General features: G+C 60.3%; 1 protein-coding gene across 2 annotated transcripts; it reads right to left on the bottom strand.

Moving 5' to 3' along the window:
• Positions 1-478: 478 nt before the first annotated feature.
• Lpcat1 (lysophosphatidylcholine acyltransferase 1) lies at positions 479-50,227 on the bottom strand. Of its 2 annotated transcripts, none has more exons than XM_046430356.2 (14): positions 50,059-50,227; positions 34,226-34,368; positions 28,812-29,026; positions 22,798-22,910; positions 21,727-21,787; positions 18,385-18,443; positions 12,477-12,511; positions 11,298-11,352; positions 9,637-9,719; positions 7,835-7,960; positions 7,294-7,447; positions 5,628-5,726; positions 3,614-3,755; positions 479-2,173 (listed from the first exon to the last, which is right to left on the bottom strand). In XM_046430356.2, exons 1-14 carry the CDS (start codon positions 50,191-50,193, stop codon positions 1,989-1,991), a joined length of 1,605 nt encoding a protein of 534 aa, XP_046286312.1. In that variant the 5' UTR covers positions 50,194-50,227; the 3' UTR covers positions 479-1,988. The 2 variants fall into 2 exon arrangements, with proteins under 2 accessions (XP_046286312.1, XP_046286313.1); XM_046430357.2 differs by lacking the exon at positions 50,059-50,227 and adding an exon at positions 40,217-40,365.
• Between the last annotated feature and the right edge of the window lie 10,721 nt (positions 50,228-60,948).

The raw sequence follows: 60,948 nt of genomic DNA, 5'->3' as shown, positions 1-60,948 counted from the left end.
GACGGTGACCTTGTGACTCAGTTTCCCCATGGAAGGTCCACAGATGGGTTTGTGCCTGCACAGAATCCACGTCACCCAGAAGTGGACCGGCCTTCTGGGAGAAGTCACTTGCAGGTGTGACTCAAGCCGGGGGAGAGGGCACTGGAGCCAGCTTGGGCGGCCAGCGGGGGCTGTGCTGGGCACACTCTGCCCCCTCCCCACAAGCCAAGCTCAGCTGCACGAACCTGGGGGTGGTCTGGCTTCCAGCCAGGACAGCAAATGACAAGCGCTGGGTGGGGCTCAGTGTCGCGCCCTCCTGGTTCTGTCCCCGGCACAATCCAGCCGGAGCACCCCTTTGCTCCAAGAAAGCCTTTTCTACAGCATTCAGTCACGGCGCTTTCCAGACCTGCTAGCGATGGAGAGGAACTGCATCTTGGCTGGTTCTAGGAAATGTCTGCTGTCACCCTTCCAAAAAACAGGACACACCACACCACACGCCTTCAAGTATCTACGTACGGCTTTATTCCACAGAAAACCACGTGCTTCACGTGGTGGCTCCGCGGGGCGAGGCCGCAGACTGCAGGTCGCCACGCGAGGGAAGAGAATCGGGAGGAACAAACATCCATTCCGAGTCTGTCTCAGAGATTTTCTCCTGAAAACCCTTCATCTTCAGACGGCAGGGCAGGGCGTGGCCCTCCCTTGGAATATCTTAGTTTATTACCTCCTTCATGAGCCATTTCTAGGCTTTTCTCTTCTAAAAATGAACCTTTACCTGTCACTGTGAGTGGCCGGCTGGGCACCAAGGCCGCCTCCGAATGCCCTCCAAGGAGCCAGGAGCCTGGGTGGGCCTTGCTGATGGCACTGCCCACTCAGTGCTGCCCGAGCCACCCCGGGACTCTGGCCTGGTGGTCACTCCCTGTGCAGTGCCCCAGATGGGAAACCCAATTCCTCTCAGGAAAAAAAGCACAAATTCCAAACAGACCCAGAGCCAGCTCAGAGAGACGCCGTGGCCGCCGTGTGCTCCGAGGAAGGGCATCTGCCTGGGCCTGACCAGGATGGAGGAGACTTTGTGGAGCCTACAGCCCTGCCACGGCGGGTCAGCCACACTCGGGGTCTCTGCGGTGCCCCAAGTCACCACAGAAACCAAGCAAAGGGGGAGAGGCCAGGGTCAGGGGACCTCCCTGCCAGGCCTGGAGTGTCAGCTGCTCGAGGAGGAGAGGGGGGACTCGAGATGAACTGACCGCTCCGGCTCCCCTTCTGCCTGGTTCATTTACCAGTGAGCGCGGCCGTGACCAGAGGTCATGCTCTGATGAAATGGATCTCACTATATTCAAACAGAAACACCAAACTGGTAACGTTTATAAAAAAAGGGGATTTTAAAAGGATTAAGGAAAGCAGAAGAGGTGTCCTGGGGCCGGACGCCGGTGGCCAAGCCTCCCCACAGGCCGGAGGGGCTTTCCTGGGAGAGGTTGCTAGAAATGTCATCGAGGTGCGAGTTGGCCTCCGTCTATCAAAAAAGGGCTGGTAAACAAATATGCTCTGACCCAACAAGAAAAATGAAGTAGAAAAACAATTTTCTCTTTTTTAAAAAAATGCTGGATGTGTTCCAAAGTACCTAAATGAAGTTTATAAAAGACCAGGAGCTCCCACACAGTGGACCGTGTGTCGGTGACAGCACTGCCAGCTGCAACCCGCAAGGCGGGCAGAGGTCTGGGACCACACGTGGGCCACTCCACCAGTGTGAGCAGCGCGGCCGCCCCGAGTGTGCCATGCGCAGAGAAGGGGACACGCAGAGGGCCTGGTGCTCTAGGTGAGGCCACCTGCCGCCCCCAGCTCGCCCCACGTAGCTCCCTCCAAGGCTGCTCACAAGGGGACAGAGCATCAACCCCGAGTCCCGGGGCCTGGGCGTGCAGCGCGAACGCTCAGGGTACGAGAGGAGAGTGCACCCAGGTGTCCCGGGCCACGGGAGGCGAGGGTGGCAGGGAGCCACGGCCTCCGGGTCCTCTGTCCTAGTCCAGTTTCTTGCAACAAGGCTCCCTCCCGAAGCCCGAGCTGTCAGGGCTGAAGTCGGCACAGAAGCCGTTGGGGGTTGGCCCGGGCGGGGTCTGTGTGCAGTGCGTGTGTCGCGTCTGGTCGGGGTACAGATACTCCTCTGCGAAGTCGGGGTGCGAGTCCACAAACCTGGTGAAGTCGGCTGCAAGAAGCAGAGGCACCTCGGTTACCCGACTTCGGGCAGCAGACCCCTGGCCCCCGGCTCTCCCCTGTGCTCAGGTGGCATCCCCTGTCCCCTGGGGAGGGCAGCAGGGAAGCAGATGCTGGGGGAGGGGACCTGCGCCTCAGTCTCTGCTGCATGCTGAGGGGACAGTGGCTGGTCCTCTCAGCTACCCTGTCCTGGGGACCCTCTAGGGAAAACTGGTGACTTTGAGCCTAACAGAAATGCCCCGTCCTCAGCGCCTGCGAAGTGGACTGTGGGCTGAGGCTGTGTCTGGGCAGCACCTGGAGGTGGTGCCGCCAACTGCACACGCTTTGGCACTGGGACCTGGCGAGAGCGAGGGCCCTCCTCGCAGACCCTGGCATTGTTCCCACCGACACAGGCAGGCACACAGACACACACTGGGACCTACTTTCACGCTCACACACTTGGGGTCTGACTTTGGACATAATTTTTAAAGCATCCCCAAAGAAGACATGAACACTGGCCGTTTCGAGATCTCCACGGCCTCCCGCAGCGAATGTCTGTCCTGCTTCTTCAGTAAAACACACGCTGACTTGGAGGTGACCAGGGTGCTCTGTGTGACCCTGCCCTGTGGACCTGTCCCTGGGGATCCCTGCCGTCACTTAGTTCTGGGCCGCCTGAGGCCGTGGCTCCTCTTGTCCCCACTGCGCTCCGTCCTGGACCCTCAGAGGTGGGTGTGGTGTCCTGGAGCATGGGATTTCTCATTTGCTTTAAGGCAATTCTTTGAGGACAGACTGCTGCACCCATTTTAGAGGTTGAGAGAGTGAAGATTCAGAAGACCATGGTGAGGAGCTTGGCACCGCAGGGTCACAGGCAGGAGCCCCAAACCCACGAGTGTCCCAAAAGGATGCGATGTGTGTCACTCCCTCCACAAGGGAGGAGGCACCTCGGGGTTGGTTTGCTGATTCCACACTGCGATGTGAATATCAGCCTGGCCATTTCTCAGTGTCCGGCCTGCCAGTGGAGCCGTGCTGGACCCGGGACACCTGCTCGGATGCCCCAAAGGTGTCCTCTAGGGGAGAACTGCTGTGCCCAGCACACCTGCAACAGTTCTGCGCCCAACCCCAGGCTCCATCTTTCCTGACAGACTACTCCTGGCCCAGGTGGACTGAGATCCAGGGCTGTGGCTGCTGGGGATGTAGCTACAATGTCCCCAGGAGGGGAGACCCTGCAACCTCTGTGGACTCTGAACTTTCGAAGCAGGCAGAGCTTGGCTCTGTGTCTTGTGCCTCTGAGGTGCCGCGGGGCCACATGAGAGGACAGGACAGGCTGGTGAGTGGAAGGGACAGGGGCTCTGGTCCTGTCCCCAGGTCTCCCGGGCTCACCCTCCCAGCACTCTTGGGCCAGAGCCTTTGCCACGTGACTGCTGCTGGGGCAGGTGACCCCTCCTCCACTCACCAAATGTGACTGTCCCCTTCCCCTTCTCGTTGATGGCCTGGAACAGGTCGGTGACAGTAAGCTCTGCCACACCCAGGGCAGTCTTCAGGATGCAGGACAGGTCACCCTCAGTTACACCGCTGTCCTCAGGTGACCCGTACATCTACAGGGAACAGCGGGGCGTCACTGAGGCTCCCTCTCCTGGCTAGGCCTGGTGCACCTGTCCTTAGATGTCCCAGCCCTCAGCAGCCATGACCCCACCTTCTCAGAAATGCTGGGCCCCAGGCAGGGCTGTGCCCAGGCCCCTGACTTCTACCTTCTAGGACCTGGTGCCCCTCGGCCTGAGACAAGGAGGCTGCCGATGCCTGGCTACAACTGACCAGCAGACAGACAAGCAAGGGGCACACGGGAGAGAGCAGAGCCGGGCCCAGAACTCCCCACAGCACCACTGGCCCTGAGAATCCAGGCTTGGGGTCGAGCGCCATGCTGAGTCCACAGAAGGCCAGAGCAGAGGAGCGCAGGCCGGGCTCTGGCAGAGCAGCGTGCCTCTGGCCCCACCTACTGGCCACAGCGTGAACTGCGGCCCAGTGGAGGCCCATGGGCCTGGACGGGCTGTCTGGAGTGCCCAGGCTGAAACTTGGACTGAGTGCTGGTGACGCGTGTTTCTACATTCAGATGGTTATCTACAGGCTGGGCAGCAGGGCAGGGCGGCAGCCGGGCCGGCGGACTGCTGGGCTTCCCTCTCCTCCTCCGGAGGTTCCGGGGGCTTCCGCAGGCGTCAGGGCTCCCTCGGGCATGGAGCAGACTGGGGGCCCAGGGTGTAGGCATCGCCCGAAAGCCCCACTTCTGGGACGCTCGCGTGTGTGTGCCCTGCGTCCTCAGAGCTGTTGGCAGCCCTGAGCCATGACATGGGGAACCTGTCAAGGTGCCACGGCTGTGTCACCCGGTCCTGTCACAGAGCATCCCATGTAGGCCCGTGTCACCAGGCTGCCTGCATGTGACCAGGGCTGGGGGACGTCGGGGCCAGCAGGAGGGACAGGGCGTGTCATTAGGAGGTGGTGGCCTGTGCTGGTGCAGAGAGCAGGGACACGAGAGCCCGACGTGGCGCCAGCAGCAGTCAGGGTGAGGAGGCGTGGCAGCAGGTGATCTGGGCAGGTGTGGCAGTGGCCTCTGCACTCTGCCAGGCAGCACGTGAGGGGTGACTTCCCAGCACCAGGCGGCCAAGGCAGGGTGGCGTGTGCTGCCACCCAGAGGCGAGGGCCCTGAGAGACTTGTGGAGACATAGTCCTCTCCAGGGCAGTTACCTGCCCACCCACGGTGGGGCCTCCACAGTGCCAGCCCGAGGATGAGCTCAGGCCCTGCAGAGTGCCATCTCCCACCTGCTGTCACCCATTACGAGCCCGAGATGGGCCAGGCTGTCAGAACAGGATGTGGCCTGGATGCAGGCCAGAGGCCTCAGAAGTGGCCTGCCCAGGCCCGCTGGGGCCAGATGTTGACATCACCCTGTCAGTTCCCCAGTGTGACCCACATAAGCCACCCTGGCACGTGAAGGCATTTCCCAGCCTGGCTGTGGAGGGTGTGCAGTCAGAGGGACAAGGGGGGTTCTCCAAGCAGCAAGACAAGTGGCTCCTGACTCAGGCTTCAGGTTCTGACGTCTGACTGATGCGAGCTGCTCCTACGGGCGTCTCTGACAGGACCCTGTCTCTAGACGGGCAAAGCTGGCCCAGCTGTACCCCAGGTAACAGGGCTGGCGAGGTAAGCCCCGAGGGGCCCAGGCCTGCAGGTGGGTGGGAGGAGGTCCAGGCCCAGCAGGAGCTGGCCTGGCTGGGGGACTCAGTGAGTGGGCTGAGCTGATGGGGGCTGTGTGGGCCCTGCCCAGGGCACTGGGCATGCCCTCCCGCTCTACAGATGTCTGCAAGGCCAGCGGTGAAGCAGACTTCAGAGCTGCCACTGGCGAGGAGTGGTAAGACCGTGTCTCAGGTCTGATGTGGCGCCTGACTGTCCCCATGAATTGTTGACGTGGGACCCCACTTGCCTTAAATGCCAGCTGGAGGGTGTCCAGAGTCTGGGATGGCCGGCACACCACTGACAGGGCAACCACGTACTCCCGCAGGTCCACCAGGCCGTCTCCGCTCTGCAAAAGAGACACGCCCTCAGGGGCTTGCTCTCCCCAGTGGGCAGCCAGTCAGCAGGCAGGTGGACCAGGCGTCCTGCAGGCCGGTGTGCTGGCAGAGGGTTTCCGGAAGGACCTGCCGGGCAGCTGGCTCTGCGTGGGAGCTGCTGTGCGTGCCTGTACACATGGTCGACTCTCAGGGCTGCAGGCCACAGGCGCAGCTTCTCCAGGAAGGAGAGCAGGCGAGAAAGGCCTGCTGCCTGCCAAGACGGGTCAGAAGACCAAGCAGCCACACCTGCTGTGCTCTGCGCACCCGCCTGCTGTGGAGAGACCTCAGCATTCGGAACACAGGGTCCAGGTCCAACCAAGCGGAGTTGACCACCCAGACCCTCAGCCACCTGCTCCAAGTCTCGGTGGGACACATCCCTGCTTGGAAGGCAGGGACAGGCGGGGACCACAGGTGAGTGGGACACGGCGAAGGACACATGCAGCAGGACGCCCGTCAGCTCAGGAAGCGGAGTGCTGGGTGCACAGGACTGTCACTCTTGCTGCCCCTGGTCCACTGCAGACGTTAGGCCCAGGGTCAGGCAGGCGAAGGTCCTGAGCACCCTCTGAGGGGATGTGGTGGCCATCTTGCAGTGGCCTTGGTCCAGCTCTCAAGGCCTGGGGTACAGGGTGCTGGTCTCTGGAAGCAGCTCGGGCACCAGGCAGGTGTAGCCCACACTAGACCCAAGGGCTACATGTGTCCAGCTCTGGGACAGCTGGGCCTCTGGGTCTGAGGCCCTGCAGGTGAAATGGGGCATGCTCTTACCTCAAATGACCACCATGCATTTGAAAGAGCAGAAAATAAAAATCAACACCCCACACATCGCTATGGGTCACTTGGGGACACGAGAGCTGACCACGAGTCCCTGTCACAAGCTGGGGACCCACCCGGAGAGGCCTGAGCAGGAACAGCCAAGGCATAGCAGTACAGGCAGTAGGACCGGCCCGTGCTTCATCAGCACTGCCTCTGGCTGGGGAGGGTGTGAACCCAGGCTCACGGTGACATCCAGGTGTCCCAGGCACTCACAGGCTCCCCGATCCTGCCACAGCCACACTGAGGCTGCCCGTCATGTACACGAACTCGCCAGACAAGCTCACAGGACAGGCAGTGGGGTGACACGGGACACAGCACAATTGGCGACCCTGTGATGATGGGCAGGCGTAGCCGGCTTCTGCCCGCCTGCCACCCTGACCTCGCAAGGCACCTTTCAGAGCCACGGTGACGTGACCGTGGACCCTCATTTGGCCAGTGTGTGACCTAGGAGGGCACGGGACGTGGGAGGGGCTGGGCTGGCTGTGTGGTGTGGGCCTCTCAGACACCCACTGAGACCCCACAGCACCAGCACGTCTTGGGGAGGGAAGGCTCGGATGATCTGCTTCTGCACACACCGAGGAGCACAGCGGGACCGGCTGGTGCTGGCCCCGGGCAAGGGGCTCCTCCTCTGCTCTCAAACTTGGGTCAGGTGTGTTCCAGCCACAGCAAAGGCCTCTTGTATTCTGAAAAGCCCGGTGTCGCACCAAGACCCCTCTCTAGTGGCCGCACCTCGTCAAAGAGCGAGAAGAGTTCCTCCAGTGTGTCCGAGACGGGGACCCCCAGGAACGCGGCGAACGCCGGCAGGCCCAGCCTCTCCCGGCTCTGCACCTGGGCACTTTCCAAGTATTTATCCAGATCCTTCTCAAGCTTTTCAGGCTTCAGCCTAAAAAAATAAGAGGGGTTTCTTTCAAGAAGCCCACCAGGGGCCTTGCCACCCCTCCGGAGGCTCCTCAGGACCCTCAGGCTACCCACACGGCAGGACCAGCGTCGGCTGCCAGGCTGAGGCAGAGCCTGGGCCAGCAGGTGCGGGGCTGCCTGGCTTCTGGCCAACAGGGGACGTGCTGGCCGCTCTGCCCGTTCCCTGGACACCCATGACATCGGGGGACAGCTGATGCCCACCACAGAGGGCTTCTAAGGCCCTTCTATGTGGACTGAGGCTGATATTTAAGTCACCTTGGAGCAGGCACAAACGTCACTTCCTGGGCCATCTGCCCTGTGCCTCGGCTACACTGGGTCCTGACCCTTGCTTGGGGGGTCCCAGGACACTCACCCGAGGCCCCGCACCAGCCTGGCAAACTCCAACAGGCAGGTGTCAGCGGGCAGGCGGAGCTGTCCCTTGGCCAGGGCCAGCTGGCAGTCCTCGAACGTGTAGTCGGTCACGGAGACGCCCAAGGCCCTGCAAGGAAGGGGCCGTCAGCCTCCCCACTTTGGCCAGTCCCTCTCAGCAGCTGGGCAAGGGGGCCGGGGCGTCTGAGGGCACCAGGGTGGACGGTCTCAAGGGAGCACCTATATGCTGCGCCTGGCCATGTGTGTCCACAGCGCAGAAGCACAGCCCCAGCCTGTGGGAGAGTGCAGAGGTTGGCCGGGTTGCTGGGGGCAGCTCCAATCAGACACCCATGCAGTGGTGCCCACTGACCACATGCCCACCCCCCTGGTGCCCCCAGGACGGAAGCTGCTCTGTAGAGCACGCACTCCCCGGTGGGGCCCCTCAGGCAGGTTCACCTCGTGACGGGCCCCACAGAGGTCCACCACTTCTGATTTGTACTCAGACAAACATTTTTAAGTTAAAGGCTGAGTGAGAATGTAACGTTGATCACGGTGGGGGCTGAAATGAGGGTGAGCACTGCAATAGGCAGGCTTCCCGCACGGGTACTGACCAGAGGCCACAGAGCACATGCCCTAGGTCTGGAAAGACCCGCCTGTCCTTGGGGCCTTGAGCCTTGGGGAGCCCAGGGGTCAGAGAACACTGACACGAAGAACCCAAAGGAGGGCCCGAAGCACAAGGTGCCCAGGCAGCCGTGCTGGCACAAATCCTTCAGCGCCAGCTTTCAGGGTTCGGTATCCGGCTGCAAACCCTGTTGACTCCAGAGGCAGCGTCCAGGGCCAAAAAGCCATGGCATGGCGGGCTCCTGTCACCTGTGTCCCTTGCGGGGGCCCAGGAACTGGGAAGGGCTGGGAGGGCCTGGCCTGGACGCAGATGTGGTCTCAGCTACTCCCTGGGTCCCAGGTGTGCACAGCTCTTGCCCCTGTCCGGCTCAGCTGGGCACAGGGCCAGTGCAGGCTTGTTTTCCCGAGCTGTGTGGCCAGCAGGGGACTAAAGGGAAAGGCACCTCCCCTGTGGGGAGCAGAGGACGGCCTTCCAGCCAGCCCTGCCAGGTCTGGGGGTGGGAACCTGCAGCAAGGACGGTGAGACCACAGGAGGCTCTGGGCAGGAGATGTGGCACCTGGTCCCTGGCCTCCTCCCAGAGCCAGCAGGACCCTCACCAAGCCCACAAGAGGCACTGCCCCCGACCAGAAGATGTGCCTGGAGCTCCACCCAGACCTGTGGGTCAGGAAGCGAGCAGGGCCGGTGCCTGAGGAAGGGAGAGGGGGTGCACGGGCACCATCACTGGCCTGCGATGAGCGGACGAGGGGCAGGGCAGGCCAGGCCCTGCTTCAAAGAGGAACAGAACCGTGTGAGAGCAGGTGGGGACAGGCCCGCCCTGCCCACCTCGAGCCCCTGGGGGACTGTGGTCTTACGAGGCCAGTGGGAAGTACCGTGCTTGGCCTGTGGGGGACACAACACTGGCAGCCTATGTGGGGGTGAACTCAGAGGCCTGGGTGCAAGGCTCCGACCCCGAGCTGCCAGGGCTGGTGCTCCTGTGGGCTGGGTTGGGCTGCAGCAGAAACGTGGGGTCAGGTGCCAATGGGAGCCTTGAACTTGCAAACGAAGCAAGAGTTAACCACCTTCTACATGGTGAACGGGCAGAAACACCAGCAGACACAAGTGCGGCACGAGGCAGGAGGCCCAGCACCTGCTCTCCCGGTGTGACAGGGTGACAGTTGCCTGCCGGGGACGGGGCGCTCACTCACTCGGCCATGACGCTCCGCACGTTGCTGGCGTACAGCGCAGGGTTCCTTTTCTCCTCCTCCGAAGGGCTGTACACGGGGAGGAACTGGGCACAGAGAAGGCAGGTCAGCTGCAGAGGCAGCGCAAGAGGCCAACAGCACAGAGCCACCATTGTTAGGACTGCCGGCCGGCAGGTTAGCAGTGCCCCACCCACACCCACCCGTGCCCACCGCATACCCACACCCGTGCACACTGCACATGCACACACTGCACACACCCACATGTGCACACTGCACACACCTACTACGTACACACTTGATACACACACACCCCGGCAGGACACCCAGCTCCTCTGCATGCTCACCTCTGACCTCACGAGAGGTGGGTCTTGAGGCACTGCATTTCCACCTCCCAAGGTCACAGTTTTGTCTGACAAACTACACTTGTCTACACATTTGGAAGAAACTCTTGGCAGCTTTCTGTCACTTACTATTTTGAAATTAAGATAAATCGTGCTGTGGACACATGGTGCCTGAGACACGGGATTTAAATGACTGAGGTCATGTCGACAACTCCCATCCTGCACACAGAGGCAAAGACCCTCCCTGGCGCCTTGAACCTGTTTCACGCGACAGCACCCGGAGCCCGTCGGCGCTCCCTGTGGAACTCCACGCTGCCACTCCTGCTTTATTTAAAAGTCCCGTCAACTGCCATGGTCTTAGCCCCTTACACAAGCCACGCATGTACAGACAGGCATCTGCGGGGCCACTAGGTCTCTTCTCCCGAAATGAGCCACCAGCTCTGACAGAGCTGCTCAGAACCAGGAGCACCGGGCCTTTGGACCTGGCCCGGCTGCCTCCTGGAGCAGTGGCGGCCCACATACGCACCCCAGCTGCAGGGCTGCCAGGCTGGCTCAGGGCTTTGCAGTCACAGGGGCTGACCTCCCTGAGAAGTGGGCAGCCTGGCTGGGTCAGCTGTCCAGCTAGCACTGCCCTGTGATGTCTGTGGAAGGTGCGGGGGACGCATCCTTGAGTCTGTGCACCGCGTTGCCTTAGGTCCCTTTCAAGCTATTCTTCACTCATGAAAAATCCTACAGTGCACGAACACGGCCAAGTGGGTTAGCCAACACACGGGCGTCAGGACCTGGCAGACATGCCCTAACCAAATGCCATCAGGACGACGGCCAGACGTATTTAGCAGGATGAACTCAGCAGTATTAGTGCCAGTAAAATTGAAAGCAAAGTTATTGCATAGGTGCTAGCTTTCTACACACTTAAGCTGTAATAACCATAATAAAAGATTGATAGGATTAGCTTCCTCATTGATTAAAAAAGTCCTGTCTGAATGGTCCCAAATCATTTAAGACATGAAGTTATTGGTGCAAAGTAACCAGGAAGCCCCTCTAAGGAAACCCGAGAAAGGGATGAGATCCAGTGACACTGTTTCAGCCCAGAATGTAACACTATGGTGCTGGCTCTCCACAGCGGGTCAATGCTGGTAGACTCCTAGCCATTTTGTAACATTATATTAAGGGCCCTCAGTTTAACAGTTTTAACATTGTGTCTACACAGCTCTAAGCTGAACCCTGTTCTGACACTCTGTGCCTCTGGACAGACCCGGGGAAGCATTTACACCACTGGACAGACCTGAACATGACCTTGGGTAACACTGTAACCACACATACCTCAATTTCCACTTGGTTGTGAAACTGGCACAGGGTGAGCCACAGGATTTTCAACCTTTAAAACATTGAACAGATCGGTGACACTGGTTAACAAGGCTCTCGGCTCCTCCCGTGAACGACTGCAGGGCTGGAGTCTGCAGTTGTGCCTCCCGGTTCACCCCTCCAGAGGGCGCTGCTGGGCAGGGAGCAGCCTTCAGGAGGGCGCAGAGCCTCGGAGCCCAGTCCAAAGCTCCAGCATGCAGTGGTCTTCAGTGTCCCAATGCTTGTCCTGCCTTGGGTTTGTTCACATGCTGTCCTCTCCAGCTGCCCTCCTGCTCAGGAAACCTCATCTATGGACACCTGACCCAGCCTCAGGCCACGTCCTCCAGAGCCCAGTGCTGCCACTGCCCCTGCCCCTGCAGCCTGGCTCCGAGGCCTCTGTGTACAGCTGGCATCGTGGCTCTGGAAGGGGGAGCCCCAGAGTGCCAGGCCCACCCTGCAGCCTGCTTCCTAGCTCTCTGCATGGGCCTGTTTCTGCTCCATTATGCCATCCCCAAGCCCGAGACACAGGCCCCCACAGGAGCCCTTCCTGACCCTTCATCCCGAGAAGGGCTGACACCTGACCTGTCACCTGCCTAGGCCCAGTCCTGCTTCCCCCTGAAGTCCCTGGGCTGCCCTGTTCTCTCATGGGCCTCGTCACCCACCTCTCCTCCCTCCAAACACCAGCTCACACACCAGTGTCCTGGAGGCCCAGAGGAGCTGGGCATCCTGGGCTCCCACTGTGGCTCTTCTTACTGTGCGGGGCTATTAACCATTGTGTGACTGTCCCAGGGGTCAGGGATGCCAATCCGAAAGCCTCCGCCATCCAGCACTACCCAGCCCCATGTCTGAGCAGAAGTCCCCACCCTGAACACCTGGCCACCAGGTGGACGGTGGTAGCTACCGAGCTGATGACTAGGGATGGAACAGAAGAGCTTGGTGACCTCCTGAGGGTGCTGAAGCCGAAGAACTATAAGTCCCCGAATCCAGAGTGCTAGGATGGGGCCTCACAGGGGCATTGGCTTTCACAGTGGGCTGGACCTGACCACTACCAAACGGCAACTTTCACATTTGCAAAAGTGACGCAGGCACAGGGAACCCCAGAGGGCCCACGTTTCCACAGAACGACAGGACAAACAAGAGGACGTGGGGACAACTTACGCTCCGGGTCCTCGCCAGGTCCATGTGATGGTGTCCTGAGGGCAGGAGAGGAGCAGAATCCATCAGGCCTGGAGCTAGGTGTCGTGGGCTGCCCGCCCCCTGACCTGCAGAGGCCCAGGGTCTCTTCCTCCCGGGTGGACTTGGGTCCCAATGTCCCAGGTCCTGCAAACACCCGTATCTCTCTTCTTGGCAGCAAGGCTGCGGTTCCAGGTCTGCCTCAGTCCCAGCCGACCCCTTCCCTGCCTCTCCACCTCCAGTGCATCCAGGGACCTTCGTCCACAGAACGGAGCTGCTGTGTTGCAGCCCTCCAGCACATTCACAGGCTCCAGGCTGTCCTTGCTCAGGCACCGGTGCTGCCCATACCTGCTCCTGCCTACACTGGCCCTGACTGTACCAGGTCCTGTCTACACTGGCCCTGACTGTACCAGGTCCTGTCTACACTGGCCCTGCCTGTACCAGATGCTGTCTACATTGGCCCTGACTGTACCAGGTCCTGTCTACATTGGTCCTGACTGTACCACATTGGCCCTGCCTGTACCAGGTCCTGTCTATATTGGTCCTGACTGTACCAGGTCCTGTCTACACTGGCCCTGACTGTACCAGGTCCTGTCTACACTGGCCCTGACTGTACCAGATCCTGTCTACACTGGCCCTGACTGTACCAGGTCCTGTCTACATTGGTCCTGACTGTACCACATTGGCCCTGACTGTACCAGGTCCTGTCTATATTGGTCCTGACTGTACCAGATCCTGTCTACACTGGCCCTGACTGTACCAGGTCCTGCCTACACTGGCCCTGACTGTACCAGATCCTGTCTACACTGGCCCTGACTGTACCAGGTCCTGCCTACATTGGCCCTGACTGTACCAGGTCCTGTCTACATTGGCCCTGCCTGTACCAGGTCCTGTCTACATTGGTCCTGCCTGTACCACATTGGCCCTTCCTATACCAGGTCCTGTCTACACTGGCCCTGCCTGTACCAGGTCCTGTCTACACTGGCCCTGCCTGTACCAGGTCCTGTCTATATTGGCCCTGACTGTACCAGGTCCTGTCTACACTGGCCCTGCCTGTACCAGGTCCTGTCTACATTGGCCCTGACTGTACCGGGTCCTGTCTACATTGGCCCTGACTGTACCGGGTCCTGTCTACACTGGCCCTGCCTGTACCGGGTCCTGTCTACACTGGCCCTGCCTGTACCGGGTCCTGTCTACATTGGCCCTGCCTGTACCAGGTCCTGTCTACATTGGCCCTGACTGTACCAGGTCCTGTCTACATTGGCCCTTCCTGTACCAGATCCTGTCTACATTGGCCCTGACTGTACCACATTGGTCCTGACTGTACCAGGTCCTGTCTACATTGGCCCTGACTGTACCAGGTCCTGTCTACATTGGTCCTGACTGTACCACATTGGCCCTGACTGTACCAGATCCTGTCTACATTGGCCCTGACTGTACCAGATCCTGTCTACATTGGCCCTGACTGTACCAGGTCCTGTCTACATTGGCCCTGACTGTACCACATTGGTCCTGACTGTACCAGATCCTGTCTACATTGGCCCTGACTGTACCACATTGGTCCTGACTGTACCAGGTCCTGTCTACATTGGCCCTGCCTGTACCAGGTCCTGTCTACATTGGCCCTGCCTGTACCAGGTCCTGTCTACATTGGCCCTGACTGTACCACATTGGTCCTGACTGTACCAGGTCCTGTCTACATTGGCCCTGACTGTACCAGGTCCTGTCTACATTGGTCCTGACTGTACCACATTGGCCCTTCCTGTACCAGATCCTGTCTACATTGGCCCTGCCTGTACCAGGTCCTGTCTACATTGGCCCTGACTGTACCACATTGGTCCTGACTGTACCAGGTCCTGTCTACATTGGCCCTGACTGTACCACATTGGTCCTGACTGTACCTGGTCCTGCCTACACTGGCCCTGCCTGTACCAGGTCCTGTCTACATTGGCCCTGACTGTACCAGGTCCTGTCTACATTGGCCCTGACTGTACCACATTGGCCCTGACTGTACCAGGTCCTGTCTACATTGGTCCTGACTGTACCAGGTCCTGCCTACACTGGCCCTGCCTGTACCAGATCCTGTCTACATTGGCCCTGCCTGTACCAGGTCCTGTCTACATTGGCCCTGACTGTACCAGGTCCTGTCTACATTGGCCCTGACTGTACCAGGTCCTGCCTACACTGGCCCTGCCTGTACCAGATCCTGTCTACATTGGCCCTGCCTGTACCAGATCCTGTCTACATTGGTCCTGACTGTACCAGGTCCTGTCTACATTGGCCCTGACTGTACCAGGTCCTGTCTACATTGGCCCTGACTGTACCAGGTCCTGCCTACACTGGCCCTGCCTGTACCAGATCCTGTCTACATTGGCCCTGCCTGTACCAGGTCCTGTCTACATTGGCCCTGACTGTACCACATTGGCCCTGACTGTACCAGGTCCTGTCTACATTGGCCCTGACTGTACCAGGTCCTGTCTACATTGGTCCTGCCTGTACCAGGTCCTGTCTATATTGGTCCAGACTGTACCAGGTCCTGTCTACATTGGTCCTGACTGTACCAGGTCCTGTATACATTGGCCCTGACTGTACCAGGTCCTGTCTACATTGGCCCTGACTGTACCACATTGGCCCTGACTGTACCAGGTCCTGTCTACATTGGCCCTGCCTGTACCAGGTCCTGTCTATATTGGCCCTGACTGTACCAGGTTCTGTCTATATTGGTCCAGACTGTACCAGGTCCTTTCTACATTGGTCCTGCCTGTACCAGGTCCTGTCTACATTGGCCCTGACTGTACCACATTGGCCCTTCCTGTACCAGATCCTGTCTACATTGGTCCTGACTGTACCAGGTCCTGTCTACATTGGCCCTGCCTGTACCAGGTCCTGTCTACTTTGGCCCTGCCTGTACCACATTGGCCCTGACTGTACCAGGTCCTGTCTACATTGGCCCTGACTGTACCACATTGGCCCTGACTGTACCAGGTCCTGTCTACATTGGCCCTTCCTGTACCAGGTCCTGTCTACATTGGCCCTGACTGTACCACATTGGCCCTGACTGTACCAGGTCCTGTCTACATTGGCCCTGACTGTACCACATTGGCCCTGACTGTACCAGGTCCTGTCTACATTGGCCCTTCCTGTACCGGGTCCTGTCTACATTGGCCCTGACTGTACCAGGTCCTGTCTACATTGGCCCTGACTGTACCAGGTCCTGTCTACATTGGCCCTGACTGTACCACATTGGCCCTGACTATACCAGGTCCTGTCTACATTGGCCCTTCCTGTACCAGGTCCTGTATACATTGGCCCTGACTGTACCAGGTCCTGTCTACATTGGCCCTGACTGTACCAGGTCCTGTCTACATTGGCCCTGACTGTACCAGGTCCTGTCTACATTGGTCCTGACTGTACCAGGTCCTGTCTACATTGGCCCTGACTGTACCAGGTCCTGTCTACATTGGTCCTGCCTGTACCAGGTCCTGTCTACATTGGCCCTGACTGTACCAGGTCCTGTCTACATTGGTCCTGCCTGTACCAGGTCCTGTCTATATTGGCCCTGACTGTACCAGGTCCTGACTGTACCAGGTCCTGTCTATATTGGTCCAGACTGTACCAGGTCCTTTCTACATTGGTCCTGCCTGTACCAGGTCCTGTCTACATTGGCCCTGACTGTACCACATTGGCCCTTCCTGTACCAGGTCCTGTCTACATTGGCCCTGACTGTACCACATTGGTCCTGACTGTACCAGGTCCTGTCTACATTGGCCCTGCCTGTACCAGGTCCTGTCTATATTGGCCCTGACTGTACCACATTGGTCCTGACTGTACCAGGTCCTGTCTACTTTGGCCCTGCCTGTACCAGGTCCTGTCTACATTGGTCCTGACTGTACCGGGTCCTGTCTACATTGGCCCTGACTGTACCCGGTCCTGTCTACATTGGCCCTGCCTGTACCAGGTCCTGTCTACATTGGTCCTGCCTGTACCAGGTCCTGTCTACATTGGCCCTTCCTGTACCAGGTCCTGTCTACATTGGCCCTGACTGTACCACATTGGCCCTGACTGTACCAGGTCCTGTCTACATTGGCCCTGACTGTACCAGGTCCTGTCTACATTGGTCCTGACTGTACCAGGTCCTGTCTACATTGGTCCTGACTGTACCAGGTCCTGTCTACATTGGCCCTTCCTGTACCAGGTCCTGTCTACATTGGCCCTGACTATACCACATTGGCCCTGACTGTACCTGACTCCACTGTACCAGGTCCTGCCTGTATCTGGTCCTGTCCACACTGGTCCTGGTCCTGCCTGCACAGGTCCTGCCCACACCTGGCTGCGGGAAGCAGTCAGTAGCCTATTCCCATGTGGCACCCACCTGTACCCTCAGGGTCCACACCATGACTCTCCAGCACAGACGTGCTCCCTGGGTCAGCCCCTTGCTGGGGAGGGACAACACCAACCTCTGTTCTGACTGTGGCCAACTTGAGACCTGGCTGCCCCGTGGGCATGTGCCAGTCACCTGCCTGGGGAGCTCCAGGAATGACGCTGGCTTCTACTCACCCCCTCCCCCTCCCCCGATCCTCCTCGCAGGTCTGAGCATGGACGTGTCGTCACGGGGTCTCCTGCAGCTGAGCTGCTGAAGGGACAGGGCACAGATGCAAGTGAGAGCCGTGTGGCAGCCACATCAAGGCAGGCTCACCCGGGAGACCTGGGCCTGCACACCAGGGTGTGTCTGTCACTAGCAGAGCTGTGGGTAGAGACACCCGTGAGGAAGGACCAGAGTCAGCTTCGTGGCTTCTGGGTCTGCACTGGCCCTGTCCGTGGCTGCACCCCCGTGCCCACAGGTGGCCTGCATTCCTGCTGCACATGGCCCATCGAGCCGGGGGCCACAGCCTTTCCTTTCTATGAGCACTGCTCTGCTGTCATAGAATATCTGCAGGAAGAGTCCTGCAGGCTGCGAGCCCACCTCTAGGGAGGTTTCTCCATCCAGAGACACCAGGTGCCCCCCACACTGAACCCAGGCCTGGGGCTCCAACCACGAGGGAGGCCCGAGGACACTTGCCCTGAGGCAGAAGGTGCAGTTGGCCCTGGGGTAGCATCTGCAGGATATCAGGAGCTGGGGGAGGGTGCAGCTGGGCTGGAACTGGTCCACCCGGGCTCTCTGCCCCAGTGCGGTCCCCAAGGGCACTCCAGAAGTCTGGAGTGTTTTCTTTTTTGTGTGTGGATACTGGGAATTGAATTCAGGAGCACTTGACCACTGAGCCACATCCCCAGCTCTGTTTTGTATTTTATTTAGAGACAGGGTCTCACTGAGTTGCTAGCGCCTGCTTTTGCTGAGGCTGGCTTTGAACTCATGAGCCCCCTGCCTCAGCCTTCTGAGATGCTGGGATTATAGGCGTGCGCCACCACGCCTGGCCTCTTGTATTTTCTTAAACAAGGGATACTTCCGCAGGGAACAGAGGCACGGCAAAGCCGTGCCTCTGTAAAGCCACCCAGTCCCTTTCCCCGAGCCCCTAGCCTTCCAGAATTGAGATGTTCCTAATTTAAAAACTGAGTGTGAGACAAGCATAGAGAGCCTCTCACCAAAGTGTCAGGGTGGGCCGTGGGGGGAAGAGGCCTGCTTCATGACCTGCGAGAGCAGGACTTGATGCTCCAACACCGGGGACATTTCAGAACTCAGGTTTATCTGCAGTGCACCTGCAGACAGGCTCCTATCTGGAAATCCTGTGTGACCCGTCCTGCCCTCTGGGCTGTGACCATGCGGTGGTGTTTGCTGAACTCCGTCCACCAGGTTGGGTGGACAGAAGGTGCAGAGAGAGGGCAAGGCAGGTACACCTGGACACTGCAGCCTTGTCCTGCACAGTGTGCAACACCAGCTCCAGGAAACACAACTTACCAGTTTGTTCGGGTATCGCAGCACCACAGGCTGAACAGGGACACCAGGGATGAATGCACCTGCCAAAGAGAGGACAACCATCTCACTGCCAGGCGGCGGGCCTGGCCCCAAACCAGCCTTCCACCAGGCCTTCCAGTGGACTCCAGAGCAGGACCACTTCCACAGGTGGGCGCTGCCCCAAAGACCCAGGGGTCTTGGCACGGAGGAGCACAAGAGGCAGACCCGCGATGCATGTCTGGTCATCACCCCCAGCCCCTGGCCAGTCCCTTCCTGGAAGTGTGTAGACTGGAAGTGTCCTGGAGGCCAGCCTTCCGTCCTGCAGGGCAGGGCCTTGGCACTGCCTGGTTGTGTGGGCAGGTCAGCCCGAGGGCCTGGAGGAGGGCAGCGGGGCCTAGGAAGGCCAGTGGACGTCAGTCACCTGCCCTGCTCAGTTCCCACACACACTGTGCAGTGTCCTCCAGTGGACAGCAAAGCTCCACAAACGGCCTTGTGAGGCTCTATTTCTGTCTTAATTTCTGTTTAAAGCTTTATAAGAAAACAAAAAAACAATGTCAACAACAAACACCCAGCTGTCAGGAGAGCCCGGATAAAAGGCACAGATGGACGTCTCAGGAGGACACTGTGGAAGTGCCTCCTGCCTCCAAGGGCCCTCCCGTTCATCAGTAAAGGGATTTGGGGCTGCTCTGGGCTCGGGCTTCTGCACAGCTGCCTACTCATGGGGTTGCGGCAACACTGTCTCTAAGGCCAGTTCTCTGTCCCTAGTGGCCGACCAGAGTCAGGGCTGTGTCCGAGCTGATGGCCCAGGCTGCTAAGGTCCTGCCTTGTGCAGGACATCCACCTGCAGTCGGTGTCTGGCCTTCGCCTCCGTCCCTGGCCTGACCACTGGGCTCACCTGGCGTCTGGCATGGCAGGCGCCTCTTCTCCTGTGGGCTCAGCAGCAGACAGAAACAGCTCCTCTGCCATTTCTGTGTGCCTGCTGGAGGGGCGGCCCTGCACCAGGAGAGGGCCAGATGGACCTGGGCTCCAACCCAGCACTGGCACCTGGCAGAGGAGGCCAGATCCTCGGAAGCGCTCGCTGGTGAAAGCAGTCCTACCTCTTGGGACTGAGCATGGGGCGTGGCATTTGCTGTCCAGGCCCAGCTGACGGTCATGACCATGTGTAATGTTACCACCAATATAACTCAGTAATAATCAAAGGGAAAAAACTTTGTTTCAAATTTCACATGTCCATTTTGGAACTCAGGCAAAACGTGCATTTGAACATGCGTGTCAGGTGAGGGTGGGAGTTGTGGGGAGAAACAGACCCCGGGGCCGGCACAGCTCGCAGAGCCACGCTGCTGCTGCCCGTCCTGAGCCCTGAGGCGGACTCCAGCAGGGGTGGCGGCTCCTCCCAGGTTTCAGGGCCTGCAGGCCCCTGGGGTCCCACAAGCGCTCACACTGGCTGGGGCCCCGTGTCTGCCTGGCTGAGCCCTGGCAGGTCAGAGAAACCACACGGCTGCTCCCACAAGGAGGACCGACCCTTCCGTGGTGGCCCACCACCTGGAGAAGCTAGGACCAGTCTCCGGCCACCTTCATCCTGAGGCTCTGGGGGCCAGCAGCTGGATGCTGTGGCACTGAGGGCCCAGGGCCCGGTGGCAGCAGGTCCTGACCCAGGCTCCTCACGGAGCTGCAGTCCAGATGATGACCCGCCCTGGCTACTCAGGCACCGTCCTGGGCTGTGAGCCCTGGGGCACACCAGAGCCTGCCTGTCCCCAGACTCTGCCCACCATGTTATCTTCACCGAGACCCTCACAAGTGCTCGGCTGGTGCCCACTGCACGGCTTGCGGCTCCCAACCCTCCTTGACCTTCTGTGATGCTGTCCACCTGCTCAGGGCCTTGGCTCTCCCTGGGTCTACAGTCCTCCTTTTTTGGCACATGAAGCCCAGCTGCCCTTGAAGAGAAGCCGGTGGCTGCCCTGAGGAGGGAGACTCCTCTCAGACAGTGTTCCCCTGGCCATGGTGCCCGAGGAAGGGGCTGGCAGTGGGGCTGCCCCTTGCACACGCTCTGTGTGGATGCAGACCCCAAACTCACTTCCAGGTCCGTCTGTCTGTGGTGGCTTTGGGGATGCACCCCAGTCTCAAATTACCAAGGTTCCCATTAAATGGCCCTGGGGATGCCCAGCTGGGGTCACGGGCCACACCTAGGGCTAGGGGTTCTGAGTGTGGGGTCTCACAGACCCCTGCGTGGGCTGGGGCCCTCCTGCTCCTGGTCACTAGATGAGCACTCCCCACCCCCCTGTGCCTGCTCTAGATCAGGGCAGCGCAGAGCACGGGCTTTCCACTGCCTACCCCGCCGCTGCCCATGGAAGCTGTCCCCTGCTCTCTGCGCTCAGAGTCGGGCATGAGGAGCTGCAGCCAGGCACGGGGACCACGGGCAGCACCGGCAGATGGAGGACTCTGGGAGCGCAGACAGAGTCAAGCCGCTGAGCCTCAGGCAGGGCGGCCCCCAAGGCCCAGAGCAGCCTGGGACCTGTCCACACACCAGGGTCAACGCAGGTCACAAGAACCACCCGCCTCCAAATGCACCCACTAAGGAGCACCCGGGGCTGTGCAGAGCTCCACACAAGTTTGCCAGCATCACCGAGGACTCTGCCCACCCTCTGCTGCAACAAGGCCACAGCCAGGGCAGCGCCACAGGAGGCCGGGCGCCTGTGCATCTGGTGCCCCCCTCTGGTGAGAAGGGTGCAGTCCAGCTGGGCTTCGAGGGCAGCGCAGGTCTCTGCCCCTGGGTTTCCAAGAAGAGCAAACGGCAGGTGGGAAGGCATCGCTGGTACAAGTGGAGGCTGAGCCAGCCGGGGAGGCGAGGAGGCCCCACTGACCCGGGTCCCTGCTAACTTGGACCTGAGCAAAGCCAACCCCCACACCTCAGTCAGAGTCCAGACTTCCACAGCCTCCCTCACACACCTGAGTTAGTGGCCCGAGTTCTAGGATTCTGTGATTTTTAAAAATTCTTCTTCATTTAATTATATTTTCTTTTTTAAAAAAAATATCTATTTTTTACTTGTAGCTGGACACAATACCTTTATTTCACTTATTTATTTTTATGTGGTGCTGAGGATCGAACCCAGGGTCCCGCACACGCGAGGTGAGCGCTCTACCGCTGAGCCACAACGCCCCTGTATTTTCTCTTTTTAAAAATGGTGCATTAAAATTATCTTGTGACTCAGGAATATTTCTGAGAACCCCAGCATATATGAGAATAGCAGAGATTTTTATTATCAACATATGACATTACTTAAAAATATCACTTTAATGTTTTCCCCTCCCAGAGGAGAAAAATAAATAGATAAGGAAACAACATACCAGGTTTGAAGGTAATTAAGCAGGTCCTATTTGTACACGTTCCTTCTGGAAAAATCATTATCTTGAAATAGAAAAAAAAAAAAAAATCCAGCATTAGACCACACAGGATCACTCAGAGAACACAGGTGCCAATTTTTCCGGCATATTGTCTCTGCTGACAGTTTAGACTCTTTCACCACTTTTGGCTGGAAGCTCGGGGCACGGGACGCGCACAGGACTCCAGCCTCCTGGTTTTAAAGATGTAAGTAGGCAGGAGCCTGCGTCTTCTCACACACTCCTGGAGCTGGGGTCACTGAGGGGCCACCCCAGGAGCAGTTCACACAACACCCCACGGAAGGCTGCGGTGGTACTCGCAAAGGAAACGTGCCGACGGGAACAGAGGCAGATAGCGGGGGAGTACCGCGGCTGGAGGGCCAGTGGGAGAGGCCCACAGAACCAACAGTGACGGCCGTGGACGCTGCATGTGAGTCACTCCTACCGACTCAAGGAAACTCCCCACCTGTTGGAAAGCACGGCCTCGGCTGCCCTCAGGCCTGGCCCCAGCAAGCGCAGGAGGGCAGCCGGCAAGCTCATGGGGAGGGGGAGAGGCCGTACAGGGGGGGCGGTGGCTGGGGCACCCTGGAGGTCTTGAGACCCCAGCGGGCCGCCCTGGGCCAGCAACCAGAAGCTGGGGGCCTGGGAAGTCCAGCCCCTAACACTGGCCCCAATGAAAAGCAAAAATCAGAGCCCGGGCAGCCCCAAAGCCTCTCAGTGAACAGGCCACGCTGCTGCCCACAGGGGACACGCAGGAGGGACAGCTCAGGCCAGGGGTGGAAGTCAGTAGCCACACTCGGGCTGGGAAGGCAGAGAGGAGCTGCACGGCCCCATCTGAGGTACGATGCTGAACCGTTTTTGCATTTCCTCTGATTTTAAACCCCAGGCACCAAAACCAACAGCACCCCGAGCAACGCTGAGCACACTCCTGGGTTCACACACTCACCAAGACAAACGGAGCAGAGCCCAGCACCCAGGAAGAGTGCCCTTGCTCACATGCCCTGGAAGACCCATCAAGGCCCAGGCAGGTGGCATTACCTGTGGCCACTTGCCAGCCGACTGTGCCCGCCTCCGGATCTCTTCCACCGTCTTCCTGCGAGAGTCCTGGTCTGACCGAGACACGAACACAGGCCGGATGTACCTGATCAGAGCTGGAAGAGCCGGCCACGGCCTCAGTGAGTGGTGTGGACACAGAGGGACTGGGGCAGGCCTGTGGCACCCTGACACCCACAGGCTGTCCAGGGCCTGGCAGTGAGCCATCAGGAGACACCAAGCCTCCCCCAAACTTACCCAATGGCAGGAAGCCCGCAGTCTATGGGGCTGCAAACACCAGGGTTCCTGAGACCCAGGACGGGGGGCAGGGACGAGAGTGGGAGTCCCCAGGACAGTGACCAGTGACTGGGGGGAGGGACGGGAGCGGGAGTCCCCGGGATGGGCAGCGAGGAACAGAAGCCTGGCCACCCTATTAGCAGAGGAGGAGGCTCCAGGGCTCCCGCACACATGGCTTGGACCCCAGCCCCCGTTGTGTGCTGAACTCTGTCCACTAGAAGACCAGCTGAACCCTAACTCAAAATACCCGTGAAAGTGACCCTGCGTGACCGGGTTACCATGAGGTCACCCTGGGCTATGAGGTCCTAATGCAAGGACTGGTGTCCTCATAGGAAAATAGGGACGGGGAGGAGCCACTGGAGAGGGGGCAGACTTGGGCGATGTAGCTGCAGGCCAAGGAGCGTCTGGGACTGCGGCAGCCCCAGGAGAAGAGCCGGGCAGCCCCAGCAGGTCTGCGGCTGCTACCACCGTGGGCATCTGGCTTCCAGAGTGGTGAGGGGACGAATTCCCACTGTGGCACCTGCCATGGCAGCCCCAGAAATGCACACAGCCCTGGTCTGACCACTGCACCACGGGGCCTGCACCTGTGGTCAGGTGAAGGTGGCGGGGCCACACGAGCACCACTCTCCTGCCAGAGCTCTTAGAGGGGCACAGAAATGGCCGTCCCCAGGTGGGTCTCCTGGCTGCTTCCTGCCCTGCGGGCTCATGGGCCACCTCGTCCCCAGGCCTGCGGGCTGCTTCACTTCCTGCTCCCGTGGGCCACCTCGTCCCCAGCCTGTGGACCACCCTGTCCTTAGCTGTGGGCTGCTTCATCTCCTGCTCCCGTGGGCCACCCTGTCCCCAGCCTATGGGCCACCTCGTCCCCAGCCTGTGGGCTGCTTCATTTCCCGCTCCCGTGGGCCACCTGGTCTCCCAGCCTGTGGGCTACCTCGTCCCTTGGCCCCGTGGGCACGAGTAGCCTCAGCCCAGCTGGGCCCAGGTGTGGCCTCAGGCCCCTGGCTCAGCACTCTCGGGACTTGTAAGGCACAGTATTGTGTGACCTTCTTTCTTGGAGGTCTTCCAAGAGCAAGGAAAAAGTTTACTGAAGAAGAAATTCCACGGTGCTGGCAGTTACCAGCTGGGCCCCTGGACGCTTACAAAGCCGGAGACACAGGTGGCCTCAGTGGTTGTGTTTTTCCGCATCTTGAGTCACTGGCTAAGCTGACGTCCTGGAACCACTCATTCTGAGCACCCACGGGAATGAAGGGGAGTGACCCTGCCCAGGGCCATGTGAGGCGAAGGAGAGAGTCGGCTTTGTCCCCCTTCTTCCAAGAACCCTGTGATGGCCCCGAGGCATGCCAGGGCTCTGGACACAGCATCTCCCTAGTCCTGAGGGTGCAGCTGAGGTTCTGGAATTTTCCTTTCTGTCTCCAGTGTCAAGGAAAGCCACCCCCAGGGGAATCCCCAGCTCTCAGCCCAGTGCCAGGAGGCGCAGAGAGGAGTGGCGCTCTCGAAGGGAGGAAACGGATGGTGAACCACACCTGGGGCTGTGTTCAGAGCGGTCACTGGGCGGACGTCCCCCACCACGCTCCCCAGGGCAGGAGGAATAAGCACAGCTAGAAGGGCTGTGCCTGCCTGAGCAAGGCCCTCTCCTGCCCATGCCCAGACAGGGTCATGACGGCACGCTCGACTGGATGGCCCCCTAGGTTGTGCAGGGGACACTGAGGAAACAGCTAGGACCCTGGTTGGTGGCTCTCGCTGGGACTGGGGGGTCCAAAGTGCCAGCTCAGAATACTAGTCAGCTCTTTAACAGTCGAGGGCTGCCCAGGGTCCAGGAGGAACTAGAGCCACGCTGGCTCCCTGGGAGGTGCCCTGAGTTCCTGCACTGTAGGAAGAGCCCTCAGCTGCGTCTAGGGACAGTGCCCTCCTGCCACCTGTACCCTCTGAGCCAGCAGGGGGCGGAGTGTGGCTGGGCCACATTTCAATTCTAATTAACATCTCTGTTTGCTCTGGACACAGTCTGGCGGTGCTACCTAGGCTGGCCTTGAACTCTTGGCTGAGAGATGCTCCTGCCTGAGCCTCCTGAGTAGGGGGCTACCAGGCCTGGGTCCTCAACATTTTCAATAGTCATCTGTCACTATCTTCCACTTTTTGGTCTCTGCATTGTCCACGAAATGATGGATAAAGGCACAGGCTATAGGAGGGACCTGCACACAGTGGACACAGTGAAGATGGCTCCTCCTGACCGCGGCAGGGGCGCGTGGAGCCGGGACTGACCACACAGCACCAGCAGCTCAGCTGACGCACACTCTCCACAGCCTGCACCTGGGGTGTGGAGGGCAGGCCCCCCCGCCATGTGCTCAAAGCCCAGGTGTGAGTGAACACTGGCGTGATGATGTCCCCTGGACCCAGCCTCCCCCTGGAAATACCACCTCCCCGGCCTGAAGCCTGGGGAGAGCAAACCCGCCCTGCAGACCCGACAGAGCCTGCAGGTTCCCTGCCAGGCACCACCTGCCCACACCCTGAGGGCCCGCGGAGACCCTTCGAGTCGAGTGACCTGCACGTTAGCGAGGTGCCACACTCTCCACCTGGCCTTCTGGAAACTCCAGGACCTCAGCGGACTTCCAGGTACTCGGTGTTGTCCTTTACTGCCGAGCCAGGCTCAGGGCTGGTCTAACCTGCAGGGCCCACGGCCTCAGGCCTCTCGAACGGCCCTCCCAGGCTCACTGAGCAGCGGCCCCTGCTGGCTGGGTGCCTTCCTGGTTTTGCTTTGTGATCCAAGTCCTTGGTTCGCCGACCTTTTCTGTACGACCTGTGACTCCATGGGGCACGGCCTCGCGCAGTCCACCTCCCTGCTGGCCCCTCTGCTAGCCCAGCTGTCTGAACAGCAAGGTGAGGCCAAGATGAGGGACAGGTGGAAGCCTCCTGTCCTGCTCAGGACGCGCTGCAGACGGACCCCACAGCAGCCGGCCCCTGGGCTCCGGAGACAGACTGAGTCGCAGCTCATGGTGGAGGGGTTTGTCCTCGGTCCCCCCAGCCTCCACACAAGCACAGAAAATGCCTTTTCCCTGGAGAAGCTGGGGTCTGGCTGGCCCTTTCAGGGGGGAGCAGGGGGTGCAGGCCAAGACACCCGGAGAGCTGAGGGTCTGGAGAGCGACCAGGGCTTTGCATCCTGGACGCGTAGGGCCTTGCTGTCGCCGGCCTGGACTTCCTCTGGAGGGGAAGAGCGCCTGCCTCTCAGCAAAGGCGGCTGACGGAGGCCAGCAGGGGTGGTGCCCACAAGCACTGGCGCGTCCCCCTGGGGCCTGCCCAGCTGCTCAGCAGCACCTCCAGGGGGCAGATGAAGAGCACCCACCCCGTCAGTGACGACCAACAGAACAGCGAGGGCTGGGCTGGAGGTGACATCCAGGTCCTGCCTCCTGCCCTGTCCCACTCTGCCAGAGCAGAGTCCCTGCGGTCCAGGTCCAGGGAGGGGGCCTGGCTCCAAGCACAGCTCAGAAACATGGGTGCAGGACTCACATCTCTGCCTCCCTGCCACCAGATGCCCTGGGAACCCACACACTGGAGTCACAGCGACTCAGGCTACCCAACTGCCCCATGAGAAGCCACTGGTGACGGTGACACAGCACTCCCAGCCCAGAAGACCAGCTGGGCTGGCTGCAGAGGAAGACGCTCCCCTGCACTGTCCTCTGCCTGGCGCTGTGCACTCAAGGGTCCATTCACCCTGACGTGGGTCCTCCCAGAGGTGAGCTACCACCCTGGCCAGCACCCTGCCCCAAACTCTTCCCCTCAAGCCTGGAAACCTCTGGCACCTGCTCTGAGGCACACGAGCAGCTGCCCTGGGAGCCCAGTGCCCTCCTGCCTGCTGGGTCCTCAGTTCTCCTTCCCTCCTGCAGGGTCAGCACCCCGCCTGTGGCCTTCTGTGGTCTCTGATGGCCATTCAGGCCCATTCCACTTCAGAAGCAACATCCCCCCGTCGGTGAAGCATCAAGGAGCTTCCCAATGATGGGGCACAGATGTGGCCTCCCAGGGGCAGGAGAGAAGCTGGGCTGGTGACTGGGGGACATGGAGACTAGGGCTGGGGGACCAGATGGGTCCTGGTGCCTGCATAGCTTGACGCCACAGAGGTCTCCCAACTTGCACGGGACCCCTGAAGATGTGTCCAGGTCCCACCCCAGAACCCCAGCGTTCTATGGAAGGAAGGCCTTTGCAGATATCAAGTTAAGGATCTCAAGATCACCCTGGGTCATCCAGCAACCGTGTCCTTACAGGAGACGCAGAACAGGGACAGGAGAGAAGCCATGGGACCTCAGGCACCCAGGCTCGAGGAACGTGGCCACAAGCCCAGGAGGCTGGAAGAACAGGAGGGCCTCCCCTGGAGCCTCGCGGCCTGCCTCATGGAGCACAGCCTGCCACATGGAGCACAGCCTGCCTCATGGAGCACAGCAGGCCACGTGGGGCATAGCAGGCCACATGGAGCACGGCCTGCCTCATGGAGCACAGCAGGCCACATGGAGCACAGCAGGCCACATGGAGCATAGCAGGCCACGTGGGGCACAGCCTGCCACATGGAGCACAGCAGGCCACATGGAGCACGGCCTGCCACATGGAGCACGGCCTGCCTCATGGAGCACAGCAGGCCACATGGAGCACAGCCTGCCTCATGGAGCACAGCCTGCCTCATGGAGCACAGCAGGCCACATGGAGCACAGCAGGTCACATGGAGCACAGCTTGCCTCATGGAGCACAGCAGGCCACATGGAGCACAGCCTGCCACATGGAGCACAGCAGGCCACATGGAGCACAGAAGGCCACATGGAGCACAGCTTGCCTCATGGAGCACAGCAGGCCACATGGAGCACAGCAGGCCACATGGAGCAAGCCTGCCTCATGGAGCACAGCAGGCCACATGGAGCACAGCCTGCCTCATGGAGCACAGCCTGCCTCATGGAGCACAGCAGGCCACATGGAGCACAGCCTGCCACATGGAGCACAGCCTGCCTCATGGAGCACAGCAGGCCACATGGAGCACAGCAGGCCACATGGAGCACAGCCTGCCTCATGGAGCACAGCAGGCCACATGGAGCACAGCCTGCCACATGAGCACAGCAGGCCACATGGAGCACGGCCTGCCTCATGGAGCACGGCCTGCCTCATGGAGCACAGCAGGCCACATGGAGCACAGCAGGCCACACGCAATGGGACTCCCAGCCCCCAGAAGGTGACAGAAAGGAATTTGTTGTGTCAAGCCACCTGGCTTTGGAGGTTGGCTCAGTAGCCCGAGGACACTGGAGCTCAGGGTGCCACAGGGCTCAGACGCCTATTGCTTACTTGAGACACTAACTTCTACCTACTGAAGGATGCAGGTAGGGTGCATCTCTGCAGGGACTGCGATGGAGGGCACTCGGGCCTTCATCACATGAAACCTCACAGCCGTGGAGGAGTCCACAGCAAGGGAAAGAGGTGAGGGAGGACCTGTGATGGGGGATGCAGGGCAGGAGTGGGCACTCCCCAGGGCCCAGGGAGGAGGCTCCTGCACTCCTGAGGCCTCACACACTCTGCTGGGGGACTCACTCATACACGAGGGGACTCACTTGATAGGAGGAGGGACTCCACTCACTCGATAGGAGGAAGGGCCACCCCCAGGTCGGGGCTGACTCATACAGGAGGCCTCACTCCTGGGTAGGGCTCTCTCCTGGGCAGGGTCAAGGGCTCGTGCAGGCCCCCAGCAGGAGTGCACTTACTTCCCCAGATTGGGATGTCTCTGCTCTCCGCCTTCATCACGATGGAGGACATGGTCATGGTGACAGGGATGGCATCGAAGTAGGACGAATGCGGTGCCAGCGTCAGGATGGTGGCCTCGGTGGGCAGCGCCCGCTGCCCCTTCACGACCACGTGGTGGAAGCCGCCAGCGAACCACATGGTGCGCATGATGGCCTTGAGCAGCAGGTCCACGGCCCTGCAAGAGAGGCGTCGGATCACACGAGGCTCGGGGGCCACAGGAAAGGCACCGCGCCTGGGCTGAGGCCACCGGGCCAGCAGCAGCTTCCTGAGGGGGTGTGTGCCAGTCCCCAGCCCGAGGGACTTCCTCCCACCCCCTTGCTCATTCACGACAACCAAAGGCTCCGTCCCGTCCACCACGTGCATTGGGATGAAAGACCTTATGCCCCAGGCTCAGCGACCCATCTGATGGCCTCTGTCATGCCCAGGGGGAGAAACCACGAGGACACCTAGCACACGAGAACATGGCCACCAGGGCTGGGAGTGGTGTGGCAACGTCCTTTCTGGTCCTGCCGCTGGACCTGGTGCTGTCCACGTGAGCTGCTTCTGCTAGAGCTTCTGCTAGAAGCGGCCTGGACCAGTGGGCTCGTCCCTGTTGCTGTGCGCGGCGGAGCCATTACCCATTCACCACCAGCCACCCTGCTGAGCTCAACAGTGAGGCACCCAGAGAGCCGCGGCCTGTGCACCCTGGGTCCAGGGCTCCCTCAGAAGGAACTGGGCTCCGCTGGCCCAGCCCTCAGTGCCTGCTAGAGGGGGTGAGATGGCTGCACAGAAAATGAGAGCCTGAAACCTTCCTGGTGACTTCCCCGAGGGGCCAGAACCCTCCGGGAGCATTCCTAGGTGAGCCCCAGCACACCTGAGCGGTGGCCAATGGCTGAAGGGCACAAGCCCCTAGGGCAGCCACCTGGAAGACCTCTGCCAACCTGCGGGTAAACAACACTGGGGCTACACACGGAGACTCGGGGGACCCAACTTGGATGCTCTGCTCCTAGGGCTGGGTATATTCACACAGGTCCCTTCTCAACTTCAGCGGAGTGTCTCCAAGGGCCTTTCTATAGGTGCTAATTCCCCAATAACCACACACACAATCCCTGGGGCACCCACTGATGCTCAGGAGGAGAATGCAGCCGCAGGAGGCTGCAAGGGACCAGGGGACCAGGAGCCAGTCCTGGGGGAGGAGGGGCGGGGAGCTGGGCGAGCAGTATCCAATGTGGGTCCTGCCGTGAGGGACACTGGCCAGGCCTCAGGTCCAGGGGTAGGCAACACTGCGCCCAGTGCCGGGGGTGGGGTGGGGAAGAGAGTCAAGGTTGGCAGCTCTTCCTCGGGGACCTGGCCAAAGACGCGCCTGAGAAGCCGACTGCTGGTGTGGGTGGTGGTCTCAGCAGAGGTCTGCTCCGGCTGGGGAGCTGGCCAGCACCCCACCCCACGGTGGGCAGCCATCGAGTTTCCCAGGCCGTCCACAAAGGCTCACACTCCTCACAGGGACATCCGAGAATCCCGAGCTACCGTGTGCAGAAGCCCTGGAGGCAGACCCCAGGAGAGAGACCCCCAGGCCTCAGAAGAGTGCAGGGACACCCTGCCACTGGGGTCAGAGGTGTCCCAGAGGCGGGGCCGGGGAGCTCTGGGCCGGGGAGAGACTGCTCAGGGAGGAGACAGTTCCCTAGCAGGGCTGGGAACGGGGAAGAAAATCTCCCCGAAAGTGCAGGGAGAAGGAAGAGGCTGGAATGGAGCTCCGTGAGGAGAATGGCACCTCGGAGCTGCAGTCCCCTACTCTGAGGTCCCCACGAGTCCCCAGTCACCCAGGACAGACGTGCCCTCCCAGAGAGGAAACACACCTTCCGGCCACAGGTGTGTGTGGCGAGGACAGAGAACTACGCCCCACAGCCAGAGTCTGTGCTGGGTCAACAAGGGCACGGGTGAGGTTGGTCCAAGTCCCTCCTGCAGGTCCCTAGGGGACCTTCCACAAAACACAGGGGCAGAGACAAGGTGCGGCCTGGGGGGAGAGCAGGATGATGGCCGTCCCAAGGCCAGGGCCTGCCAGGTGGAGTGACCGGGGCTGGACTCCCCGACTCACGAGGCCTCAGTCCTCCTCCTGCAACAGGCAGATGAAAGGAGACTGGAGAAGACAAGGCAGGCGCCCAGCTGGGAGAGGGGCCCGCAGCGCGGCCCAGCTGCAGGACCGGGGACAGTGTGACCTGAGGGACCTCAGGGTGAGAGGGGGCACGCCCAGCTGGGAAAGGCCCTCCACTTCTCCACCCCACACAGGATGGGAGCAGAGCAGAGCGCGAGGCCTGGACATGCAGCCCGCTGCCTCGCCACTGGACCAGGCAGTGCACCCCAGAGCAGACACCCCTGGAAGGGACACTCAGACTCCCGGGGCACCAGGCCTGGGCAAGAGCGGGGTGCCAGGACCTTCAGGGTGATGCGCAGTCCCTGCAAGGTCCTGGGGGAGATGCGCGTCTGGGTGAAGGGAGGGGATGGGAAAGGCTCCGTGGGTGTGGGGAGGCCCCTCACTCTGGGCAACAGGCCCAGGGCCGCGGCTGCAGGCTGGGAACAGGGGAGCACTGTGCTCAGGCTCGCCCGGTTCTGGGTCCCTGGAGCGGCTGGAGGTACTGCAGGCCCAGGTGTCTCACAGGCAAGGAGTCAGGGCGTACCCGGGGGTGGGTGCAGGAGTACGGGGAGGGTACTGTGACCCTGGCCACCCAGTGCTGGAGCCCCCACTGACCGAAATGGGAGGCGGAGGCCAGAACAGTTTGGGGGCCTGGAAGCTCCTTTCTGGACACAGGGAGAGCGAGGTCATCTACAGTAATCAACAGGCCTAGGGCCCAGGGCTGGAGGGCAGGGCTGGACAGAAGCCGAGGCTGGGAGTCATCAGTCATCCGCGGTCACCAAAAGCAGAATGGCTGAGATCACCAGGAGAGCAACAAGGACACCAGAACCAGGGAAGGGTCCCCTCAGGACACTCGGCACAGGCTGCTCTGAACTGTCAGACCGCCAGGGGTCAGCAGCGGGAGGACACAGCCGTCAGCACCACTGGCCTGCTCAGGGCTCTCCTGGGGCTGTCGGGAGTCAGTCCCCGATGGCGAGTCTCACCAAAAGGAGCCCAGCTTTTACACCACTGTGGGGTTTAAAGTGACTTGAAACAGCAGCTTTTGCCACGCTGTCATTCTTTTGCTGAAAAACTGACCCCTTTACTTTGGGAGGGTCTGAGTGACACAAAGCTCATTCAGCCACGTCCTCTGCCACAGCATCGGCCTGCTCAGGACTGCGCGGCAGGGAACAGTGCAAGTACTCCCCGCCCTCCTAGTGGCACTTCAGCAGCGATGCCCATCTGCCCCTGTGGCTCAGTCCCGGCTCTCCCTGATCCCACCAGTGCCCCGTGAAGGCGCTTTGGCCAGTGCTGCCTCTCTGTCCCCTCCTCGTTCCCAGGAGCACCCCGCTGAGCCCAGCACACGCAGTGCTTCCACAGGTACTGGGCACAGAGGCCCAGGGCTGCAGGGCAGGAGGTCCCGGTGGCACAGTGTGGCACGTGCAGGTGCAGGACACACAAGCATGCCCCCCCACACACACACACTTGACACTAGCACACGACCGGAATCCACACTCACAGAGAATGAGCCTCAGCCTCCAGGTGCCAAAGCTCTCAGGAAACCGTCACCACAGGAGTCTCATGCGCCTGCCGGGGAGCACTCTGCACACACGTGTTTTGTGCGGATGAGAGCACCCTGGATCAAGGCTGGCGGACAGCAGAGAGCTGCGCAGGGTAAGAAGCGCCAGCAGCGCACACAGGACCAGAAGACAGCCTGGTGTCACGCAGCGGTGCCTGGTCCCACAGAGCAGAGGGCCGGGGGGCGCGGCCAGCGTGGGTGGAGAGGGCCTCCGGCCTCCTGCCAGGAGCCCAGACCTTTCACCACCAGGCGGGGCTCTGCGGGCAGAGGGGCTTTTCCACCAAGCAAGCAGATGCCAAGCTCACTTCACGGTCAGAGCTTAGAGGGCATCAAGATAGAGGTGGCCCCGGAGGGGATTCAGAAACCCAGGAAGGCAGGGAGGGATGCCAAGCCAGTGCGATCAGCACCAGCTGCAGGGCACCACACCCACCTGCCCACAGTGGCCCAGGGAGGACCCCCGGCACCTGGCCATCAAGTATGACTGTGCCGGCCAGTGGCAGCATGGCAGACCTGGGCACCGCAGTGGCCATCTTTCCCATATCGTGCTGTGCATTTGACCATGACCAGGGGCACCTGAGCTCTGAGGAGGACGCTGGTTCCCTGTGCCTCCCCTTGGGGCCAACGCTCCTGGTCAAAATGCAGGCCCTGGAGAGCAATGAGGGTGGGTGCCCAACCTGAGAGGCAAGGGCCACAGTGCACATGAGCCACGTGGCTGCTTCCAGACCTGATGCCCAGGGCAGATGGTGGCCCTCCTGCCAACACCTGCATGCACCACCATGTCCCGCCTTCCAGGACCCGGACTCTGCCATGCCGGTCCCAGCAGAGGGGTTGGTGTGGGGCTGGGATGAGGAAGAGCAGCCGGGGGCCTCAGGTCAGGTCCAGTTAAGGGCAGTGGCAGGGATTCAGGTGAGACCAGGGACATGTTCTCCACAGTCCACGCAGGGCCTCTGTGGGAGGGACCACAATCTGTGCACGAGGCTGAGCCCTGTTTCAGTGTGTAAAGGATAGGGCCAGCTTGGGTCAGCACAGCATGGCGAGGACTCCACCACAGAGCTGGTGCCTGATGCGCAATTCGGAACCTGGGCGAGACTGGGGTCCTGCGCCCCCGCGGGGCTGTGCTGGCTTAGCCCGCAATCAGCCAGAGCCTTGGGTGTCTTCGCTAGACTCATAGGGTGTGGTGACCCGTACTTCCGCCCACTCCAGTGAGCCCAGGTCACAGGCCGTGGCTGGCCCTGTCTGCCCCCACGCCTCTGTACTCAGACCTGGCAACGGCTCTCCCAGTCCACTGCACGACGGCAAGTCCAGGCAGGAGGCCCCCTGAGCAGGAGCCTGGTCACTGTGTCACAGGGGTGGTCTGTTCAGGGCCGAGGGTCCAGGGAGAGCTCTCCACTGGCAGAGCCACGGCAGTTCTGCAGCAGAGGAGGCCCCACCACAGTGGCAGAGGGTCTCTGTGCTCAGGGATGTGGGACAGTGGCCATGTGGCTGCAGAACCCTGAAGCAGCAGCCTCAGAGCAGGACCAGGCAGGGGTGCAGGGAGCAGCTAGTCTCAGAGGAAGTAGAGGGAGGCTGGCGTGACCTGGAGGGCAGCCTTGGGGACACAGGCTAGGGGGCAGAGGGACGCTTCCCCACGAGGCGGATGAGCTGCTGTGACCATCGGCACAGATGTCTGCGGAGCCTCCCCATGCGGAGCTCCGCTCAGAGCCACTTACTTCCTCCACAAGGCCAAGGGCTGCTCAGGCTCCTTGTCAGCAGGTCCCAGGGAGGCCACCAGTGCGAAGGGCCAGGCCAGCAGCATCATGAAGGCGGCAAACAGGAGCCGGAGGGGGAAGAGTGTCAGCGTCATGAAGGCCACCTGGGAGGGGAGAGACATGTCATTCCGGAAACACCACCACGTGGGGACACTGGGCCTGCCTGGAGCCCCACTGCCCCTCCCTGCACATGGCACCCCAGCAGGAGGCCCCACTAGTGACAGAGCTGCTCCCCAGGGCCTTGGGGGGCACAGCCTCTTGCTCCTTGGAATCCCTGGGGACCCAGCAAGCCAGCCTTGTGGGCCAACGGGAACAGCAAGGGTGCTGGTGGGGGATCAGCGAGGCCATGCAGGAGGAAGGGCTGGCCAAAGGCTCGGGAGGCGGGAGCCAGCCTGGGGCCTGGGCAGTGGAGGTCACGAGGGTGCAGCTGAGGGCCCAGGTGGCAGGCTGGGCCCCGTGGTGGACTCTATGTTCTCACGATGCTTGGGCACCTGGGGCGCACTGCACACCCAGCGCCCCTCTATCCAGTTGGCATCTAGGCTCCTGCGTGCACGTGGCCGGGGCTGCCTGTTGGGCAGTGCTGCAGCACCAGCCTCCTTCCCCCGGACGGTGGCAGCCCACCTCCCCAGAGGCAGGCATCATCCACCACCCCAGGACGTGGCTCAACATCCTCTGCACCCTGTGGACACTGGTGGCAGGCTGGTGATGGCCCTAACCAGAAGGAACTTTCCAGCCCTGGATCCTGAGTGGCGCTGGATCTAGAAGCCCTGCCCACTGCGTCCAGGGAATATGCTTGAGGGCACTGACTCTGCTACTGCAACCCCTGGGTCACAGTGCCCTGAGCGGACAGCCTGGGGCTGCCTGTCCGCTGTTCCCAGGCGGAGCAGGCCTGTGACCTCCTGTCACCACCTTCTCTCCTGGTAAGGTCGCCCCATGAATGGCCCCTTCCCTGTCCCCCTGGGGTCTCCACCACTCCGTGGTTCCAGGACGGTGTTGGTCTGGACTTTGCTTTCCTCGGGGGGACTCTGGTGTTATGGCTGTGAGGAGACCCTTCCCCAGGCCTCCTGGTCCCACCGAAGTTCCCCTCTTCTGAGGGTCTGCTCTAACCTGCAGCCAACTGTGGCCCAAAAACAGATTCCGGAAGTAACAATGGTGACCTCGTGCTGTCCTGCTGTCCCCTCAGGGTGGGAGCCAGCCGCAAAAGTGCCACTGGCCTAAAGTCTGAGCACCGCTGGTGATCAGACGATGAGATGGACTACCGTGGAACCTCAGAGCTGGGGCTCAGTCCTCGGTACACAGTGAACCCTGTACAGTGACCCTCCTCCCCCAGCATACCACGTGGCAGCTCACAGGGGCGAGGACAGTGGGAGGCGTCCTGAGGGTCTGCATTCACACTAGCTGATCCACTGATCTCACCCCAGGAACGCAGAGCGGAGTCACAGCCCCTGCAGGGCTCGGTCAGACCTGGACCAGGGTGAACCAGAGCCCACGGCACCCACAGCCAGGCGGCGGGAGGGACCCAGGGTGAACCAGAGCCCACGGCACCCACAGCCAGGCGGCGGGAGGGACCCAGGGTGAACCAGAGCCCACGGCACCCACAGCCACAGTGACATACCCATTGATGCACAGAGACACACACCCACTGACACACTCAGTGACAACACCCACTGACACCCATACAGTGACACACACCCATTGTCACACAGTGACATACACCCTCTGACACACACACTGACATCCATACAGTGACACACACCCACTGACACACAGTGACACACACCCATTGACACACAGTGACATACACCCACTGACACCCACACAGTGACACACACCCACTGACATACTCAGTGACACATACCCACTGACACACCCACAGTGACACACACCCACTGACACACCCACAGTGACATCCACGCACTGACACACCCACAGTAACACACCCACTGACACACTCAGTGACACACACCCATTGACATACCCACAGTGACACACACCTACTGACATACTCATCGACACACCTACACAGTGACACACCCACACAGTGACATGTACACACTCACTGACGTCAGTCATGGACACACTGACCTGCACTCCCAGTGTGACACACGTACACACATAGTTATACAATACACATCCACTGACACACACAGACACCTTCAAACACACCACTGAGACACACTGATACACACTGGCACACACGACCCTGCCGTCATCTGACAGACACTAGGACACTGGCCCTGCATGTGAAGCTGGTCCAGGCACAGGCGACAAAGCCCAAGCCCTCCTGAGCCCGTCCCTCAGGGCAGCCCCCATGGACCTGGGCCTGGCCGGACAGATAAGCAGGCGTGGGGGGCAGGTGGGGCCAGGTGGGACACGCGGCCAGCAGAGCCCTGGGTGAAGTGAGTGGCCTGCCATGTAGAGCCCAGCAAGCCCCACTCCTGTCCCGGGAGGGCACTGCCACAGGAGCACTGTGAGCCAGGAGGCTGCCCTCTGGGCTGCGGGCCACCAGGCCGAGGTTCAGCACAGGCAAACAAGACAGGGTGGCAGAGTGGGGCCTGGACATGCCCAGACCACCACGTGCTGGTGGCGGCTGAGACCACAGGCTCAGGCCTTCTGTACCTGTCCTCAGCCATGGCCAGGACCTCACGAGGACACCTTCTGCATCTGTCCTCAGCCCAGGACCTCATGAAGAGGCCTTCTCCTCCTGTCCTCAGCCCTGGCCCAGGACCTCACGAGGACACCTTCTCCTCCTGTCCTCAGCCCTGGCCCAGGACCTCACAAGGACACCTTCTCCTCCTGTCCTCAGCCCTGGACCTCACGAGGATGCCTTCTCCACCTGTCCTCAGCCCAGGACCTCACGAGGACGCCTTCTCCACCTGTCCTCAGCCCAAGACCTCACAAGGAAGCCTTCTCCTCCTGTCCTCAGCCCAGGACCTCACGAGGACACCTTCTCCTCCTGTCCTCAGCCCTGGCCCAGGACCTCACAAGGAAGCCTTCTCCTCCTGTCCTCAGCCCAGGACCTCACGAGGACACCTTCTCCATCTGTCCTCAGCCCAGGACCTCACGAGGACACCTTCTCCACCTGTTGTCAGCCCAGGACCTCACGAGGACACCTTCTCCACCTGTTGTCAGCCCAGGACCTCACGAGGACACCTTCTCCATCTGTCCTCAGCCCAGGACCTCACGAGGACACCTTCTCCATCTGTCCTCAGCCCAGGACCTCACGAGGACACCTTCTCCTCCTGTCCTCAGCCCAGGACCTCACGAGGACACCTTCTCCATCTGTCCTCAGCCCAGGACCTCACGAGGACACCTTCTCCACCTGTTGTCAGCCCACGACCTCACAAGGAGGCCTTCTCCTCCTGTCCTCAGCCCTGGCCCAGGACCTCACGAGGACACCTTCTCCTCCTGTCCTCAGCCCAGGACCTCACGAGGACACCTTCTCCTCCTGTCCTCAGCCCAGGACCTCACGAGGACACCTTCTCCTCCTGTCCTCAGCCCTGGCCCAGGACCTCACGAGGACACCTTCTCCACCTGTCCTCAGCCCACGACCTCACGAGGACACCTTCTCCACCTGTCCTCAGCCCACGACCTCACAAGGACACCTTCTCCTCCTGTCCTCAGCCCTGGACCTCACGAGGACACCTTCTCCTCCTGTCCTCAGCCCTGGACCTCACGAGGATGCCTTCCTCACCTGTCCTCAGCCCAAGACCTCAAGAGGACACCTTCTCCACCTGTCCTCAGCCCAAGACCTCATGAGGAAGCCTTCTCCTCCTGTCCTCAGCCAGGACCTCAAGAGGACACCTTCTCCACCTGTCCTCAGCCCCAGCCCAGGCCTCACGAGGAGACTGTTTGGAGATGGGTCTTTGAAGAGCCGATTAGGTAAAATGAGGTCACTAGGAGGGCCCTAATCCACTCTGAGTCCTTATGAGATCAGGACACACAGGGACAGCCATGTGAGGATATGGAGGAGACTGTGTCTAGGGAGAATGCCCCGGGGGAGCCAGCCCATGCCTGGACCTGCCAGGGCTGCAGACAATGGGTGTCTGTTGTCTGGCCCCGGGCTGTGGTCTCACCAGCGGGGCCAGGCTTATCAGCACAGTCCACAGGGGTCTGAAGTATCCCCAGGACAAGAGCCACGGGTGGGATGGCTCCTCTGCTGAGTGTAGGTGGACTGTCCAATGCACCAGAAGACAGAGGGTCCCTGGACCTAGCAGACGCACCTGGCTCACCTCCCTCTGCTGAGGCCATCAACCCCCACGTGCAAGGCGAGCGTGTAAGCAGTACCAAGCAACCCACACAACACCAAAGGGCAAGGCCTCTGCAGAACGTGGAGCTGCACGGGGCCTGCAGGGATGTGGTGGCCGGCCACCTCCCTGGACAGAGAGCCCCAAGGTGCCGAGGAAAAGAGGCCCCTCCATTTGCATGCTGTGCTGCTGTGGCACAGCCAATGAAGGGACCTTCAGAGCAACTGCAGGGAACAGCAAGACGGTTCACAGCCAGGGAGCTGACCTGTGTCTCCCCTCTCAGGTGCAGAGGTGCGGGCCAGTGCCAGGCTGAGACTGTGAGCCAGAGGCTGCACCACTGTCCGTGCTCCTCAGTCCAGAAACCAGGGCCGGGCAGCACGGGAGGTGGGAGGACGGCACAGGACACCACAAGGACAGAGGGCGGGTGAGGCCACAGAAGGGGCTCTGGAACAGGACAGCAGGCCAGAGCTGCCTGAACCACGCAGGCCATCCTGAAGGGGACGTGGAGGAAGGAGCAGAGGGGTGAGGCTGGGCTGCGACCCCCCGTGCCCACAGAGCGGGGGCAGAAGGTCCCACTGGGAGGGCGCGGCATGCCCAGGCAGAGAGAGAAACACTGCAGGGGTGGACTCATATGGGGCCCTGTGGCCAGAGAGGGCAGGGGTGGCCTCCAAGGGGGTAGGTGGCCAGAGCCCAGGCCAGGCCTCCAGGGGTGGCAGGCGGAGGGCCACCTGGGCTGCAGTAGCCTGCAGGGAGGCCTCAGGCCTGGCGAACCCCTCTGCACCCTTGCGTCCTGGACAGGTGCAGGACCTGAAGACAACGCCTCCCATTGGCGTCCTCGGTGGGCCTCCCGACAGCCCTCAGCAGCCTAACTGGCAGCTGATCACCAGTGAGGCCCACCCTCCAGCACAGCCGTCCTTCAGGTCCCCTCCCCAGGGATGGTCACTGCCACCTTTCTCCTCAGCTCCTGCTGGATGCACCTCCAAGACACATCCACACCAAGCCCAAGGCAGGCCTCTGGCTCTTCCTTCCTGGGACCACTAGGGATGGCCATGGCAGGCTGGGAGGGGCCCCAAACCTCCAGGACCCCCAGAGGGCAAGAAGTAACAGGGATGTACTAGGAGCGTCGGCGGGGAGGGGCCAGGGTGCTCCCGTCCACATAGGTCTGCAAGTGGAGGGAATGGCACTGGGAGCCCGTCCTGCACTGCCCTGGAAGGCCACCTGCAAACCCTGAGGCCCCAAGAACAGGGCGGGGCTCCCCAAGTGCATTAGAGAGACAAGAGACCCAGGGCCGACAGAGGATACAGGGATAACCAGCTGGGATCCACCTGTCCCCTTTCGCTGTTACCATGAGTAAACATGGAGTGAGCGCCTTCTGAGAAGCCAGGTTTAGACCAGACACAACACGGAGAGAGAGGTCCTCCGCCGGCGTGGCTCAGGCAGAGGGCTCTGGGAGTTACAGCAATTCCCGCAGGTGCCCCTCGGCTGGAGCAAGGAAGCTGGTCCCTAGGAGACACCTGCCCTCCGGGCAGCCTTGCCCTGACCACCCCAGAGCCCAGGATGGCTGACTCTGGACCTGGCGTCAGAGCCTGTGCTGTGCCCAGCACCAGACGCCCTGATGAGACGAAGTGCGTCTGGTCCCTTCAGACACTACTCTCAAGTGGGGGTCGAGAGTTGTTTTCAGAATTAATTCTAAGAGTCGACTCACCGGAAGCACAAGAGGAACCGAGAGCGCTGGCCCTTTCCTGCTGTTGTGTTCAACGCCATCTTTATTTCTGAATGTGGAAGTATGAATTTCACATGATTTTCACACCGCAGGATATCCTCTTTCTGAAATCACTTAAGAACGTAACAGCTCGTGGCCACACAGAGGTGACTGGCCACACGTGGCTCCTGGGTAGGCCTGGGTGGACGAGCCCGTGTTTCCTCAGGCTCACTCTGGAGCAGGCAGAGTCCAGCAGGGAGGGCCACTTCTGGCAAAGGCCATCCTGCGGTGCTGTGTGGCAGAGGGCGTCACATGGTAGGAGAAAGGAGCGCCCGACACTGGCACTCTAAGGTCTGGTGCCTTCATCTTCTCAGCAGCCATCTTAAACGGGCTCTGGCCCCAGCCGCTCCACAAAGACAAACCCCAGAGCACAGACTGCGGGTGCAGCCACACCAGGACAGCGGCGGGCACCGGGGCACAGGCAGAACGCTTTGTATTTTGGGGAGTTGGTGCTTCTTGTTGCGTGAGCTGCTCTTTACATAAACGCCTGGCGGACTTCACATCGGGTTCACCTGTTCCACTAACAGGTCAGCGTCCACCACTCCTTGGCCTCAGATCTCAACGGCATTGCGGCTGCGCCTCCTCAGGGACTTTGCTGAGTCCAAGCTGGCTGCTCTCGAAGTCACTTCTTAGTGCTCCCACTCAGATCTAAAATTAAATATAGCTCCCTAACACCGAGCTATTTCTTCTCTCAAACCTTAGCCAGTCCCACTCCCCAGTCCGTGCCATCTACCAGAGAGCCCTTGACAATAGTCTGAGCAGCGACCCGGAGGCTTCTCTCCTGCAGATTGAGGCTCAGTGACATGCTCTGAATGTGCAACCTACCTACAGTTTGCGTAGGGAACTGCATCAGAGCGACTTTCGTGGAGGGCAGCCTTTGCCACTTCAACACCCTAGAGGTGATGTGGCTGCTACGCAGGGCTCTGTGGGGCCAAAACCACTCTGGTCTAAGGCAAGCCCAAACCAGGAACCCTGCAACCACCGAACCGACCGGAATGCTCCACGCCAGACACAGGCTTCTCCCCACCCCGCTTCCAATCAGTTTCTGGGGCTCGATGGGGAAAAGTGTGACATCCGCTGTCGGGGGGGAGAAATCAAGAATGTCCACGTTCTTCTGCCCTTTTTCAGTACTTTATTCACTCAAATCACTCAATACAATTTCACTCTATAAGTTCTTGATCAAAAAAATGAGAATCCTTAATGCCGGGCACTGCAATAGACACAATCAATCCAAAGCAAACAATCGAAGTTCATCCTAAGCACTGCAGACACTTGATCATGACAGGCTCACGACAGGCATTCCCTCTGCGTGCCAAGCTCAAGTGCCAGGGTGAAGTCTTGACTCTTAGTCTTCAGTCCAGCAGATGCCCTCCCACTCGGACGGCAGCGATCAGGTCAGGCACCGATGGAGGCTGCTCCTGGGGTGGAGCTGACCACCGGTTGAGGAGAGGGTCAAAAGGAGAAGTCTCTGTTCTCCAGGGTCAAGATGTGGCTGTAGAGTTTGAGAGTGGTGAGGACGATGCAGAGATGAGGCAGGTGATGAGCAGAGGCGGGTGTCAGTCCGGGTCCTCCTCAGCTCTCCAGGGCATCAGTGTGGGCTGGCTGAATGTTCATTTGCTCCCTCATTTTTGCTGAATTTTGGGGCTTCTGCGTGCCCCTTCATCCCCTATCAGCCATCACAGGGTTTCTCAGTGCCGCCTTTCATTCTAGGGTCGGGACATCTGGTCGGGTGGTTTCCGCCCTCATCTCACACCTCTGACTCTTATCAGGATGAAGGCAGATGACAGTGACTTGTGGAAAGTGACTTATTTACCAGGCTCTGCCTGATCGTGTTGGAGGGCTCCGTAGGCTGTGCCTGGCGGAACGGCTGGTTTATTTTAAAATGGAGTTACTGAGGTTCAGGCCCTCCTTACATGGGGTGCCAGAGACCGTCTGCAACAGCTGGACCCGCAGCTCAGGTCTGTGTCCAATGCCTCAGTGCTGAGACTCGACAGCCTCACTGGGGCAGCACCCTCGGGGGATGCAGCACAGTCTGGGCACCGCAGTGGATCCTGGGGACGCTGGCAAGTGACCACAGAGGTAGGAGAGGGCCCTGGGCCAGGTGAGCCACAGAGGGGCATGCAGCATGTGTGGGTGGAGGGCTGCTCTCCTCTACACCGGCTCCCCACACTGCTGCTGGCATCCTCTGGACATGCGAAGATGTCTCTCTCCCAGGTGTCCCCCACCAGCTTCTGAAGGGCTGACCTGAGACTACCCAGCCCAGGGTGGCTCTGAAGCCCCAGAATAGATGTGAGCAGGGACCTGTGACAGTCACCATGGCTACACACATGGGCCAGCACACACCTTTCCCTGGGTGCCCACCTGCAATGCTGTGACCACCATGCCCCATGTGCACCTGGTGGGGCTGGCGAGTACCTGAATGTGAGAAGGGAAGAAGGCTGCTTGCTCAGCTGACCTGTAAGGGCACCTGTGAGGTGCCCTGCTGCTCTGGATGCAGGGACATGGCCAAGGCACAGATGTCTCAGACAGCAGCCCCAGCATGGCCCTGACCATGTGCAGAGGGCACTCTCGGGTGTGCAGATGTGGGGCCTGCAGGAAGAGGGCAAGGGGGCTGGGGTGGGCTGAGTTTCAGCAAAGACTGAGGGAATACAGTGTGGGGGGAGGGTTGGGGAAGGACCAGGCAGGGGGAGGGTTCTGGAACCCAAGAGCATCCTGTACCCAAGTGCAAAGGCCCCAGGCTGGGCAGTCATGTGGGCACCTAAAGCTGGTGCCCAGTCCCCTCCTTGGGACAATTCAGGTGGACACAGGCTGGGACTGCCTCCTCCTGTTCTGACCCTGAACCTCTGGACACTGCCAAACTCTTGCCTGGGCTCTCCTCAGTCCTCCTAAACCACTCCGTTCTATACACATCTCTCCTGGGCTTTTGGGGTCCCTGTCCAGGGACCAAAGCCCTGTACCTGTGACTCCCGCGATTCCGACCCGCAGCCCCAGATGTGAAATCCCTCACTGGCCAAACTGTAGCCAGAGGCCCCACCAGGGCCCCCCTGCATCCCCTGGGACGCGGGCCTGGAGAAGGCCCCGGCAGGGCCCCTGGGGGCTCTGGACCTGGCTCACAGGGGTTCCGCAGAAGCAGGTTGCAGAGGAAGCAGCAGAATCCCTAGAAGGTGTGTTGGGGGCCAGACACACTCTGGAACCAGGCTGGGCTCCCGTGCAGACACTAGCCAGATCCCGAGGCAGAGCTGCAAGGCTGAGTTACAGCTGACCTACTTCCAGGCGTCTCACCTGGGGGCAGGACACCCTGTGATTACATCCTTGGAAAGCCAGAGAGCCCACATGTGGGAACACCCGGAGGCCCGGCAGCAGGCGGAGCCTGGATGGGAGGGTGGCCAATGGGCAGCCTCCCCTGCAGCACCACAGGAGGGCCACACCCCAGGAGGCCCTGCCTCAGGGCACAGGAGACCCACGGACACCACCAGGTGAGGGGCCTGCATGGCTTGCACTGCCAGAGTGGCCACAGGCCACCTACGCTGCAGGGGTCATCTCTGAAGAAGAGCTGACCTGGGCAACAGCTAGCAGAAGTGACCTGCTTACTAACCACTGCTCCCGCACAGCTCCAGGCTGGTCCCAGCAGGATGCCTGCCTCAGGCCACCTTGTGATCCCAAGGAGCACTTCAGTCTCCTTTGACTCTAAAGTAAGGGTCACACCTCCAGGAGGAGGCACAAGGTAGGCAGTGGCACTCAACTCTGCCCCAGCAAAACCTGGGAGGGACAGACAGCATGGCAGGCGAGGGGCCTCAGGGAGAAGTGGGACACTGTGGCACACACACACAGGCAGGGGTCAGCAGGGACGGGCCGCCTCCCAGCAGTGGGGTCACCTCAGGGACCCGCTGCCTGCTCTGAGTGAAAGAATCCCGAAACTCAAGCCCGGAGGCCTTTCTGGCTGTTTTATTTGCTCAGTAAACATCTGCAGAGAGCCGCAGGCCCTGAGAGGAGGATAGCCCACGCCCGCCCGCCAGGGGCACCCAGCCCTGGCCTGCCCCAGCTCCGGAGAGACTGCAGGGAGCCCACATGGCCTGGCCCAGGCCACCCGCAGACACAGGGGCAACCAGGCATCCTGGCTCCACTCCCCAGCTGGTGAGAGGCACAGCAGGAGTGGACAGTGCTGTGATCCTGGTGGAGTGGTCATTTCTCAGTGTGGGGAAGGACAGACAGCTAAAGATGGAGGGAGGGCCAGAGTGGGTGGCAAGAGACTGCCGTATCAGGGAGGGGCAGGATGACAGTGACCAATCATTCTGGGCTGGGGATGGCTTCTACCCCCACCTTGCCATGGGCAGTCTCAGGGCCACTGACCAGCAAAATGAAGAGACCCTGTGTGGAGGGTGGGGAGGGCCCAGTTGGGGAGGGGCTGAGCCTGACCCATGGGCTGCAAGGATGTCCCAAAAGCAATTCACAAGCCACAGTGGCTGTGACCCCTCCTGTGGGTAAGGAAGACAGATCGACCAGTATGTGGTCTGCTCTGTCCCAGGGGCCTGGGGGAGCAAACTGTCCTAAATAAGATACCCCAAAGGGACAGTCGATGCCTGATGCAAACATCCCCAGCCACCAGCACTCCCCTGCTTAGGGCAGCGGGGTCACCACTGTGCTTAGGCCAGGAAAAGTCCTGGGCTCTACCATGAGGCTGGATACAACGCGGACAGCAGAGCCTTGCTTCATGGCCAATGCCTGTCCCCACTCTTGCAGGCCTCAGGGATGCTGCTGAGGCTCAGGTCAGCCCTGCCTGCTCCACGGCCACCCTGAGACCTTGAAATACTTAGAACTGTGGTTTTTCTTTTTAAAGAGCTACACATATACAGCAAATAACTCTCGGGGAAAAATAAATCACCACTCCACTCTAAGGCGGACATGTGACCCTTAACAGACTCAGAAGGTGGCATCCCCACCTTCTAAGTCCACTCCAGAGGCATGGGGCTGGGTCACCGGCGCTGGTACCCCAGATGGTCCAGGCAGCATCCTGGGGGTCACCAAACACAGAGGCAGTGGCTACACCATGCCCAAGGGAGGTGAGGGTGGCCTGGTGTGAGCCTAAGAGCAGCGCAGTGGCGAGCCCATGTCACCCAGGCCCAGCACAGCCACAGGGAGCCAGGACGTGCTGGTGGGCTTTAAGCCTGCAGAAGGAGCAGGGAGGGGTTGATGGCCATAGGCCACTGAAGGCCACTGTGGGCACAGTAAAAAATCATGTACCGACACACACATACCCAGCACTGTGCCCTTCCCTCTGGGCTCATTTCAAAATAACCCACAGCTGGAGTAAAGGTCTCGAGCGAGGCTGGGGTGGTAGGGTCGCTCTAACACACCACCATAGACCCGCAGGACCTGGGTGAGGAGCCGCTGCTGCCCAGCCGTGGGGTGGGGGCGCTTTCAACCTGGGCTGTTTGGTGAAGGGTCCGGGGACAGAAGCTGGAGGAGCATAGATGGCAGAGGGGTCCTCCTGGAGTCTCTGGGTCAGGTGGGCAGGGACGTGCCTTACTCGGACATGCCCAGGCAGGAAGGGCCACAGGGCTCGAGGCCACTCTGCTGCATGTGGGGACAGGTGCAGGGCCACTGGGTACCCAGCAAGCCGAGCAGGCAGGCCCTGATGGCCGGTTTGAACAGCAGGGCTCTGGATAACCACTGTTCCGGGCCCCAAACCCCTGATCCCTTGAAAGTGAGAAACAGATCACTCAACTGTGGAAACGCGTCGTCCACCATGTGGGCAGAGGACGTCTCAATGAAAAGGAAGCCAGCTCTCCTGGGACGACAGCTCCGCGTCTCCAGACCACTGGCTGGTCGGGGCACGCGCTGCTGGGGAGAGCTGGCCAGGGTGAGCACCCTGAGGACACAGAGTGGAGCTGAGCTTCCCACTGAGGTGTCGGGGGCTTCCAGGTGAAGGTGGCTGGGGCGGGACCTGAGCCTGCCGGGCGGCTCCATCGCAAAGGCAAAGCCGCAGCTTGCAAGGAACTGCTGTCCCCAGAACATAGTCCCTGAGCCCACACGCCTCAGGGGGTAAGTACAGCACAGGCCACTGCCCCTCAGGTGAAAGGCCAAGTGCTTGGGCCAGACGACTCTGGGTGCCCCGCTGAGAGTCAAGGTGACATTCCCTGTAAACCAAAGGCCCAAGCTGGGAAGAACCATGGAAAATACAGGTGGAAAGGGGAGACGCCAGCGGGTGGCTCTTCTCCCAGCACATCAGTGCCATCGAGACTGACAGAACTCATCAGGCCAGCAGCAGGGAATGCATCCCTGGACACTGAGCGGAGCTGGGATGGAGTGGACAAGCTCCCGTGAGGACAGCGTGTCTCCTAAAGAGCCAGCAGCCTGGGGGCCAGGCAGAGGCCAAAGTCAGGCTTGATCGGTAAAAATGTGACCTCGGTCAGAATTCCAGAACCCAGACCAGAGCCCAGGATGGGGAGCTCCCGGCTGGCTCCCTCCAGGAAGGCGCTGCCTGGCTCGGGCCTGCTCGGGGCCCAGGCTGTGCATGCAGAGCAGTCACGGGTGGGACAGGAGCCAGCTCCTGCTGCTAACACCAGTGGCCAGAGAGGAAAATGAGCCTGGGGCCTGGGACCGAGACCTGCAGCCATCTGCAGGGAACAGTTCAGAAATCAGCACGTGACTGTCATGGAGACACCAAGTAACCTGCCCCGCTGGACAGCGTGAGCACAGGGCCTTCGGAACGGACCACAAAAGTTCTAAGATTTGATGTTAGTCTAAGACGTGATGGGTGCACAAGACCGGGCTTTGCTTGCAGCTATAGAATACCTCTGTGTGCACAACGTACGCACACCCTCGAGGTCAGCTCTGAAGGCCACAAACCAACCAACAGTCTTTCGCAGCCTCAATCCTGATCCTGCTGTTCCACCTCAACGGCAAGCGAGCCTTCCACGTGCGTCTTTCCAGAAAGGCAGAGGGGTTACAGAGGCCTCAGGTGTGTGGGAGGGAGCCAGCTCCCTGAGGGCAGGGCTGTGAGGCCAGGCCAGCGTCCACACCAAGCCAGACCACACGCTCAGAGGCAGGGACCGCAGCACTGGCCCCCCGCAGCCTCGTCTGCAGCACTGTGACACCACCCCTGCCTCCCACCGCCTCCCAGGGCCACAGCTGACAGTGAACACAGGCAAGGATGCCAGGAAGTGGCCCTGGGCCTCTCCTGGGCCACAGGCACGAGCAGAGATGGCCCACCAGATGCCAGGCCATCCTCAGTGTCCTCTGCAGGTCACACTGGGCAGGGGGCAGCTGGCCAGAGCCTCCAGCTCTGGGCCCAGCACTGACCCGGCACACAGCTCCAAGGTTAGAGGGAGTGGCTCTGCTTTCCAGGAAGTGACCTCTCAGAGGCTGGTTACGGGCAGGACTTCAGTAAAGGGAAAACCCATCAGAGCTGGGGGCGGGGACATGCTCACACCACAGACTCTATGGGAAGTACCCCAAAACCCCGGGTGACAGACATCGCCTCATGACTCCAAAAGTAGCCAAGGAGCAGGCAACTGTGAGAGTGCGGCTGAGGGCTGGAGAGCAGCGCCACGCCACTCTCCCCGTCACTGAGCTTGACCTGTGCCCTGGCTTCGGCTGCAGTACACTCAGGTTTCACAGACCCCAACAGCCCTGGGCCCTCTTTCAGACCCTTGTGTGTGGCTTTCTATCCAGAGAGAGGCTTAAGCTCCTCACTAAGTCTGTAGATGCCAGATGGACCCCACGGCAGCCAAGGTGGCCGACTGGCACCAGGCCAAACAGCAGCATCCCAGGCAGGGACTTGCAGGCTGCCTGCCCTTGGCTCCACTGGGGCGTCCCGAGCACCTCGGTGTGGGGTACGAGGCCTTATCCCGGGAAGCAGGCTTTCTCTGCTTGGGAGACAGGCCACTCACCTGTAGAGGGCATTTGGCCACGGCTAGCCCAGAGGCAACTTCACAGGGCAGTGCCTGTGCAAGCCAGCGTTTCCACAGAGCACACTACGGGCATTTACAGAGTGACCCTCAGCCGCACCAGAGCAGGTACAACTGCGTCCCAAGTACACCTGGTGACTCTGAGGGGCTCCATGACCCTGCCGAGAGCAGCTGGGATGCAGGTAATGAGGTCCAGGGGCAGAAAGGAGGCTGGGGGGGCACTCCAACCCCATCCTGCCTTCTCCCCCCTCAGGGGGCCTTGGCCCTGCTTCCTGTGGGGCAGTGCACCTGGCCCGTCTTTCCCTCCTAAAGGGAGTGTGACTCTGGCAGGACGCAGAGGGAGGGAGGCACTAGCTGCCTGGAAGAGGGCTGCTTCCCCAGCGCGGGAGGGAGATGCAGTGAGGCTGAGAGGGGCAGGGCCGGAGGAAGCAGGCCACCGGGATGACCAGGGTGCGGGCAGCACGATCAGGATGGGTAGGGGAGGGTGCAGAGGGTGAGCAGGGAAGGCCCTAGAAAAGCACAAGACGGGATCAGGGCTCCATTCCAGGGTGTCTGTCCAGAGCAGAGTGGCAGGAGGAGGAGAGAGAAAGGACCCCCCAGGGAGTGGCTGGTGAGGGCTGGGGAGACAGGGGAATGAAGGGGAAGGGTAGAGGGGACTGTGTCTTCTTCCTGCAGGCTCAGCCGCTGGCAGGTGAGGGTCAGAGATGAAGGCTGCAGAGGGAGGTTCCAGGCAGAGCCCTGACCCTGACCTGTGCAGGGACAGGGCCCGGGGCCAGCTGGGGACAACCTTGTCTTGGCCCTCTCTGCTCTCAGTCTTCTGCACACCATTTCCTCCACCCAGGGCTTGAAGAAAGCAGAGGTCCTGGGAAAGCCTCCCCTGGGACGAAGACTCCAAGACCTCTCACTTCATGTGACATCAGATGAGCTACTTTACACACTAAAACACAACTCCCCCTGCCCACAGAAGAAGTTTCCTCACCACGGAAATGCACTTCCTAAGAGCCGGCAGCATGAAGCCCTAAACTGCTAGTGCCTGCAGCTACTGTGGAGTACGGGTCAGGCCTGGGAGTGTCTCAGAACTCTGAAGGACTGGCCCAGAGTAAGTCACCAGGAGTGCCAGCTTGTCAAGGGACATGCTCCCATGGGAAGGCCACAAGAACAAAAGCGGCAAGCGTCCCTCCCTGCCTGGACCAGGTCCCCACTCACTATCCTCCCGGCCTGCAAAAGACAGTCTTTAGAGAAGCTGCCACACACCCTTCCCTCCCACATGGGAACCAGGTCACACAAGTAGACTGGGGTCAGATGCCCTGGGGAGCGTCGCTTACTGCGAAGCCCCAGGAAACTATCCTCCCAAACACAGAGGTGGAAATCCTCCTGTCACTTGTCCCGCCTGCCCCACGCGCCCACTCTCTCAGGCACTGACTCAAACGACCAGGCAAAGCCCCGCACAGGAGGCCACGGAGACACAAAGTCAGCCTCCCGCGCTGAGCTCGGACGCGTGGCAGGGATGCCCGCTCTGCATCCAGGCGCGGGGCCTGCATCCGGCGGGAACAGCGCCCGGGCCTGGGAGGAGCGGCAGGGACCGGGATGCGGAGCGGAGATCAGGCTGCAGAACCAGGCAAAAGGGGTGCGGAGCAGCATCAGGGTGCGGGATGCGGGAGACCGGCGCCAGGGACCTGGGGATCTGATCTGGGTAAGGGCGGCGGGAAGCCGGATGCCGGGGATCGAGCGTCGCGTCGCGAAGTGTAGGGACCACGGGACGGGGGTCGGCGAGGGAGGGCCCGAATCCCAGGACCCTCCCCAGCCCCATCGGAGGCCGCGCCTCCCGGGCCCGCATCCCGCCGGGTCCGTGGCGGAGCGTTCGGGGACACCCACCTGGGCCTTCTGCAGGGCGCTCAGCCGCAGCTCGTGCACGAAGGGGTTCTGCCCCGGGGGCGCCAGTCGCCGCGCACCGCCCGACGCCACGCCGGAGGCGGGGGTGGCCCGCGTCCCGCGTCCCCGCAGCCTCATGGCCGCCCGCCGGCCGCGAGGGAACCGGCGCGGAGCTGGGCGCCGAGCGGGCGGAGAGCGGCGGGAGCGGCCGAGGATGCGCGGCGGCTGAGGATGCGCGGCGGGCGGGCGGCGCAGGCGCGCGAGGGGCGGCGGTGTGACGTGGGCGGCGGGCGGCGGGCGGCGGGCGGGCCCCGGGCGGGGCGTCCCGGGCCCGCCTCCGCCTCCTTCCGCGCCCGCCCTGCGCCCAGGCCAGCCCGCCGGTGCGCGGGCCCCGGCGGCGGTCGGCGCTGACCGCGGGGACGAGGAAGGGGCGGGGCGCGCGCTCCCGGGGCGGTGGGTGCGGAGCCCTGGGGTGGCGGGCGGGTGAGTGCCAGGAGCAGGGAGCAGGACCTCGTGGCGGCGCGGCTGGTGTCCAGCTCCGCGAGGTCCGCGCAGCCTTCTTTCCTCCCGGGTCCGTTCTGACCCGGCTCCTGGAAGGCGGTGCTCCCCGTCCAGCTCCCCGGCCCGGAGGCATTGTCCAAGGCGGATCTCCAGTGGGCTCCCGGGGTGGGAGAGGGCTGTGGGAGGCGAGAGTTTTCCCCGACTCCTCTAATTCCTGGCAGTTACCGCCGAAGATACAGGGGACATTTGGGGATCCCTAATTTGAGACTCATTATTGACTCGAGCAAAGGCTTTCAGAAATAGCTTTCTGGTCAAAATTTATAAATTTGAAAAATCCACTGCACATCTTTTGCAACGTGATCAGCTGAATTCCCCTGTGCACCTCAGTGCGCTGCTCACAGCGGGCTCTGGGTGAGGAGGGGCTCAGACACCTCCACCTCCATGCCCACCGCCCATCCTACACTGACACCAGAAAGCAGAGAGCAGGAGGAAGAACCAGAGCTCTCCCTGCAATGCAGCCCCCAAAGGGACCCCAAAGTCCCGAGGCTCCTGGACATCAGTGCTCTGAGGATCCCAGCCACGTGTTTCCTAGGCAGCTGGTCAGGGAATGGCCTGAGCCCTCTGCCAACAGGCGGCTATCCTGGCTGAACAGAAGAGGCCTGTGGCCATGTGGTGGGCCCTTCTGTGGCCCTACTGTGTTTCCAGGCCTGCATGGGGAGAGAGACAGGACTGACGCTGAAGGTCTCTGCCACCCCACAGTGTCCAGAGGGAAAGGTGCTGGCTGGTCCAAACACTCTAAAACCTCACTCTGGACCTCAGCAAGTGACCTCGCCTTGGGACGTCCATCTGTGAAATGCAACCCAAGAGGCATTGCCCTCCTGCACACCAAGAGAGGCTGGGGAGCCCTTGCAGACTGAGATGAACCTGGCTGCCGATGGACTGTGTCAGTAGTGCTGTGGCCTGGCCATCGGCATCCCACTGACCTCTGGGCTTTCAGTGGCCACTTGTTCCACTCTCCAACACAAGACCCCAGCACCCAAGGATCAGATCCTCATCCAAACTGAGAGTCAGAAAAGGTCCAGGGCACAGAAGCCTTTCTCCCCTGCAGGGCTGCCTCTCTGCGCAGACAAAATGGGCTGGCCTGAGGTGCCCCCAAAGTCCCGGGCAGAGAGCCCCGAGCGCAGCCCAGTGCAGAGGTGCTGCCGCCTGAGAATTGGGTCTTGGCAAGCAGAGAATGAGGTGCCGGTATCAGGGTCCTCCTAGCTGTAGAGGCCAGGATGGCATTGAGTTGGCCTAGCCGTGGGTGACAGCTCTCCCGGACCACGCAGGGTCCTGTTGGAGACGGGCAGGGTCCTGCGTGGCCTGAGAGCTCAGTGTGTGCCAGGCTGGCCTGCGACCCCCAGAGAGGCTGAAGCGCTAAGCCCCAGGACCTGTGGGTGTGAACTTATTTGGAAGTAGGGTCTTTGCAGATGATAAAGCAGGTGAAATCAGTAGGCCCTGTGTAGTGTGGCGGGAAAATGTGGATAGGGACGCACACTTCCAGGATGAATGCCGTGGTAAGACTGACCAGTTATTGGAAACTGGAGAGATCTGGAGAGCTGCTGCCCTGGAGACTTCAGAGGACGCCCCTCTGAGGCACCTTGATCTCGGACTTCTGGCCTTAGCTGGGTGAGACGGCAAAGATCGCTGTTTTATCCCAGTTTGTGGCCATCTGTAGGGAGCCCCTGTAGTCTCTAAGAGTTTATGTGAGCAGCCCCGTCCTGCCCTGCAGGCTGAGCTGGCTCAGTAGGCCAGGGGTGTCCTCTAGGAGTGTCCTCCAGCCGCATTCAGGGGTGTCCATCTCCCAGGAAAGGGCCTCTTCCCTCTGCCTGCCCAGTTCAGCCTTGGTTGGAGCCACCCTGGGAATCAAGGCTGGATGGCCCACAGTGGATCCTTGGGTCAGGAGGACCCTGTTGGAGGAGGCTAAAGGTATGAGGAGACACAGGCAGGAAGTGACTGAGGAAGATGTGTGTCCTAGAGATCCCCAAGACAGGTGTGCCGCGGGTGACATGGGGCAAGTCCTCGGTCCTGGTCTGCTTGTGCGGCGGCAGCAGAACACCTGAGATGCGTGATGGCCAGGACCAGAGCCTGGGAAGTCCAAGACCAAAGGGCCGGCAAGCTTGGGGTCAGATGAGTGACCAGCATGTTCTTCCAGGATGGCCCAGGAGCCCCATGTCCTCACGGGGCAGAGAGCGGGGAGAGCAAGCTCACCCCCGTGGGCCCTCTTGACCACAGACCTGTTCTTTCCTTCTCCGAGTTCAGGTCACTCTGAGTTCATCCTCTCTTGTGGTGGGAGGGACTTCAGACACCTCTTATTTCTTGCTGGACATTTCCTGCCCAGCAAGGCTCCGCCTGAGTCCCACAAATGTCTTTCACTCCCGGAGTCTTTATTGGCCCTTTCCCCAGGTGGTTTTCTCTCTGCCCCAGGTGTGTGGTTGTGCATTAACTTCCAAACATTTGGAGATGTTCCAGACACATCTGCTGTTGGCGTGAATGCAGTTCCTTGTAGTCACAGCACTTTGTCCTGGGAGTCCAGTCCCTTTATGGCCTGTAGTTAGGCATCAATTAAAAATGTGTGGGTGGAGGGTTCCGGGATGCCACCCAGATCCAGCTGGCCGGCTTCTCTTTGAGTCTCTGTGTCTTCGTTACTTGTGGTGCCTCGTTCTGTAGTGAGGCGGTCACTGTGGCTAGAGCCCTGTCCGGGTCTCGTGTATTCTGAGGCTGTGGTGCTGGGTGAGCATGGATCTAGAGCTCTGCCTTCTCTCTGTGAGCCCACTTCTATCCTGATGCCTCTCAGACTTTGGTGGCACGTCCCATCCTGAGGTCCACTCTTCTGATGCTGGCGTGGTCACTGCAGCCCCTGAGTGTAGAGCATTTGCGGTGTGACTTCCTGTCCTCTGTGTTGCGTCCTTCTGTGGCCGTGCCTTTCAGGAGGGTCTCTCACAGGCAGCATGGAGACACATCCTGCTTCACCAGCCCGACTTTAGAAAGCGCTCTGACAGCACCAGCAGATGGTGCACGCTCGGCCGCCTCGCGCGCAGGTCTAACCCTTGCGTCCTGCCTGTCGTCTTTTCTGGTGGCCGTCGGTGTCTTTCTCTGTGTGGCTTTCTGTGGACCCCCGTCTGTTTTCACTGTCTCCACCCGGGGCCCATCAGCACTCCCCCATTTGGTTTGTTAGTGTGCTGCAGGGCTCGGCCAGGTTGCCTGGGACCTTCGGATCATCGCGTCCCTTCACGTGGAGCTGAGGCCTCACGCCGGGTGCGTCCACGGCCTCGCACCCTCTGCGCTTGGGCTTTCTTTACTTTTCCCTGCATGCTGTGGTGGAGCCCAGGGCCTCGGGCATGCCAGGCCAGCGCTCTGCCACTGAGCCACACCTCCAGCCCTTTTTAAGTTCCATTTTGAGACAGGGTCTTGCTGGGTTGCCCAGGCTGGCCACACTCGGGATCCTCCTGCCTCAGCCTCCCAGGTCACTGGGATTTCCGTGCCTGGGTGCGCTGCTGTTCTGTATGTTGAACAGTGGGATTCATCATTTTCCCTTTGGCATTCACTTATCTTTCAGGAGGTTAGACAGATCCCTCTGGGAAGCCTTTTGTATTCACTGTATATCTGCCATTTCCAGCATGTTCTTTGTTCAGGTCTGAGGTTTCTTCTTGGGTTCTTTTCCTTCCTCCTAGAGAAGTTTCACTGACATTTTTGAGTGCAGAGCTGCTTGCCATAATCTTTTGGATGCATGGCCTGTTTTAATTCTGCCTTCACGTTTGTAGCATTTTCCTGATGAACACAGAATCCTAGATCAAGTTTGTACTCTGTCAGTGGTTTGTTTGCTTCAGTGGGTCTTTACATTCCTGCCGATACTTGGTATGTTTGCACTTTTTCATTTCAGACAGTCCAGTAAGTGTAGAGGTATTTCATTGTGACATGAACTTGCGTTCCCAAATGAGTAATGCTCTAGAGCCTCTTCTCATGTTCCTGTTTGCCGTCCATAAATCTTCAAGGATCTGTCCAATTACTTTCTCCGTAAACTGCTTATTCATTCTGGGGAGTGGTTCACGCCTGTCATCCCAGTGACTAGGGAGGCAGAGGCAGGAGGATCACAAGTTCAAGGTTCCCCTCAGCAATTTAGCAAGGCCGTAACCAATTTAGCAAGACCTTGTCTCAAAGTAAAATGTAAAAGGGCTGGGGATGTGGCTCAGTGGCTAAGCACACTGGTACAAAAAGTGTTTATTCACTTATTATTCTGAATCTAGTTCTGTTGGACACATATGATCATCCCAGGTCTGTCTTATCGCTGCTGTAACCAGATTTTCCTTTCTCTTCTCTTCACCCTTCCCTACTCCCTTCCTTTCTCTCTGTTTTGAGATGGGGTCTCTCTTTGTTGCCCAGGCTGATCTTGGACTCTAGGGCTCCAGTGACCCTCCTGCCTCGGCCTCTGGAGCGGTGGGGACTTCGGGCTCAGGCCGACATGCTCAGCTAGCAGTGGTCTCCCAGGAGGGCGGTTCATAGTCACAAAGTTCAGCTGATCGTTCTAAAGGGAGCTGCTGCGGTGACACAGCCAGCGGCTTCCTGGCTCCTCCAGGGTCAGGGTGCTCTCTCCTGCTTCCTCCAGGGCATCTGCAGCGCACCCTGGGCTATTTTTTAGGGTGAGGGTGCAGACGGGAGCTTTGGTTCTTGCCCGTGGACACGCGGTGGTCCCTTCCACTGTCACGAGGTCACGTCTTCCTCCACGGAGCCCCCTTCTCTCGCCTGCGTGCTCCTGTTCCATCTGTGGGCACTCGGCCCCGTGCTGTGAGTTCTGCGCCACTGTGGTGGCGGGTTCTCCCAGCGTGTTCTGAGAGCAGACGTGTCGGTCACCAGAGTGATGCTGGGTGTTTCCCCTCTCCGCGTGAACTGCAGCTCGGTCTACCGGTTCCTGCAGGAGAAGCTTGCCATCTCGGCTAGGAGACTTGACTCGGCTCCATGCAGAAATGTTGGAAGAAGCAGCATTCACAATGCTGAGTCTTTCAACTCCTTACCCTGCGCATCTCTCAAGCCACCTGCGATTTCTTTCTCTCCTCTCGACGAGGCTTGGCAGTGTTTAGTGTGCAGAGCCTGCACCTCCTTCGCCAGATTTATCACTAATACTCAACATCTTGGCCTGATGTAAATACTACTTTAAAATTTTCAGTTTTGTTTATTGCTAGACAGAAAGGCAGCTTGCTTCAGTGTTGACTGCACCTCGAAGCCTTGCTGGGAGGCCACCGTAGCTCCTCCTGGGTCCTGACCCCTGGACAGCACCCTGTGTTCTGCCCAGGACGAGTTTTCTCCTTCCTCCCAGCAGGGAGCCTCTCCTCCTCCTGCTGTCCTGGTGGGCTCTCCAGGGCCTGGCAGGCGGGTGAGGCCCAGGGCCGTGCCCCCACTCGGCCAAGTGGCCTTCTGCCCCACGGCTCCACACCCGCCTGAGAGCCTGCACTTCTGCACTTGGGAGGGACAGAGGCTCTTTCTTTCTCCTGACGTCTCTGTGCCACGTTTTGTTGAGGAATCAGGATGACGTTTGCCTTGCAGGACCCGGGGCAGGAGCTGGGGGCGGGGGGACAGTGTTCCTTCCTCTTTGAGCTTCCTGAATGCTCTGTGAGGAATTGGAATTGTTTCCTTCACAGATTTTTGTAGAATCTCCCAGGGAAGTCATGTGGGCATGCAGTTTCCTTTGTGGGAACGCTTTTAACTTAAAGTTCAAATTATCCAATAGACAGGGTTCTTCTGATTATCCGTCTCGTCCTGAGTGAAGTTTGGCTGCTGTAAGTGTCCAGCGTGCTGGTGTGTCAGCACAGTCGTGCTCACAATTCCCGTTGTCAGCCTTGTGAGCTGGTGTCTCCACCCTGACCCCAGCCCTGGCCGCCTCCTCTCTCCCTGACCGCTGCTGTGGTCCCCGAGACCTGCCTGGTTCTGGGGCTGCACTCCTCCGCTGCCTGGTCCTAGCCGCCCCTCATCTTTGCCGTTTCCTCTCCTTGGCCCCCTCTGTTCCCTGAGCCGAGCACGAGCGTCATTCACTTGAGGACACTCTCCTTTCTGTGCTGTGGATCTGGTGCTGCAGACGTCCCTGTGCTCATATTCTGGGACAGGTGTCACCATTTTTATTTTGTGCAGTGTGCATTCTGGTTCTGTTTCGACTCACTTTTTGGCCCATAGTTTATTTAGAGTCTGCGTATCGGGTTTTCCACAGGTCTGCTCCTGGCTGTGGCTGATCCCATGCTGGTCAGAGCCCCTGTTCTCTGTGACTTTCATCTTGCAGGTGATGGAGACTGTTTGTGCCCCTGCACGCGGCGGTCTGTCTTGGGAAACGTGTTTGTGAATGGTTCAGAATGTGTGCTGCCCTTCTTGGGCATACCAGCCTGTGAATATTAATGAGCACAAGTGGGGGCCGGCCTCTGGGCCAGGGGTCTGTCCAGGCCCGTGTCCTGCTCCTGGGGGTGCCCAGCCCTCTGTTCCTCAGCTCGCAGACACGTTGTGCCGCTCTCTGCCTCCCTGCCCGTGGCCACCTCTCTCGCGTCAGTGTCTAATTACCCTCTTTTCTCTTGGGGGACATAGAATTGGATCTAAGGCCACTGTGAACCAGTGTGGTCTATCTGAGATCCTTGTCTTGGTCACAGCCGCAGGAACTCCGTTCTGGGTGAGGTCACATTCCCAGGGACCAGAGCCTGGAACAGGGACACACCATCAACTGTTGGACGATTTGGGCAGATTGACGAGTAGGTGCGAAGGGTCAGTGCAGTCCCTGTTGGCTTCACGTGGCCCTTTGGCTGCCCCCGTGCCATTGAGGCCAGCTCCAGGGCTCCCTCCCTCCCACGGCTGGGTTGTCGTGGAAACAGCTCTCGACCGTGAGAGGGAGAAGCAGAGCTGAGAGCCCTTCCATACCCCAGTGAACGACATGACTCCGAGGGTGGCTTGAGAAGCCCTGGCCACCTGGGCACGCACGGAGGGGCCGGCAGGCGCCCTGCCCAGGCCCCGCGGTCTTAACACAGGGCACCTCCCTTTCCCGACTCCTGCTTCGGCCCCTGCCCCTGATGTTGCACGAGGAAGGCGAGTGTCCTGTTTTAAATGCACATCGTCCCATGTTTTCTAAAAGCCAGATGCGGTTGATCACAGTGCCCTGTTGGGAAGACACTCCTCGAAGTTCTGGAGACAGCCTGTGCTGGTGGGAGTGGGTCACCTTCTGAAGGAGGAAGTTCTGAAGGGCCCGTGAGGGAGGGCCAGTGATGAGGCCATGCGAACCTGCTGCTGTCTCTGTCACCATCCTCTCCGTCTTCCTGTGATACAACCTGCACATTTTAGTGCGTATGGCCACCCAGAATGGACGGCATTTCCCAGTCTGTCTGCCATCTGAGTGTGGTTACGTAACCAAGTTCTGGTGACAAATGAGACATGAGCCCAAGTTTTGTGGACCTTCTAGGAAATGCCTTTAAAAGGAGAGTGTCTTCCTGCTAGCTGGAAGGAAGATGTGATGGCTAGAGCTATAGCATCCATCTTGGGTCACAAGACACATTTAGGAATGAAAAGCTCTCAAGCCAGTGGAGCAACCACAGAGGTGACTGGGTCCTGGCCCCAGGGAGGGCCCTCTCAGCCCTGGACCAGCTGCCTCTGTCCCTTCTGAGTGAAGGAGAAGCGAAATTCTATCCTGTTTAGATTGTTACTGTTTCGGATTTTTCTGCTACTTACAAGTGAACTTAATCTTAGGAATATTTAGGCCACCGCAGGTACAGGGACTGGAAGGCAGAGCCCGCGGCCATATGGCACTTGTCTTTGCATATTGAATAGATTTAGAAAATCCTCCAATCCCTCTGAGCGCTCTTATTTGCCGCTTCCCTTCAACCCCCTGACACTTCTGACCCCACTTTCTGTGGCACTCTGGGCCCCTTGCCCTCCCCAGGGGCTGCCGCTGAGCCGTCCCGTTTCCCAGGAGCCTGCGGTCCTGGCCGCGGCCCTCCCTGTTAGCCCCTAACCCTGCTGTCGGGACCCCTGCAGCCCGTCCTCCAGGAGGCCTGGCGCCCGGGCTCTCGTGCCCCGGTCCCCTGGGCAGCTCAGCAGAGCTCCCAGGGCCCCCCGAGGATCCCAGCGGGCAGCCTTGGCTCTGCCCTCCCAGGACACGTCGGCTGCTCAGCACTCACTGAGGAAAGAAAGGAGACAGACGCAGTTGGAGAATCAGACATTTCTTCCCAGAGGGTGGTGCATGTCCTTGTTGTCATGAATGTCTAACTGACCTTCGGGCTGGGCATCTTGGGGCTTGGGGTTCAGGCCGGGTCTGTCCCCAGCTGGAGGCAGCTCTGGGAAGAGAGAAGTCACCACCAGGAAAGTGAAGGGCTGGGCAGGGCCCAGGAGAGCAGGGGCAGGGGGCGAGAGCCCACCTGCTCAGGCAGAGGCTGGCTGGGCGGCCCGCTCCTCCCTTCCTCTCTCTTGGGGACACAGTGGGACGTGGCTGTGGCTGCAGCCTCCTTGGCAGACCTTTCCCACAGATGGGGGTGCCTCATAGCCACAAGTGACCCCGGGAAGTGAGCGGGTGAGGCAGGGGCGAATGTGTTGGGCAGTGGCACTCTGAGCACAGACCACACCTGCAGGCTCCTCCCTGTGCACACACCTGCACGCACACCTGTCTCTGCACCTGCACAGGGACACACACCTGCACCTCACACCCTCCTCCCTGTGCACACACCTGCACACACACCTGTGCCTGCAGACTCCTCTCTGTGCACACACCTGCATGCACACCTGTGCCTGTACCTGCACAAACATGTACTTGCACACACACCTGCGCCTGCAGGCTCCTCTCTGTGCACACACTTGCACACGTGTGTTCCTGCACATACATCTGTGCCTGCAGGCTCCTCTGTGCACACACCTGCACACACACCTGTCTTGTTCTTGTCATCCTATGCATTGACACCCAAGCTGTGGTGGCCCAGGGTCAGCTCCACACGGGAGGCTCATGCTTCACAAGTGCCGGTCGACTGGGTGGAGACGCTTGGTCTGAGAGCAGATGCCCAGGTGCCCTGGTCTGGGCCCTCGGCATCGAGGCATTTGTCCTACCTGACCCTGGTGCACATTTTTTGTGTGAGCTGATGAAGCGCGGAACTCCTCTTGGGCAGGCGGCTTTTCCTTCTGTGTTGACAGAGAGGGCCTCTCTGCCAAGAGTCCTGGAGGGACCTTGTCTGTGTCTGGGAAGGGCCGGGGTTCTCAGCACTGGGAACACCTGCACCAGTCAGAACCCGAGTGCGCATTCCGCGTGCCGGTGTTCTAGGGCCAGCTCTGTGGTGGTGCTCTTCTAGGGAGACAGGACCGCAGACGGAGCAGCCGCTGCGGTGGCCAGCTGTTCTCTACCGCAGACCCGCACAGGACCCCTTTGCCCCGCAGTGCGTCACTCCAGGTTCAGAATCACAGGATTGGCCCATTTACCCTTGGTAGCCACCGCGACCTGAAGCTGGGACAGCAGACACTGTCCCTCCACCATGCAAGTCCCCGCGGCTCCGGTCTCCACCCTGTGACCCAGGGAAGGGACGGTTGTCTCCATGTCCAGGCCCTGCCCCTCTGGGACGTGGGCTGGCAGGACTGATCCTGAGGGTCTTCGTGAAGCTGCGAGTGAGGGCCAGTGTCCAGGTCAGCGCCAACACACCTGGGCCTGAAGTGCAGGCTGTCTTATACGAGCATCCTGGAGGCTTCTGGGGCCGGCCTTCTTCTCACGTACAAGAGGGGAGCTTGGGGCGGCCAGAGCAGACCGCTGAACCCCGGGCAGGCCGGCATAGCTGGCTAGAAGCAGGGGCTCCTGTGAGTGAGGGCCCCTGGATGGACACGTGCACCCGGAAGCTGGGTGGACCCCAGGGGCTGTGAGCACCGTCCAGTACCACTGTGCAAGCACTGTGCTCGTGGTGCGTGGGCGAGAGTGCTGTGGGGCGAGCTCAGAGGGGGACTTTGGGAGGGCTCCCAGGTCACTGAACAGTGAGAGTCCCAATCCCGGCCCCCGTTGGGCGAGTCCCCAGGACTGGGCTACAGTCGGGACTGGAGGGTCCCCAGAGGCCCAGGAGCCGAAGGCTTGGTCCTGGGACGGAGCTCCTGAGAGCTGGGAACCTTCGAGAGGTGAGGTCTGGTGGGCAGTCCTCCGGTCACACGGTCCCTGGCCCCTTCCTCTTCCCTCCGCTTCCCTGGCTATGAAGGGAGGGTTTTGTCTGCCATGTGCCCCACCACGACGCACCGCCCGCCAGAGGCTCGAAGCAATGGGGCCAAGCAGCTGTGGCCTGAACCTTCCCAGCGGCAGCCAGAGGGACCTTTCTTTCTGTGGGTCCAGTGTCTCGGGAGTGTGTTACAGTAACAGAAAGCTGACGGACAGCG

Source organism: Marmota monax, unplaced genomic scaffold (assembly GCF_021218885.2).
Source record: "Marmota monax isolate L192 unplaced genomic scaffold, Marmota_monax_Labrador192_F-V1.1 WCK01_AAM20220418_F8-fsc00082, whole genome shotgun sequence".
Taxonomy (NCBI): Eukaryota; Metazoa; Chordata; class Mammalia; order Rodentia; family Sciuridae; genus Marmota; species Marmota monax.
The sequence above is the reverse complement of the archived record's forward strand: the minus strand, read 5'-3'. Positions and strand labels throughout refer to the sequence as shown.

Coding starts and splice junctions, on each gene's coding strand:
- Lpcat1 (XM_046430356.2), bottom strand. CDS start 50,193: ATGAGGCTGCGGGGACGCGGGACGCGGGCCACCCCCGCCTCCGGCGTG. Junction 34,369..50,058: donor GCGCCCTGCAGAAGGCCCAG/GTGGGTGTCCCC, acceptor CTCCCCTCCCAG/GTGGCCTTCATGACGCTGAC. Junction 12,512..18,384: donor TGCGATACCCGAACAAACTG/GTAAGTTGTGTT, acceptor TCCTGCCCTCAG/GACACCATCACATGGACCTG.